Below are 72,089 nucleotides of genomic sequence, written 5' to 3'. Positions count from 1 at the left end.
ATGACATTTATAGAAATAGGATTATTTTACTCAAATGTGACTGAGACCTTTATCTACCTAAACTATAAAGGGTAACAGGACTTTTTTCTCTAATTACATCTGTTTCACAAGTGTAATTTATTGTATTTTAATAAGAGATCTCGCTCCCGTTTGCATTGTTAAAAGTTACTGCATAAAAATTCTGTTGTTACATATATCTGAAAGTTACTGAATACATATTCTGTTTTGTTACATATATCTGAAAGTTACTGCATAATAATTCTGTTTTGTTAACTATATCTAAGTTACAACTGAAAGCTCTTATTTTTGCCCCAAAGAGTGAATAAATGCTATAATGCAATTTAAAATACAGTTTCTACTGTTTCTGTCAAATTGCAACCCCCCTCCCCCAAGATCAGGTGGAGGGGTCCTCAGGGTAGATCGAAAATACGCAGGGGGTCCAGGACTCCAAAAAGGTTGAGAACCACTGGACTAGAGTATAAACCCTATATGGTGAATCACTTGCACTGGTGTGATAGTTAGTCCATACGTCTAAGCCTTTTCCTGTGGGCAAACCTGGGTTTGGTTCACATTAAAACACACTTTTTTTGTTTTTGTGGCGTAATGTAAGACACAAGTATAATTAATTGTATAAAAATTAAAATTTCATTATTGTAAAAATTTCCCCACTGCCAAGTCTTTTCAACAGAAAAATGCTTACTGGAGGACTAAAAGCATTCAGGTTTTCTTCCAGGTGAATTTTAATTTCTATTTCTTTATTAGTTATTTTAAATTAATATATAGAACTGCTGCCATTACGATGCCCTGGAAGCTTCTTGTTGGCAGCACACAGCCTATATAACTTCATAGTTATGACATGTTATATGAAACATTAAATCTGTTGAAATGCCTTTGTGGAGACCACAGTTCACCCACCAGTGCAATATGACATTGGAGAAATACCTTCATGTAGTGGTTATAGCGATACATAATTCCCCTTATTGAGCTAGTAGGAACGTTTGTTTACAGCTGCTGTTTTCTCGATTCGGGTTTACAGTGATACAATTCCGCTGCGCGGGTTTTTGGGTTGTTGTTGTTATGGTGAAGGAGTAAATGGTGCACGTTCTGTAGCCGAAAGAGAAAGTTGTCACAACTCCTGATTGAGCTCCTCTACACTGGTGACCCCGACGTTTGTCTCTTGGTAGTTATCAGAGACAATCTTTCAAACGAACATGGTTGACGAAATCAACACGGTTTCTCTCAAATTGCCAGAGTTCTGGGAGTCATCGGCAACAACATGGTTCGCCCAGGCGGAAGCGCAGTTTGCTATTCGCAAAATAACGGATGATGCTACTAAATACTACTACGTGGTATCGGCGCTCGGGTGTTCAACTGCAACTAGATTGGTGAGTCTCCTTACAAATCCTCCGGCGGCAGACAAATACAAGGGGCTCAAAGATCACCTCTTGAAGATTTTTGACCTTTCACGGTACCCGAGAGGAGGTTTGACCACGTGAATGTGGACCTGGTAGGCCCCCTACCCCCCTCCCGTGGTTTCACATACCTGCTCACCATGGTCGACAGGACCACGCGATGGCCAGAGGCTGTCCCACTTTCGTCCATGACAGCGCCTGAGGTTGCCCGAGCGTTCATCGGAACCTGGGTCGCCCCATCTGACCTCTCCTCGGACAGAGGGCCACAATTCACGTCAGCGCACTGGGAGGAGTCGAGAGGTTCCATCGCTCGATGAAGGGCGCATTGCGGGCTACCCTCAAGGACGACCACTAGTTCGACAAACTGCCTTGGGTCATGCTTGGGCTCAGGACGGCACCCAATGAGGACCTCCAGTCCTCATCCGCCGAACTGGTCTACGGACAGCCACTTCGGGTGCCGGGGGAATTCCTTCCCACCGCCACAGCTCCCTGGTCCGCCAGCTGCCAAAGGACTGCGCTGCAGGAGGAAGCCAGGGCTTTTGCACAGGTCCCCACTTCTCAGCATAGCGGCTCTGTCCTATGTTCCCATGGAGCTGCGGTCAGCAGCCACCCTATGACCACCCATTTCGGGTAAGGGACACTGGAGGTAAGCACTTTGTGGTGGAGGTTGGCAGCAGGCTGGAGCGGGTTTCTGTGGACCGCCTCAAGCCTTCTCACCTGGACTTAGACTGCCCTGTTGTTCTGGCCCTGCCCCCTGCTTCCCCAGCCCCTCCCTTTCCCCGGTCCAGCTGTGAGGACTCTGCTGCTTTGCCTGCGGTTAACCAGCCCCCAGCTCCTGTTCAGCGGAGCCGTTGGGGCAGAGAGATCCGCCCCCCTCGCCACACTGACTTTTCGTATTAAGGCGAATTCTGGGGGGATGTGTGTAGTGGTTATAGGGATATATAATTCCCCTTATTGAGCTAGGAGGAACGTTTGTTTACAGCTGCTGTTTTCTCGGTTCGGGTTTACAGTGATACACTTCCGCTGCGCGGGTTTTTGGGTTGTTGTTGTGGTGAAGGAATAAATGGTGCACGTTGTGTAGCCGAAAGAGAAAGTTGTCATGACTCCTGATTGAGCTCCTCTACATTCGCACTAATAAATATTGTCTCTCTTTAAGTGTAATCATACATATTCTTATCTTCTTTATGTTCCCTTCTCTTTTCCTCATTTTCTTATTCCCCTTTATTTTCATCAGATCCCAACTGACCTATCCATAGGCCACTAGTTTAGAAAAACAGAGTGTTAAAGATTGATGGGGAGAAGTCCTTACCCATGCTAGTGTCATCTCATTGTCTCTCTTTGTTTCGTTCTCCATGCAAATACCTAGCCGTAGGTAGTTGCATGACTTCATTAGGTTCATCAAATACATTCAAGTTTTGATTTCTCTCATTTGTGGTTTTTTTTTTTTTTGCTGTGGTCATATTTTCTTTTATAAGTAATCTTGTTTAAACACAAAAGAAAAATTAAACTCTAAACTTGGTAGCTAGCTAGCATTAGAGCCAAGCAAAAGAAACAGATTGCGATAAGAAGGGGAAAGACAGAGACATGTAGAACAAAGATGAATGTCTTATGTCTGAATGTGTTTCCTGAAGGCAGAATGAGATGAGTCATTAATGAATGAAGACAATGCCACTCGCCAAAAATGTTTAAGCAGGTACAAAGGGACATTCCAGCCTAGCTCTTAGTTGAGATTTAAAGCCTGTCCCTGCACCCATTGTTATGAAAGAGAGGGGAAAAATTCAATCTAATGTTTTGTTTTGTTTTTTTCTACGACAGTTTCAAAATTACACAAGTTAATTCATGTCAGAGTTCCTGGTAACATTTGTTTGTAACCAATTCATTTTGAGAACATAATTGGATTACAATGGTGAAATTAAGTGTTTATATTTAACTGGGTATGTATTTTATTGTTTGCTGTGACTCTGCCAGGATGAAATCAAAAACAACCCAGAGAAATTGAGGGCTGAGCAGAGAAGAATTGGAAGTATATGCTGTACAGAAACCCGAGACCTCAAGAGAAACCTAACAAGACAAACCTATAATAGGTCTAAACAATAATTTCTTGACCTGCGCTTGAACAGAAATGAAACACAGAGCCACAAAAATAAACAAAAACGTATTCACCTTATGGACGCTTGTCTGTTCTGTCTGTTGGATGACTATGGTGGAGTAAATACAATTATTTGCCAGTGTCTCAACCTTGAGAAAAGGGGAAAGGAAAGAGAAAGACATACATTTGGGGGGTGAGTTATTGCATCTTGGTTTCTATTGGTCAATAAACCTTTCCTAGAAAATCCACAAAATAAAGCAATGACACATTCAATCGTGTATTTTAGAATTTGTATGTTTGGACCTCTAACTGCACACAGTTGCATACAATTCATATTATGTTGCACACAGTTCATTTTCTATTGCCACTACCAAACAAGGAAGAAACTGCTGTTGATTGGCCCACAGAGTAAGGGATTTTTTTTTCTTCAAATGAAGCACATTTGTGTGTTATTGTACAGTGCAGTCAAGACTGACCCTCAGCCTCATAAGAAGAGGTAGAGCAAGCAGAAAATCATCCATTTACCCATTATCCAAGCCACCTATCTTATCCTGCTCTCAGGGTTGCGGGGATGCTGGAGCCTATCCCAGCACTCATTGGGCAGCAGGCATGGGCGACACCCTGGACAGGCTGCCAGTCCATCACAGGGCCGAAATATTCACACACATTCATACCTAGGGGCAATTTAGTACGGCTGATTCACCTGATCTACATGTCTTTGGACTGTGGGAGGAAACCGGAGCACCCGGAGGAAACCTACGCAGACACTAGGGAGAACATGCAAACTCCACACACAGGGCGAACTGCAATGACCTCCAAGGTTGGACAACCCAGGACCTTCTTGCTGTGAGGTGACCGCGCTAACCACTGCACCACCGTGCCACCCAGCAGAAAACCAAAACTTAGAAAAAGTAAAAAATAAATAAAAATTGGCGAATGTGCGCAGCTCTCGAAAAGCCCTACCAGAAATCTCAAGTTAGCCTTGCAAAAAAAGAAACAAAATGCCCTTGAAAAATGGGAAAAAGAGCAGTGTCTTATTGAGCGTATTGAGAGTCATGGCAGCCTTAGATATGAGCTAAAAACCTGTGCCTGATAGAGATTGACTTTGATTGGATCTTAGAGGAAGTAGATGAAAATGCTGTTGAAGAAGCATTGGATGTTCTAGTGAATGTGTAAATCTAAAAGGCTATTCTGTATTGGTACATGTTTTAGGATTTTAATCCCAATGTTATTCAAGGTTGGAGTGTTATAATAATAATTAGTAAAATTGTGGGCGACAGTGGCTCAAAAAGTAGAGTAGGTCAACACCTAACCCCTAACTGCTCCCAATGAGCAGTTGATCCTCTGACCATCTTATAAGGATAGGATTGAAACCCACATGGAGGAGAGAAAGCCAAGCAGATTATGATTAATCTTGGTGATGCCAAACCGTGCATAAACGGTAAACAACAGTGTCATACAAGGTCGAGTTTCCAAATTAAAGAGTTCTGTCAGTAAACAAAAATGGGGAAAGGTGCAAAGAGATGGTTAATCAGATGATAATGTGAAGGTAGTGCTTTGTTTTAAAGACAATGCCAAGATGAATACAGCTTTCTTTCTGTTCATTTCTCTCTGAGACATAGACAGCTTTTCTGATGTAAGTTAGGAGCCATTTGCTTATGAGCTATCCTCTCTCTGGTGTGAAAATAATCAAGTGAAATAATGCCACTACTGGGAAAAGATGCTTGTCTATTACTGGGGCTTACCCACAATTTATCACTTTGAAATGGAGTGCAAAGTGGAGATGCATCTGGTCTCATTTCTTTATGCCTTTCAAGCCTCGGTTCATCGCAAATATCCTTGCTGAGTGATAGTCGATGTCTTATTGGTTCCTTCAGTGGCATTTGTATGAGAGGTCAAATAGTCATTCAGTGAGTAATTTAAATGGCAGTAGTACAGTAAGCAACCCATTCCTCACATAAATTGGAAGGCAATTCATCTTCAGTATGTAAGCGAGATATGTAATTAAGTTTCAAACCAAACAGGAGCCAGAATCATATAACAGAAGATCAAAAGATAAAATATTCTGTTGATGACAATCTTTCCATCATCTTATGAGAAACAGACCCCCCATTATGGAGAGATAATTAAATCTTGAACTGTGTCCCCTAAACTGCCCCTTAGGAGAAAAGAGGAGTACAGGCTTATGTCAATTAATGACAGTTTTTTGTGATTGAAACCGTAATTTCAGAACATAAGATATGAGATATTTGTTATATTGTGCTATGTCATCTGTAAAAACAAACTGAATTTTCATTCTTGCTGTTATTTCATAAACTGTGTTCTGAAACAAATATGAGAGAGTTATCTGAACCTCATACAGGTGTGAAATATAACACAAGATGAGATCACATTTTCACTTTTCCTTTCCTCAGCGAATCTTGGCTGGGATTTGTAAGAACACACACTAGATGGATACAGAGTACTGGGAAACTGTAATGACAAAGACCCTGTAACAAAATTTGTTTTGCTTTTATTTCATATCAGATGCCCATATAGAATTTACTCCTCTGCTTTTAGTTTTATTCCTTAGTTCAGTTTATCGGACACTCAGTTCTTGACACTTATATTTTATTAGAATAACTTACTAGCAAATTCCAAACACCAAACAAGCCCTAACAGGTTTAAACATCTTACAACTATTGTACCATCCATAAAACAAAAGCAACAAAAATGTAAATTTTGCATCCATCCTCACCTTGTCTGCTCTTAAAGACAAGTTAGAGATGTGTTTGCAACTGAAAATCTTGTTTATATTTACTAAATGATGGAAACCACAGGCATGTTTTGTAATTCTGGAAGATCTGCATGTGGTGGACACGTATCACGAGGCTCCACTGTTAAACCAACACGTCTGCACTATACACTGTACCAACACCACACTCAGCAGTTTCAGAAATATGGAGAGCTCCCACTCATAGCCAAAGCTGACAAAGAGAGGCAACAATTAGCACTGATGGATGTGGCTAATTTAGTGACGGACCTACTAAAAACAGGAAATATAATCAACACAGGTGCAGGACAAAGGATCTGAAGAAGATAGAGGTGGATGGGTTTGAAAGAAGCAGCGAGAGGAAATTCGGGACGAAAAAGAAAGGAGAAATTTCATGTTACAGTAATGATAGTGAGAATGAAAGAGAAATCCAATTAGCTGGAATAAAATTAAGTACAGATTTGGAGTTCTGTCAGGCAAACATGAAGTCACGAGTTGGATTAAAGACAAACTTGGCAATGTCGAAATTAGTTGATGTTAAAAGAAGTGAATTGTGTATCAAAGACACAACTGAAGAAGGCATTAGAAATGAGTTAGATATCATTGTCATGTTTGCCACTTAATAGAAGAGTAGATTACTTGCAGTGCATTAAATCGTGTTGATGGAGTACTGTATGTGATCGATGCAAGTATATTCAAAAAAGGTAAGTTGTTGACAGTCATAGAATGTTTAGGATAGATGATGGAGTGAAACAAGATAAGTTATGTTGCAGTTACACAATGTACAAGCAGAAGTGATCTCACTATGAACTCTGTTAAAGGGAGAGTTACACATGTAAAAATCAGCTAAAAGATAGATATTGCTCTAAATTATCAATTTGTGCAAATAATCAAAAATAAACCACTCATTAAACTAAGATACACATCTCTGCAGTCGATTTCTAAGCAGAATTGACAATTTCTTGGGTCTCGCCATCGAAACTTTTTTAACCACTAATGGAAAACCTCTGTATTACTCATGTAAATGCTGTGATGTCACGTAGGTCAAATATGGTCAAACATGCCTGAAACTTCTTTTCTTTTCTTTCTTTTTTTTGTGGATTTCACCCCCCTTTTTCTCCCCAATTGTATCCTACCAATTACCCTACTCTTCCGAGCTGTCCCGGTCACTGCTCCACCCCCTCTGCCAATACAGGGAGGGCTGCAGACTACCACGTCTCCTCCGATACACCCGGAGTTGCCAGCCTCTTCTTTTCACCTGGCAGCGAGGAGTTTCGCCAGGGGGACATAGCGCGTTGGAGGATCACGCTATTCCCCCCCCCCCAGTTCCCCATCCCCTCTGAACAGGCACCTCAACCGACCAGAGGAGGTGCTAGTGCAGCGACCAGGACAAATATCCACATTCAGCTTCCCACCCACAGAAATGGCCAATTGTGTTTGTAGAGACACCTGACCAAGCCAGAGGTAACACGGGGATTCGATCTGGCGATCCCCGTGTTAGTAGGCAACGGAATAAACCGCTACGCTACCCGGACACCCCAGACCTGAAACTTTTCTTACAGGCTGTTAATATTACAAGTTACCAACCCAGTATGTAGTTATCATACATTTACTATCCCTTTAAGTTTCCCAAATTTTGCTACTAATGACTGGACTGTATAAAAAACACTGTGTTCATCTAATTACAATTTCTTGTCAAGTCAGATTTATTTCTATAACCTAAATCACAGTTTACTCTGAGAAGGCTTTACAGTCAATAAGATACATGACATCCCCCATCCTCAAAGCCTCAATTTGGATGATGGAAAAAAAATATATATAAGAGAACACCTCAGGAATTACCATCAGGAATTGCATATTAGTTGCCAAACAAATTCTTTGCTAGTAAGCTCATTAAAGTAGCCTAAATGGTATTTTCAGCCATGATACACATCGTTGGCATTTGTCACACATCTTGTTTGCACTCAGTTTGGTCCAGCTGTATAGGCAATACCTGGTCTTGTTTTCATACTACTTAATGTACACTTTAACATGTATGCTGTCATCTATACGTGACGGAGATATGTTGAAAGCCGGATAAATTCCTTACTTTCCCCAGGACTCTGTAGACAAGATTGTATTTTGCCCACAAGTTTATTGGCTAAGGAAGCATAAAACTGAAAACAGATACAGAAAGTATGATTACTTAAACTGCATTGCATTTGACAACAAGCTATTATGTGCTTAGCTTATTAAGTAAACTTTTTAACTCTAACATTTACACTCACAACATGATGAAATTATACAAAATGAAACTGTAGAAATACAATCAAGTATAAAAGCAAAGATACAAAGGGACGATGCTGCCATACACACAAGATGAATGCAGATGGATGTAGATTAACTACAGTGCCTTGCAAAAGTATTCAACCCCCTTGACAGTCATTACTAATTTCTGGATTAAAAAAGATGCTCACACATATGTTCCTGAACAATATTATTTTTGTGAACCCATAAGCTGTAACAGCATGTTCCCAAAGCCAAAATAAGTTATGTTTCACTGCCTTTTTATTAATAAAAACTAAAATATGGTGCTTGCATAAGTATTCAACCCCCACATATCAATACTTTGTAGAGTACCCTTTTGCTGCAATAACAGCCATGATTCTCTTGGGGTAAATATGTACAAGCTTTGCACATTCTTCTGGAGTAATTTTTTGCCCATTCTTCTTGGTAGAAATTGTACAGTTCTTGCAGGTTGGTGGGATGGCGCCTCTGGACTGTGATTTTCAATCTGTGCCACAGATTTTCAATGGGTGTGAGGTCCAGACTTTGACTTGGCCACTCCAAAATGTTCACATTTTTGTTGCTGAGCCATGCCATTGTTGCTTTAGGCTTGTGCTTAGGATCATTGTCCTGCTGGAAGGTGAACCTTCTCCCAAGCTTCAGTTTTATGGCAGACTGCAACAGGTTTTCTTCCAATATTTCCCTGTATGTAGCTTCACAAATTCTTCCCTCAATTTGACCAAGGTTCCCAGTGCCTGCAGATGAAAGCAACCCCATAGCTTTATGCTGCTGCCACCATGCTTCACTGTAGGGAGGGTGTTTTTTAGGGCATGAGCAGCGTTAGGTTTGCACCACACATAACACTTTTGAGTTTTGGCCAAAAAGCTCAACTTTTGTCTCATCATAAAACCTTTTACCCACATCCTAACTGGGTCTTTCTCATGCTTGGTAGCAAACTCCAAGTGTGCTTTTATATGCATAGTTTTGAGCAATGGCTTCTTTCTTGCCACCCTCCCATACAGGCCAGATTTATGGAGAGCCCGTGATATGGTTGACTCATGCACATTTACTCCATTTTCCGCCACTGACCTCTGGAGCTCCTTCAAAGTGATTGCAGGATCATCTATGGCTTTCCTCACCATCCCATGTCTTGCTCGGACACTTAGTTTTGAGGGACAGCCTGTCCTACAAAGTGTTTGGGTGGTGTGATACAGCTTCCACTTTCTGACAATGAATCCAACAGTGTTCCATGGGACATCCAAACACTTGGATATTGTTTTGTATCCCTTTCCTGCCTTCTGCATTTTAATCACATTGTCTCTTTCGTCAGTATTATGCTCCTTTGTCTTCATTTTCTAATGGAGTTCACACCTGGCTTATGAACTTTACAGTTATTTTTATGCCCATAAACAAGACTGGTACTTTAATATCTTACAGGTGCACACTAATTATGTCAAATTGTGTTTACCTGAGTTTGTTTTAGGAATAATTTGTCACCACCTAACCATTGACACCACCTAACCATTGGTTCAGATTTATGGACGACACCTGGGTTAAAATTAAATCTCAGGACATACCACATTTCACCGGCCACATTAACTCTGTGGACAACCACATTAAGTTCACCAGGGAGGATGTGAAAAATGACAGGTTAGCCCTCTTAGACTCTGAAATTGCAATTGGTGATGGGGTGATGGGAGACTGTTGATTGTTGAAGTTTACCGTAAACCAACACATACTGATGAGTTTTTAAGGTTTGACTCTCATCATCCACTGGAACACAAACTAGGAGTCATCAGGATGCTGTACCACCGAGCTGACAACGTCCCCACCGACACAGCGGCCGGGGAAGGGGAGAAAGCCCATATTAAATAGGCCCTGGTTAAGTCTGGTTATCCTAACTGGGCGTTTGTCAAAGCCAGGAAGATGCCCAAATAGTGCACCAGCCAATCAAAGAAAGGAGAAGGACAACAGCTGCCTAAGCATAAACCAGTGGTGATTCCGTATGTGGTGGGAGTGTCGGGAAAGTTGAGAGGTGTATTTTCCAAACACCATGTCTCAGTTGGCTTTTGAAACCCAAAACACGCTGCACCAGAAACTGGTCCACCCCAAGGATCAGTGCCCCCGGCACAAACAGGGCAATATAGTGTATGCTGTTAAATGCCAGGAGAATTGCTGTGACTTATACATTGGGAAAACTAAACAGACAGTGACCAAGAGGATGGCACAACACAGAAGAGCTAAAGCATCAGGCCAGAACTCCACAGTCTACACCCATCTACAGGCCAGTGGCCACTCTTTCAGGGATGAGGATGTGGCCATCCTTGATAGGGAGTAACGTTGGTTTGAACGGGGAGTAAAAGAGGTCATCAATGTGAAGAGAAAACTACCATCCCCAAACTGAGGGGGGAGCCTAAGAGTACATCTGTCGCCATCTTAAAATGCTGTGATTGCAAACATCCCAAAACCCTCTGTGAATAGTACACATGGCCATTGAAACGCTATTTAATGGTCACAGCTATTTGTACAAACGTTTGTATATGAAACCAGGGTGTGAACAACGGGGAAGCCAGGGGGAGCTTGGCTCTTCTTAATAAGACATGAGCTCCCCTGAAAACATGATTTGTGAAATTTTGGGGGGGGGGGTCTCTAAAATATTGACGATATGCTATGCATTTCTATTTTTCTGTGTCTTCATCAGGGGTGGTAAAAGTACTTAGAAGCTGTACTCGAGTAAAAGTATAGACAATTAAAAAATGAGTCCAGTAAAAGTAGAATGTCCCCCATTCAAACACCACTTGAGCAAAAGTCCAAAAGTGTCCGATTTAAAATGTACTTTAGTACCAAAAGTAAAAAGTAAATATTCAATTTAACTGTAAATAGCCATAATTATGCAGACCAATTGTTGTGGCAGTGATATGCAATGCTTTAATTGAATATGAATGACAACAAACATTCAGATCTACAGTCCAGGCCCCACCCCCCGATTTAATTAAAATCCTACAGTAGTACAATCCTGCAGATCAGAACACTGAATACGTTATAAGATTAGAACACTGCAAATATGAATTTGTTAAGATTTGCAATCAAATGAATCAAAATGAAGCACCGTAACACAGTACAGGTGTTGAACTCACAGTTGCCATGTTCTTTAACATTAGCTGCATGAAAGATGCAAGGTAAGACAACTATTTAAGAATTGTTCAATGAGGGTGAACCATCCCTTTAACTTGAAATATCCTTGAACGACACTATTAGGCTACACAGAATCTGACTGGCCAGCTCATTTGTTTATGTATACATTTATATTTAAAGCTGCAAAAGTTTCTGTTCAGCTTCAGCAGAAGCTGATTTTCAAAATTACTGGAGTTCATTCTCACTCTCCTGGGGCTAAATAGAAGTCCTGCGATACTAAACAGCCTCTCACATGCTGCCGAGGCAGGAAGGGGTGTGTTTAACTTGATGTAGTCCTTGCAGACGGAGGGGAAGGTCTTCAGCAGACTAGTGTGGTCAGCAGAGCATCCCAGATATCCCTCAAGTTCTTTGCAGCTTTCTTGTGTGTTTAACTTGATGGATGAGAAAAAGTCATCATCATCAGCAGAGGTGGTATGCAAGTTACTGAGGGGATGCAAGGGCTCCATGTTCAAACTGATGTAGTCCAGTCCTGAAAAACAATGCATGTCGCATACACATGCAGAAATTGAACAGAATTGCATTCAAAACATTAGTCAATGATGGCTAAAGTACATATTTTTCGTAGTTCTAATCTTAACTGTAGTTATCATTTGACCAATAGCAACGATATCGTTCTACACAGCTAATTGAGACATAAACCCTCCACCTCAGGGATGCATACAATGCAAGCTGTATTTTCATAGAATGCATGCAGCCTATTGTGGCATATTATTCCTTTCTTATTTGAACTATCGTGTCTGTTAATCTATGAATAGGTTGTGTTAATTTTTTAATCATTCTCTTACCCTCCCTAACCTTCAATAAGAGGAATGGAGTGGGGCTATGAGCCCAGCCAATTATGGCCATTATAAGGACATTGGTATTGAATTGGTCAAGCAATGAGCTGATCATATGGTGCAAAACAAATCATTATATCAGGTGAATCGGCCATTCTAAATTGTCCTCTAGGTGTGAATTTGTGTGTGTGTGTGTGTGTGTGTGTGTGTGTGTGTGTGTGTGTGTGTGTGTGTGTGTGTGTGTGTGTGTGTGTGTGTGTGTGTGTGTGTGTGTTGGCCCTGTGATGGCCTGGCAGCCTGTCCAGGGTTTCTCCCCGCCTGTCACCCAATGACTGCTGGGATAGGCCCCAGCAACCCCGTGATCCTGACAGAGGGGAACACTTATAGGGGCTTCTAGGACCTCAGAGAAGGCCCAACATATCAGCATTTTAAATGCTATATTTAAAATCTTTCATTTAATAATAATTCTCTCTTCTAATTCTAATTTTAGCCCTAGTTTTTATTAAGTTTGCTTCAGTAATGAAAGGGTTACTGTCCTGAAACCATTAAAATCGAGTTATCCAAACAGATTTCGTTGTTGCTGTCTCTTGGCAGAGAGCGGGGGGAGGGTGTTAAGCTGGCTGGCTCCCTTATTGGTTAGGACTGCTCAAAGTCCTGTGCTTGTGTGTTTATTTAGAAAGTGACAGGTGAATCAGCCAATCGCCCTTGGACTTCTAGAAGTCCAGACCTATCCAGACATGGGCTCACTCATATAAAATAATGATGTGCGGTTGCAGAGGAGTCATTACTTGTGATTGACCGACTCTTTCACATTGGCGATCCAAATCTACTGGTTCACTTAAACCAGGGGTCCCCAACCTGTTTTGCACCGCGGACCTGTATAAATAATATTGATGTAGAGGAGCTCAATCAGGAGTCGTGACAACTTTCTCTTTCGGCTACACAACGTGCACCATTTATTCCTTCACCATAACAACAACAACCCAAAAACCCGTGCAGCGGAAGTGTATCACTGTAAACACGAACCGAGAAAACAGCAGCTGTAAGCAAACGTTCCTACTAGCTCAATAAGGGGGATTATGTATCTCGATAACCACTACACACATCCCCCCAGAATTCGCCTTAATATGAAAAGTCAGTGTGGCGAGGGGGGCGGATCTCTCTGCCCCAACGGCTCCGTTGAACAGGAGCTGGGGGCTGGTTAACCGCAGGCAAAGCAGCAGAGTCCTCACAGCTGGACCGGGGAAAGGGAGGGGCTGGGGAAGCAGGGCCCGGAGGTGCCCCCGCCATGGGGACACGGCCAGACCGACAGGGCAGTCTAAGTCCAGGTGAGAAGGCTTAAGGCGGTCCACAGAAACCCGCTCCAGCCTGCTGCCAGCCTCCACCACAAAGTGCTTATCTCCAGTGTCTTGTACCCGAAATGGGCCGTCGTAGGGTGGCTGCAGGGGACCGCGGTGCGCGTCGTGACGGATGAAAACATACTCCGCCGACCGCAGCTCCGTGGGGACATAGGACTGAGAGCCGCCATGCTGAGAAGTGGGGACCTGTGCAAAAGCCCTGGCTTCCCCCTGCAGCGCAGTCCTTTGGCAGCTGGTGGACCAGGGAGCTGTGGTGGTGGGAAGGAAATCCCCCGGGACCCGAAGTGGCTGTCCGTAGACCAGTTTGGCGGATGAGGACTGGAGGTCCTCCTTGGGGGCCGTCCTGAGCCCAAGCATGACCCAAGGCAGTTTGTCGACCCAGAGGTCGTCCTTGAGGGTAGCCCGCAATGTGGCCTTCATCGAGCGATGGAACCTCTCGACCAATCCATTAGCTTGAGGGTGATACGCTGTGGTGCGATGGAGCCTCACCCCTAAACCCGCGGCGATCTCCTCCCAGAGCGCTGACGTGAATTGTGGCCCTCTGTCTGAGGAGAGGTCAGATGGGGTGCCAAAGCAGGCGACCCAGGTTCCGATGAACGCTCGGGCAACCTCAGGCGCTGTCGTGGACGAAAGTGGGATGTCCTCTGGCCATCGCGTGGTCCTGTTGACCATGGTGAGCAGGTATGTGAAACCACGGGAGGGGGGTAGGGGGCCTACCAGGTCCACATTCACGTGGTCGAACCTCCTCTCGGGTACTGTGAAAGGTATCAGGGGCGCTTTGACGTGCCGGAGCACCTTGGAGTGTTGGCACTCCACACAGGTGTCAGCCCAGTCCCTCACATCCTTTTTGAGTCCATGCCAGACAAACTTTGCCGCCACCAGCCTCTTTGAAGGCTTTCTGCCAGGGTGAGACAGCCCATGGGCTGCGTCGAAGACCCGCCGCCTCCAAGCAGTCGGAACGATGGGGAGGGGCTGACCCGTAGAGACATCGCACAGGAGCGTGGCGCCGGCGTCGTCGAAAGCCACATCCTCCAACTGCAACCCTGTGACGGCGGTCCTGCATGCCTGCACTCCTGGGTCGGCGGCCTGGTCAGCCGCCATCTGGCTGTAGTCGAGTCCCAAATGGGCGGCCCCAGCGATGGCTCGGGAGAGACAGTCTGCGACCGGGTTGGACTTCCCAGCGACATGCCTCACGTCGGTGGTAAACTCTGAGATGTAGGCCAACTGTCGCTGCTGGCGGGCTGACCACGACTCTGCCACCTTGGCCATCGCGAACACCAGCGGTTTGTGATTGACGAAAGCCGTGAACTGACGGCCCTCCAGTAGGAAACGAAAGTGCCTAACAGTGAGGAAAAGGCCAAGCAGCTCACGATCAAAGGTGCTGTATTTGCGCTCTCTCAGGTTCAACTGCCGGCTGAAGAAGGCAAGCGGCTGCCACACGCCGCTCACCCACTGCTCGTAAACCGCGCCGACAGCGTAGTCCGAAGCATCTGTTGTGATGGCGATGGGCGCTCCAGACATAGGGTGTGCCAGCACCGCCGCGTCAGCCAGGGCGGCTTTCACATCCTTAAAAGCCTTGTCCCTCTCTGCAGACCAGTCCACGGTGTGTTTGGGGGCTGTGCCCTTCAGAGCCTCATATAAGGGGCGGAGGAGATCAGCAGCCCAGGGGATGAACCGGTGGTAGAAGGACACCATGCCAATGAACTCCCGGAGGGAAAGGGCCGTGTGTGGGCGTGGAAAGTCTGCGACGGCCTCCACCTTAGATGGAAGGGGGGCCGCCCCATCCTTGGTGACCCGGTGGCCCAGGAAGTCGATGGTGCTCAGACCAAACTAGCATTTGGCCGGGTTAACTATCAAGCCATGCAGGCTGAGCCTCTCGAAAAGGGCTCTGAGGTGGAACAAGTGCTCAGACACGGAGGCGCTAGCGACCAGGATGTCATCCAGGTACACAAAGAGGAAAGGCAGATCCTGCAACAATGAGTCCATGAGGCGTTGGAAGGACTGCGTGGCGTTCTTGAGCCCAAACGGCATGCGCAGGAACTCTAAAAGTCCGAACGGAGTTGTCACAGCCATTTTGGGGACATCAGCAGGATGCACGGGCACCTGGTGGTATCCACGGACGAGGTCCACCTTGGAAAAGATCACTTTCCCAGCCAGGTGGGCAGAGAAATCTTGGATGTGAGGGACTGGGTAGCGGTCCGGTGTTGTTGCGTCAGTGAGCCGACGGTAGTCACCTTATGGACACCACCCACCGCCAGGCTTAGGCACTATGTGGAGAGGTGAAGCCCACGGGCTGCTGGAGCGGCGGATGATGCCGAGGTTACTGGCCCACCGGTGGGCCAGTGGTGACGGTGTCGTGCTCAACCCCATGTTTGGTCGTAGATGACGAGAATGTCGGCTGAGTGAGGTCAGGGAACTCAGAGAGAAGATGGAGAAACACGTCCTCGTTGGAGAACATGCTGGACAGCCTGACAGAGCCTGTATCGCTGAGTGTACACGCCTGTGAAGCGAAGGTGACGGTGTCAATCAGGCGTCGATTCCTGACGTCCACCAGCAGCCCATGAGCACAAAGGAACTCTGCACCGAGGAGGAGAAATGCCACGTCGGCGGTGACAAAATCCCAGCTGAACCACTGTCCGTTAAAACACATGTCAATGTGCCTCGTGCCGTACGTATGGATAGAGCTGCCGTTAGCAGCTTCCATGGGAGGGCCGTGAGCACCCGACAGGGCGTCCACACTCGATGCAGGTACGACACTCCTCTGCGCCCTGGTGTCGCATAGGAAACGCTGCCCCGAGATGGAGTCTTGCAGGAAAAGTAGCCTGTTGTCCACCACGCCGACACCCATGGCCACTAGTGAGCGCAGGCCTTGGCGTTTCCCGACGAGCTGAAATTTGCACGGGGAGTTGCACTTTTTTGCCTTGGCCCCGAACTTTGCATGGTAAAAGCACAGGCCGGGCTCCTGTCGCCGACCGGGGGTTGCCGCGGTGACCACCATGGAGTCACCAGGTGGTGGCGTGTGGGGGTGGGCAGGGGTGAGCGCGGACGCGCAGTGCTGCTGTTGGCTGGCCAGGAAGAACTTGTCAGCTTCTTCAGCTAGCTTGCGGCAATCGTTAATGCAGGTGTTAGCCAAAGCGGCCCGCACCTGAGCAGGCAGTTGTCGCAGAAACAGTTGGACAAAGAGGAAATCAGGTGTGCGCGCCGGTCCCAGCAGATTCAGCATTTTGTCCATGAGCTCGGATGGCTTGCTGTCACCCAAGCCTTGCAGAGGAAAGAGACGGTGGGCCCTCTCGGCGTCGGAAAGTTCAAAAATCTTCAAGAGGTGATCTTTGAGCCCCTTGTATTTGTCTGCCGCCGGAGGATTTGTAAGGAGACTCACCACTCTAGTTGCAGTCGAACACCCGAGCGCTGATACCACGTAGTAGTATTTAGTAGCCTCATCTGTTATTTTGCGGATAGCAAACTGCGCTTCCGCCTGGGCGAACCATGTCGTTGCCGATGACTCCCAGAACTCTGGCAATTTGAGAGAAACCGCGTTGATTTCGTCAACCATGTTCGTTCGAAAGATTGTCTCTGATAACTACCAAGAGACAAACGTCGGGGTCACCAGTGTAGAGGAGCTCAATACGCCCATTTCACGCCGTGGCCATCTTGGATTAAAAAAAAAAACAAGTTGTGGGAATTTAGCCACGCCCCCTTCTTACTCAATCGGAAATCAATGCAGCCGGGGCCAGCAGCAAACATGGTTTGGACTTCCAACCTCGAGCACCTACCGTCATTTACCACAAATGACATCGAAAAATGGGCAGAGAACGGGCGTCGGATCCCAAGGGATGGGGAATGGGAGAATATGAAAACTAAGCTGGATCTTTTCTTTTTCGAGTACTTTCTGCCTCTCCTGTGCCAGTGAGGAGAGACACACACACACACAGGGCTGTATTCAAAGAAGCTGTTTAATCACAAAAAAAAGATACATTTCATTTTTATACTGTACATTCAATATTTATACATTAGATTGTCCCATCTACAATATTTTCATTCTTTGTCCTTTAACTTTAACAAAACTGTTGGTTCATTTTAAACTGAAATATGTTCAGTCAACTGTCATTCTGTTGTAGCAATAAACTGGAACTCGCTACCAACTCAAATCATCAATTGTTTACTAAACTAAGATAGTGATTGCTCATCTCAAGGTGTGGGCTAAAAAATGGGACTGTACTGAAATGAAGTTAAATATGTTTCAATCTATCTAAGGTTTGTGTGCACTATTTTCTTTTCAGCTGAATTTAACAAAGGTTTAAAACAGTGGTCCCTGAAAATGTGTTAGGAGAGCACACACAGTCCACAGTTGGTTGACTGTTCCACTTAGTGAAAGGGGTATGACTCCATCAAAAATGTGGTACTCCTTTATGCGTCTTATTGACCGTTCGACGTGTATTCTCAAGCCAGCAATACTCTGTGTCTGTGAGCTCATCACAGCTAAACTGTCCACTTGGCCCTAAAAATGCAGGGATGACAAGTTTTACATCTATTTCATCGAGCAGGTCTTTGATAAGGAAGCCCTTATCGGCCATGACCTCATCACCTGACTTTAAGAGGTCCAGAACACCTGACCTCTTAGTTATCTCCTTATCAGAAATACATCCTGTGTATAGATTACTTACCAGGCTAACTGACCCTGAGGGAGTGATCCCAATTAGGGATTTCAGTGTAGTGTTACTTTTATAATGGGAGTATGTCATGGTGTTCAAAACCTTCGAACTAGCTGTCTCGATGCGGCTCTCTGTGCAGTCTAGTATCACTCTTGTGTTTGGGTAGAATTCCCTGAATACTGGTGGCATTAGCTCGTCTACTGCTGCTCTACTAGGCTATATTGGGAGGGTCCCTAACATAAAGAGCAAATAGTTGGCCCACGTCGTACAGTTCCTGCTGACTGTGGCCGGCGACACATTGAATCGTACAGATAAATCCAGAGCAAAAAAGCCCTGCCTCACACGGCACAAGAATAGGAATAACTGATCAATCAGCGATAAATGCTCTGCATGGAAGCCAGACACAGAAATGTGTTCTAGGTTATGGCTGTTCCTTTGCATTTGAGTCCATCGCACCATGGATTCTACAGTAGGCTGTAAAGCTAGGAAGAGTGCTTTGAGGGTGTGGTAATCCTTAAAACCAGTGTAAAACCTGATCAGATTGGGCGCACACTGGAAGCGTTCTAGACCAAAACGCTCACTTTTCAGCTTTTTATTTTCGTCCTCCAGGAAAGCGATGCGTTTCTTTACTGCGTCAAGCTGGTCTTACACAGAAAGGGGCTTCACGTCCTAGTCATGATCAGGTAGAGTCGCCCAAACCTCACTGGACACATGAGGATATGTCATACATGTGGGAATCAATGTAAATCCACACATTTTCCTGTTATCAAGATGATGTGTCAGAACAGAGCTTTCCACTATTGAAAGATTAGTGAATATATATATATATATTATACAATGCAGTAATCTACATGTTTGAAAAATTGTATTGTACTGACAGTAACAACTCACCTATCTCCCTCACGTTCCTCTTCATGTTCCTCTTCATCTTCTTCCGCTATTAAGTCACCAATGTGACTACAAACAGGAGCAAACATTTTTGAAACGTCAAGGATTTATCTCTTTCCCTTCTCTGATAGGAGTTGCAGGATGGTACACAGCAGTACGACATGTTGCTTCCAGCAGTGTTTTCAATGAAGTAAGAAGGGGGCGTGGCTAAGTTCCCACCGCTTGGTTTTTTTTAAATCCAAGATGGCCACGACGTGAAATGGGCGTATCAGGAGTCGTAACAACTTTCTCTTTCGGCTACACAACGTGCACCATTGTTCCTTCACCATAACAACAACCCAAAAACCCGCGCAGCGGAAGTGTATCACTGTAAACCCGAACCGATAAAACAGCAGCTGTAAACAAACGTTCCTGCTAGCTCAATAAGGGGAACTATGTATCCCTATAACCACTACATTGACAATATTCTGGCGGACCGGAGGAGGGGCGGGGGTGGGTTAATAACGACCAGAATATAGGTTGGCTTATAAATCAATAGTATCATAATGTTACCGGCCTAGACCTAGGGGAATCTGGGCGGTAGCAAGGATCCACAGACAGTGGGTACTGTGGACCGGTGAGGTGAGCTGGGTAGATAAACTGTGGATCATAGAAGAGAAACGCATAAGTCCATGTTCACTCCAGCTCGAACCAGTTTATTCTGAGCTGGTTAGGAAGCTGGGAGTAGCTTGACTCCGGGGATCCACAGAAGCGCTACAGCGTCCTCTACTGGCTTGGTGGAGAAACACCCTTAATGCATTGCAATCACGTATCTAAGTTAGATCTAAATCTAAAAAATAGGGGGGGGGGTATAGTTTTTAAGATAAACTTTTCATTGAGGCTATTTTCAATCCCTTACAATAACATTTAAAGTAACGTCCCGAAGCCATTTTGAGAGCTTAATTGCCTCATTAGACAGCTTGTCTCCACATATCATACACAGGGGGCTTGGAGCATGCGAGTCACCGGTCGCAATAAAGCCATATTTTAGGTACGACTCGTCGTATTTACAATTGAAGGAAGGTTTTTTTTTTTTTTGCTTTCTCAGCCTCTGCCGTCTCTGCGTTATCATCGTCATTAGACCTTTTATGTCCGCTACCTCTTCCGCAGATACAGCGTTTGTAAGCGACGTTTGTTTTTTTTACGGGTACTCATGGTAGCTAGCTGCTAGTAGCGAGTTGACCGAGTGCTTCTCTGAGTTATGAAGTTAGCTACCATTAGTCTGCCGAATGCCACGTGAATGCAGGGCTGCCAACTTTTAAAAAAATCTTGGGAGTGAGATTTGGTGGGGCCGACTAAAATTTTGCCACATACACACAAATTTTTGTTATCCCATTCAGCATCACAGCAAAAACGTTTATTCAGAACAAGAAAATTTACAATCAAGAACTATCACAAAATGTTTCACGGTTACATGTGCATTTGTTGACAAGCCAATGACACCAGCAAACTCTCCGAAGCAGGACTTTTGTGTGTTGGACTTCATAGTGTTGCTTTAAGAGCTGTGTGCCCTGTTATACTGGCTAGTGGCCTTCTTTGAGGCCTTGATTATTGCTTGGGAGGGCTCCCACTTGAAGCAGGGTTCCTGGTCTTGGTCTTGTTTAGTCCCACCACAGAAAACACTCTCTCTGCATCTGCATTGGAGTGGGGCAGCACCAAGACCAGCTTAGCAATGGTGGCAAGCCTCTGGAACAGGCTTACCCCTGTCACCTGTGAAGAATGAACCAAGGACACGGTGGAAATAAACTCAATGTTTTTTGTTTTTTTCTAGGTTGATGCATAATTAATTTTGTCTATCAAGACAAAATGCATGCATCTGTATAATGCATTAAATACACAATTTTAAAGCAGCATATAGATGCATGATTTTGACATAATAGACCAAATTAATCTGTTAAAATGGAATAAAACTGACACTTGAGAGCTTATTTCCACTGTGTGCAAGAATAATTCTTACCTTAGCCCAGAAGCTCTCCATCTCAATTTCCTCTCCGTCCTGCAGGGGTGGCATTGGCATTGTCTGGTATTCCAGGAACTCGTCGCTCAGTAGGTCATGCTCCTGTGGTCCATGGTAGGGGAGCAGGTGGGAGAACCTAATTCAAGAGAGCAAAATTACAAGTTATTTGTTTTTGCTATATGGTCATCAACCCAAAGGAGTAAGCATTTTAAAAAGAAGCCACTTAGGGATGGCTCATGTGCTTAGAGGCAAAATGCTGGTGTTAATGTGTCTTAGTATCAAATTTCCCTAGTGTTAAAGTAACTTAGAATAGAAATCAGGGTATTTAATCTCAGATAACAAACAGAAAATTGAAGAAAAAAATCCAACCCTCTCAACAAAGTAAAGGGCATCTTCTACGCCACATTCCAACCTCTGCTGAACATCCACGAACTTGGCATGCTTAAGCGGTGGCTCTTGTAGGGGCAGCTTCTTCAAAGCATAGTCCACAGCATTGATCAGAAATGCCAAGGCAGCCTCATGGAATTTCTCCATCTGCTGTGGTGTGATGCCTCCATCATTCAGCAGCCTGTTGAGCTTAGCTCTGGTGGTGTAGCCAATGTTCAGCTTTCTTCCTGTCAAAGATACAACAAATCAGTTTAATAGAAATGCGGTGTCATACTGATCATATAATATCAGCACGACACACTGGGCATGAAGTGTAATGGTTTTGGGCTAACCAGAAGCTCAGCATTAATGGAAGATAAGGATCAATAACTTCCTTTAACACTGAGCTTCCTACTAGAACATTACCAGGTTTTTCTCCTCATGAGATGAGAAAAGGCAAAGCATGATATGAGGTTCCCCTGTGGCCTGGTCTCATCAATTGTAAAATTAGAAGTATTAACAATAATGATAGTGGATGATAGTTAATGATCAAACACTGACCTGGTAAATGGTTTGCCTTTTCTTGAAAATGAATTTCATGAGGCTGTTTGTGGTGCTGCAGCACTGAAGGCACCATGAACTTTGCACATAGCTTGCGAATGAAGTTTATCATCTACAACACAGACATTTACAGTACAAGTGTAAAACAGTGAGTGAAACATGTTTTACAAGCTCTTAGCAGATAGCAGCAAAACACACTAATCAGAAAAAAACACACAGCAGAAGCACATCCCACCCTCCCATTATACCTCATCATGTAATAAGAATATTGATGGCTGTTCTCTCTGGAGCAGGAGGTTGAATGACGTGAATGATGGCATGGTGGCCTGGAAGAACAGTAGGTATACCTCCGTCATGGGGTCAGAGAATGCCTCCCGAAGTCTCCTGAACCTCGCCTGATTTTCATCTTAAATAAAAAATGAATAAACAAGGTTGTCAATATCACAAGTATACAGTTAAGGATCCTGTGCTATTTGTAGTAGCTGTATAATGAAAATGGTATGAGGGACCATACCAGCAGATTTGAAGTAGCTGGCCAGAGGGTCATATTGCCTCAGAATGCGGGTCACACAGCACTCAAGGCTTAACCAACGAACAGAGACATGCAGGAGGATCTCCATATACTCTGCTTCGTGGAGCTCACAAAATTCTGTCACAGATGTTTAATAATAAATCATATGTATTCAAAAGCACTGCACTTCAATATTATAAGTGGTACTGTCAAGAGTCGCATACCTGTCAAGTACCCCTTCCGGTTTGTGCTACCCTTGAACCAGTAGCCGACATCAACTATCAGGTCCTCCAGATCAAATTTGGACACCTGCAATATATGAATCAGACCATAAACATTAAGTTAATGCATTTAATCAGTACACAAATATAAAGTCACATGTAACGTACAATTAGGCCTATACTCACGTCCAAAAAACCGGTCCCCGCCCGTTTAGCCGTGTTGTGGACCACATGACATGGGCAACCATGGACATAAATGCTGGGCTGTTTTTTCAGCATTCTGGATGCGATGGAGTTATGTGAACCTGTGTTCACAGCAGCATTATCCACAGAGAGACCGAAGCAGTTTTCCCATGGGATAGCCTTTTCTTCCAAGGTGGTGTTTATCTTACTGAAGATCACGTCTGCTGTCCCACACCTTGGCCCGCTTGTGGTGCACATCCCCAGGAAGCGGTGTACAACCTTATTTTTAGTTAAAATCCGGACAGTCAGGGGGTTCATCTTCTCTACTCCTGCAATGACAGCATAAGCAAATAAAGCCCCCCATCTTCTTATATACATGTTTAAAAACTAACTCATGCCAGATTATTGTGGTGGGGAAAAGCATCATGTTCAATTCAATGGGAAATACCCTTGTCATTGGATCCATCTATGATGAGGCTGTATGGTCCTTCCCTCATTTGACCAACCAACTCATTCATGAAATGTGGTGCCAGCGCTTCGTTGACTATACATGCAGTTTTGGTTCTGCCGCACCTGTAGTCCTGGGCTGTTTTTGAATCCTTGAAGCACTCCTTCAGAAGAGGCCCCAAGTGGTCAGCAACAGCAAGTGGCATATTGTGATGCACTAATGTTGCTGCCATTTTGACCTCAGCCCTCCTTGTCCGTAAGAAAAAAACGTTATTAGTACTCCCCAAAAAACACAGTTGAGTTTAAATTTGCACCAGTCAACGGGGCACAGGTGAACACAATGAGCAATTAAGACGTACATAGAACTAAGAAAACTACCTTAGCCTCTTGATCTGACATCCCCCCAACAGAGGGAGCACACACTGAAAACCTGTCTAAGGTAGCTGTGGACTGAAGGGCCCGTTGCTTTTCCTGATGGCTCTTGCTCTTGATGTGTCGCTCAACATCTGTAGCACCCTGGTGGCAACATGTGTTTTCAACATGACACACAGAGCACCAGTAATGTGTGCTGAGGCTTCCTTTCGTGATGAATGGCCATGTTGTGGTCCACTCATTCTTAAAGGTGCACCTGTATGTTGCAGCTCCACATAAGGCTCTACTCTTCCACCGCTGCTGTTCTTGATGATTTTCTGTCTATCGCTGTTCTGTCTGTCTTTGTTCTGTCTGTCGCTGTTCTGTCTGTCGCTGTTCTGTCTGATGCTGTTCTGTCTGTCGCTGTTCTGTCTGATGATGTTCTGTCTGTCGCTGTTCTGTCTGATGCTGTTCTGTCTGTCGCTGTTCTGTCTGTCGCTGTTCTGTCTGTCGCTGTTCTCTCTCTACAGACTGTTGTTCTTCTGTCTGTCTGGCTCTTTTCTTGGGTGGCGGATCTTTTGAAAAATAGAACAATAGGCTCCTCTTTTCTCCTGCTGCTGGCCCTGCCAAGATTCAAAAAAGGACTGGTTGTTAAAATCCCTAGTGTTTGCACTGCAACAGATTCAGTGGAGATCAAACTGGAGATGTCTGCCAAGGTGACATTGCCACCACCAGGACACATCATCAGTTGTGTACCTCAGCATCACAGGGTGTTTCGGACTTTTATCACAAGACACCCTCCGCTGAGGCAGGCCCACCACAGGTTGATCGGTCCTGGGTGCGTGACCTGTGGTTAGCTGTTCACCCTGGCAGCCCAGACAGCATCTCTCCTTTTGAGCCAGATCCAGTGGCTAGTCCTCTCAGCAGTGTTGGCTAGCTCTTTGATCACTCTCCTGTGGGCCTGCCCCCTGACTCCTAGTTCCCTCAGGAGTTTTGCTGTGGAGCTGGCAACAAAGCCCCTACAACCCACCTCCACAGGGCGCACCTTCACCTTCCAGCCTCTGTCCTCTGCTTCGGCTGCTAGGTTGGCGTACCGCAGCTTCTTACGCTCATACGCTTCATCGACTGCATCCTCCCAGGGGACTGTGAGCTCAATGATGTAAGCGAGCTGGTTAGAATTGGACCAGAGGACGAGGTCTGGTTGCAAGGTGGTCGTTGCGATCTCTGTCGGGAAGATGAGCTTCTGGCCTAAGTCCACTCGCATTTCCCAATCCCTTTAGTGAGCCTAAGTTGGGAAGCGAAGGGTTGGCCTTCAGTTTATCCCCCTCTCGAATGAAAGCTGGAAACCACCGGGGCCCTTCCTGGTTGTTAAAGGGTTGGGCATTGATGGAAACCCTCTTGCAATCGAGTTCAGCTGCCAAGCACCTGAGCACCTGATTGTGTCACCAGGTGTATCTGCCTTGGGTAAGGCTGGTCTTTCAGCCAACCAAGATATGCTTGAGGGTTGCTGGGGCTGTACACAGGGAGCAAGATGGATTCTCTCCAAACCAGAGATTTAGATTTATGGGAGAGGGCAGGACATCATATGTGGCCTTGATGATGAAACTCAGCCTGTTTGATTCCATGCTCCAGAGCTCACTCCATGTGAGTTTCCTCTTTTCAACACCCTCCCACCTCATCCAGCGACCCTGTTTGGCTTGTGCTACGGCTTTAGCACATCTGGCTGCTTCTTCCTGTCGGCGAACCTCCTCAACCACCATAGTTCGCCGTTCGGTAGTAGTCGCCTTTTGCCAGGTAGGTGTTTTTATTCCCAGGCCAAGGCCGCCTCTGCCTTGTTGAACATGGCCTACTACGTCTCGGTGGCGGAGGGCAGATTTCGCCTCCAGTACAGCTGCAGCCGGGGTCCATTTCTTCCCTGTTGCTAGGGTTGGAGCAACTCTTCTCACTACTGGGTCTCGGGATTCTGTGAGCAACATGTCCAGCCTCACTTTGGCACATTTGAATTCCTCAACCAGGCTGGAAATTGGCAGTCCAAGGGCTCCGTTGCCGTAGAGTCCAACACTGCTGAGGCACCTTGGCAGTCCAAGCCACTTCCTCACCTGCGAGTTCACTAGTCTCTCCAAGCGAGATAGTGAGACTTCGTACATGGTTATTGGCCACATGAGTCGGGGTAGCAGCCCAAACTGAAAGCACCAAAGCTTCAACTTCCCGGGCAGTGCAGTGTTGTTGATTTGCCTGAGGCCACTGATTGTATCCTGGCGAAGTTGCTCCAGTTGCTGGGTGTCTTTGAGGTCTGCATTGTACCACCGTCCGAGGCTCTTGATGGGCTTCTCCCGGACTATGGGGATTGGTTGATCACTAATGCAGAACCGTTCATCTGCTAGTTGGCCTTTGACAATGGAGATGCTGCGAGATTTACTTGGTTTAAACTCCATTCGTGCCCACTTGATGTTCTCCTGGAGTTTCTGCAGCAGGCGCCTGGTGCATGGGTTTGTTGTTGCTATGGTGGTCAAGTCATCCATGTACGCCCGGATTGGTGGAAGACGCAGTGTTAGGGCTCGGTCTGTTGACCAACCTGGCAACCAGCAATGAGAGCGGGGGAAGGGCGCGTCTGAAACACCTGCAGCCTACCTACTCGTTAACCACTCTAGTATAAGTTTGTTTGCTTTCCAGAACTCGTCGCGAGTTCGTCCTGAACAGTCCCGTGAGTAAATTCTTCGTCTCGAGTTTTGTGACATTTCTGTGTCTCCCGGTGGAGTACAGATTGTAGTATTCTCCGTGTTTTTGCTTGTTTGATTATTCCCTTGTGTCAGTTCTCCTTGAGAGCTTGTTCGGAGAAGAACTCTCTTTGTGTTTTCCCCATTGGATTTTCCCATCGTGATTTTCTAGTTGAGATCAAGTTTTTGATATTCTAATTTCTCCTCTCTCACTGTGGATCTTATTACTCGGTTGGACTTCTACCTTAAAGGAGCAGTTTGTGTTTTTTCCCCTTTCGGACTTTAAAGGAGCAGTTTGTGCTTTTTTCCCTTTCGGACTTTAAAGGAGCAGTTTGTGTTTTTTTTCCCTTTCGGACTTTAAAGGAGCAGTTTACGTTTTTTCCCTTTCGGACTTTAAAGGAGCAGTTTACGTTTTTTCCCTTTCGGACTTTAAGGGAGCAGTTTACGTTTTCCCATTTTTAAGAAGCTATTCTCAAGTTCCGCCTGAAGCGCCTCCCCCTTCTGTCCAGGCCCGGCCGGCTCTCCTCTACGAGTCCTGCCAGGTTGGTGCTTTACTTTGTCTTGTGTTGTCGCTATTGGGTTCGTTCTACAAACCTTAACAGTACGAACTCGCCCTCACTATGAACCCAGACAACCTAGACGCCAATCCTGTCCAGGCTGCTCTCTATAAGCAGATTCAGCTTACAGCCTCCCACGGCCAGAAACTACAAGAGGCCGCTGTTGCCATGCAGGGCCTCCGGGCTCAGGTGCAACCCCTCCAGGCTTCGGTGGATTCTCTTTCGGCCCAGCAAGCGGCGCTCGCGAGCCAACAAGAGGAGGTTCTTAAGCAGTTGCAAACTCTCACAGCGGCTATCACCATCCAGCCAGCTGTCCCACCAGTTCCGGCCGCCCCTCCTCCAGCAGTGCCCGCAGCCGTTGCCTTAGACAATCCTACCGTTTATGTTTCGGATTTCCGGGAGCCCAGTATCTCCAATCCCAAGCCTTTTGATGGCAACTTTGAGACCTGTGCCACGTTCATCATGCAGTGTGAGCTTGTCTTCGCCCACCATTCCAGGGGGTTCACCACAGATGCTGCAAGAGTTGCTTACGTGACTAACCTGCTGACTGGCCGCGCTGCTCAGTGGGCCACTGCTTCCTGGTCCATGGGGGCCAGTTTCTGCTCTTCCTACGATGACTTTGTGGCTGAGCTTCGGAAGGTATTCCATCATCCAGTGTACGGTCAGGATCCGGGTGTCCGATTGAGCAGGATCCAGCAGGGCAGTGGCAGTGTCACTGACTACTCAGTCGAGTTCAGGCTGGCTGCGGCTGAGAGTGGCTGGAACGACCAGTCACTTCGGGTAACCTTCCGTAGGGGCCTCAGCGATGCCGTCAAGGATCAGCTAGCCACCCGGGAGGATCCTACCTCTCTCGACGACCTTATCAGCCTTGCCATCCGCATCGATGGACGTCTCCGCGAGAGAAGGCGCGAGCGAGGTCTACGGGGAACCGTTTCTACCTCTCAGCCATCCAGAGCCTCCGAAGGGGGCTCTTCTTCGTCGCACTCCACTTCCCCTGTGGCAAGCCTCTCCTCCTCCCAGACAGTGACAGAGGAGGAACCTATGCAGCTTGGGCGTACACGACTGACTCCCGCTGAACGTGAGGCCCGGTTCAAGGCAGGTCTCTGTCTTTACTGCGGTCTTAAGGGACACCGGATCAGCGAGTGTCCTACGCGGCCAAAAGATTAGGCTCACTGGGACCCCGGGAGATCCTAGTGAGCCGTCTTTTCTGTTCCCGCCATCCTGCTCCGGCTAACCATCTTGTGAGCGTTACCCTGGCTTGGGCAGACCAGCGGCTCACTGTAGGCGCACTCATCGATTCGGGAGCTGATGGGTGTTTCTTGGACTCTACGTTTGCTGCTCAAGCTAACATTCCATGTGAGGAATTGGAGAGGCCAATAGAGGCCTTTGCTCTGGATGAGCGCCGCCTGGCCAGTGTTACCCGACAGTCCTGTCCCGTGTCTCTCACTATTGCTGGAAACCATGTGGAGAGCCTTCAGTTCTTCGTCATCCAGTCTCCCTTAGTTCCTGTGATCTTGGGGCGTCCCTGGTTGGCTCAGCATGAGCCACACATTGCTTGGTCGTCTGGTAACATTTTGGAGTGGAGCTCCTCCTGTCACGCCCGGTGTCTTCAGGCCGCACCTGGTCCAGCAGTCCAGACTGTTCCGATTGCCCCTCCTCCCGATCTTTCCTCTGTTCCTCCCGAGTATCATGATCTCGGGGAGGTCTTCAGCAAGACGCGGGCTCAGTCTCTCCCTCCGCATCGGCCATATGATTGTGCTATCAACCTCCGTCCTGGGGCCTCTCTCCCTAGCAGTCGTCTTTACAGCCTTTCCATTCCCGAGAAGGCTGCTATGGACGATTACATTTCAGAATCGTTGGCGGCAGGGCTCATCCGACCCTCATCCTCCCAGGTGGCAGCTGGTTTCTTTTTCGTTAAGAAGAAGGATGGTGGTCTCCGACCCTGCATTGATTATCGCCAACTCAACGACATCACCATCAAGAATAAATACCCCCTGCCTCTGATGAGCTCCACCCTCGAACCCCTGACCCAGGCGACTGTCTTCACTAAGCTGGATCTCCGGAACGCCTACCATCTCGTTCGGATCCGGAAAGGGGACGAGTGGAAGACAGCCTTTAAGACTCCCCGTGGTCATTATGAGTACCTGGTAATGCCGTTCGGCCTCACCAACGCCCCGGCGGTGTTCCAGGCACTCATGAATGACATCCTTCGCGACATGCTCGACCAATTCGTTGTCGTCTACCTTGATGACATCCTCATCTTCTCCAGGTCCCTCGAGGAGCATGTCCAGCACGTGCGGCAGGTTCTCGAACGCCTCCTTTGTAACCGGCTGTTCGTCAAGGCTGAGAAATGCCTGTTCCATTCTGAGTCAGTGGACTACTTAGGTTTTATCGTGGAGGGAGGCAAGACTCGAGCTGATCCTCGCAAGATCAAAGCGGTGGTGGAATGGCCGGATCCTAAGTCACGTAAGGAACTGCAGAGCTTCCTCGGGTTCGCGAACTTTTACAGGAGGTTCGTCCGAAACTACAGCTCTGTAGCAGAACCCCTCAACCGTCTAACCTCCCCCTCTCAGCCGTTCGTCTGGTCCCCAGCTGCTCGCTCTGCATTTCTGTCGCTCAAGGAGAGGTTCACCAGTGCCCCCGTCCTACTCCATCCCGATCCCAAGAGGCAGTTCATAGTTGAGGTGGACGCTTCGGACACCGGATTGGGGGCTGTGCTCTCCCAACGATCAGAGACCGACCAGAAGGTTCATCCTTGCGCGTTCTTCTCCCGCCGGTTCCTTCCCGCCGAGGAGAAACTACGATGTTGGTAATCGGGAGCTTCTCGCTGTAGTGGCTGCACTTGAGGAATGGCGCCATTGGCTGGAGGGGGCAGAGCATCCATTTACCATCTGGACTGATCATAAGAACCTGACGTTCATCCGGGCAACCAAACGTCTCAATGGTCGGCAGGCACGGTGGGCCAGTTTCCTCAGTCGGTTCGACTTCACACTGACTTATCGTCCTGGCTCCCGCAACACCAAGGCAGATGCTCTGTCTCGTAAACACCTTAAGGAACCTGTAACGGTGGAGCCAAGTCCCGTCCTCCCTGAGACCAAGGTCGTTGGCGTGGTGACCTGGGGCCTTGAAACGGTGGTCAAGCGCGCCTTGCGCTCCAGTCCAGCCCCGAGCAATGTGCCGCCTCGCCGACTGTTTGCTCCGGACTCAGTGAGGTCTCGGGTCCTCAAATGGGGCCACACCAGTCAGCTCGCTTGCCACCCTGGAGTCCACCGCACTTTCACTTTCATAGCTCGACGGTTCTGGTGGCCCACTATGAGGAGGGACGTCAAGGAGTTCGTCATGGCCTGCACCATCTGTGCCCGCAGCAAGGCCTCTCACCAGGCACCGGCTGGTCTGCTGCAGCCCCTTCCTATTCCCAGTCGGCCCTGGTCCCATGTGGCGTTGGATTTTGTCTCTGGACTTCCTCCGTCTCAGGGCAACACAGTGATCCTGACGGTGGTGGATCGCTTCAGCAAGGGTGTTCACCTGGTGGCTTTGCCTAAGCTTCCTTCTGCTTCAGAAACCGCTGACCTCCTGATGAGCCACGTCTTCCGTTTGCATGGACTTCCCAAGGACATTGTGTCAGACAGAGGGCCCCAGTTTGTTTCCCGTGTGTGGCGTGCTTTCTGCAAGGGGTTGGGCGCCTCGGTCAGCCTTTCGTCGGGATATCATCCGCAGACTAACGGACAGACTGAGAGGATGAACCAGAGTGTGGAATCTGCTCTCCGTTGCGTCGCTGCCAAGAAGCCAACCTCCTGGAGTCAGGTTCTCCCCTGGGTCGAGTATGCGGTCAACTCCCTGGTCAGCTCCGCCACCGGCCTCTCGCCCTTTGAGGCATCCCTGGGTTACCAGCCGCCCGTCTTCTCTGCACAGGAGTCCGAAGTGGAGGTTCCCTCCGTGCAGACTCATCTGGACCGCTGTCGTCGTGTCTGAGAGATCACCAGGGCTGCGCTGCTCCGTGCTACGGAACGTGCCAGACGAGGAGCTAACCGTCGCCGATCCACAGCACCAGCTTACCAACCCGGACAGAGAGTCTGGCTGTCCACCAAGGATCTCCCCCTTCAGTCCTCTGCCAAGAAGCTGAATCCCCAGTTCGTTGGACCCTTCGAGATCCAGGAAGTACCCAGTCCTGCAGTTGTGCGTCTTAAGCTCCCGGCCTCCATGAAGATCCATCCGGTTTTTCATGTGTCCCGAGTAAAGCCTGTCTCCGAGAGCCCCCTTATGCCTCCGGCCCCAGCTCCGCCTCCCCCTGAGATTGTGGATGGACATCCACAGTGGAAGGTCCGTCGGCTGATGGACGTCCGACGCAGGGGACGGGGGTTCCAGTATTTGGTTGACTGGGAGGGCTATGGGGTGGAGGAACGAAGCTGGGTATCCCGCCAGCTCATCATGGACCCTGGTCTGCTCGCTGAGTTCTATCGCCGTCACCCTGACAAGCCTGGCAGGTCGCCTGGTGGCTCCCGTAGAGGGGGGGGTACTGTTAGGGCTCGGTCTGTTGACCAACCTGGCAACCAGCAATGAGAGCGGGGGAAGGGCGCGTCTGAAACACCTGCAGCCTACCTACTCGTTAACCACTCTAGTATAAGTTTGTTTGCTTTCCAGAACTCGTCGCGAGTTCGTCCAGAACAGTCCCTTGAGTAAATTCTTCGTCTCGAGTTTTGTGACATTTCTGTGTCTCCCGGTGGAGTACAGATTGTAGTATTCTCCGTGTTTTTGCTTGTTTGATTATTCCCTTGTGTCAGTTCTCCTTGAGAGCTTGTTCGGAGAAGAACTCTCTTTGTGTTTTCCCCATTGGATTTTCCCATCGTGATTTTCTAGTTGAGATCAAGTTTTTGATATTCTAATTTCTCCTCTCTCACTGTGGATCTTATTACTCGGTTGGACTTCTACCTTAAAGGAGCAGTTTGTGTTTTTTCCCCTTTCGGACTTTAAAGGAGCAGTTTGTGCTTTTTTCCCTTTCGGACTTCAAAGGAGCAGTTTGTGTTTTTTTTCCCTTTCGGACTTTAAAGGAGCAGTTTACGTTTTTTCCCTTTCGGTCTTTAAAGGAGCAGTTTACGTTTTTTCCCTTTCGGACTTTAAGGGAGCAGTTTACGTTTTCCCATTTTTAAGAAGCTATTCTCAAGTTCCGCCTGAAGCGCCTCCCCCTTCTGTCCAGGCCCGGCCGGCTCTCCTCTACGAGTCCTGCCAGGTTGGTGCTTTACTTTGTCTTGTGTTGTCGCTATTGGGTTCGTTCTACAAACCTTAACACGCAGGCCATTCCTGGACCTTTCACCTCCCACCACCCATCGAGATGCACGGATGACGAGCTCCATTGCCATTGTGAATGCCAGAGGGGAAATAGTGCAGCCCGCCATAATGCCAATTTCCAGATGTTGCCAAGTGGTGGTGGTGTTCTGTGTTGTGACACAGAACTGGAGATCCTGAAAATAGGTCTTGACCGACTCTGTGATATTTTTGGGGGCATGGAAAAAATCAAACGCCGTCCACAGGATCTTGTGAGGAACTGACCCAAAAGCGTTGGCAAGGTCTAAGAAAACCACATGCAGGTCTCTCCGTTCTTTCTTGGCAGCTTGTATCTGGTGCCAGATGATATTAGCATGCTCCATACATCCTGAGAAGCCATGGATCCCGGCTTTCGGCACTGATGTATCGACAAGTTGTTTCTTTGCAGGAATGTGGAGAGCCTTTGGGGCAATCACACTAAAATATATCTTTCCCTCTACATTAAGAAGGCTGATCTGGCGAAACTGGCTGATGCAGGAAGAGTTCTTTTCCTTGGGGATCAGAATGCCTCCTGCTCTTTGCCATGCCCTGGGTATGACTCTTTTCTGCCATGCCACTTTCATCAGCTTCCAGAGGTATTTCAGGACTCCAGGAGTGTTCTTATAGAGTCTATACTGAATACCATTGGGCCCAGGAGCTGACATCGATCTTGCCTGCTTTACCGTCCTCTCCACCTCGCTCCATGTGGGGGGTCTTGTGTCCATATGGTGGTCAGGTGGGTGAATTGGTGGCATGTCATCCGGGATGGTGACTGGCTCATGTCTCCGGACATCAGAGTAGGTCTTCTTTAGGTGCTCTTCCAGATCTTGTATAGGGACTCTAAGACTCCCATTTTTCTTGCTGTCAAAAAGGGTCTTGACAAAGCTGTAAGGGTTGCTGTGGAAACGAGTCCTAGCCCGTTCTTTCCTCTTATGCTGTCGTCTGAGGTGTTCTGCTCTTCGCAGCTTTGTCAAACGCTGCTTTATTTCAGCCTGCAGTACGTCAAGCCCAACCCTCTCTTCCTCTGTGGCCTTCCTCCACTGCTTCCTCAGTTGTCTTCTCTCCTTCACCAACCTGTCAATTTCCCGTTGTCTCCTGGATTTGGGCTGGGTTGAAGGGTCTTTCTGCCTACTGGGTATCTTCTCCTTTACCCCAAATCTCTCTACACCATAGCTGTAAATGATGGCTCCCATGTTCTCCAGTTTTCTTTCAACTGTTCCCTTTTGACCTTCTAGTAAGAGGACAAGGTCAGAGTTGATGGTCTCCCACTCAATCTTCTGGCTGGACTTGGGCCACAGGATTTGAGGTTTTCTTCCTTCCATCTTCCTCTCTGCTGCTGGCTGTGGCTGGCCGGGCTCCAGACCGGAGTCCACTGGAGGGTCTATGCAAAGTTGAGCTTCGTCTGGGGTGCTGATACCCTGAGGACTGTGGGGGTTCTCCTGCCTCCGGGCTTCACTCGACTGATTTGGCCTACTTCTTAAGAAGTATTGGTCAATGCGAGACCCCTTACCGAGCTCACTAAGGCACTTCTTTTTGCCTTGATGGATCTTAAGACCCTTCACTGATGTAACCTTTGACCAGCCACAGATGCAGCTGTGCAGCTTTTGTCCTGCCAGTGCTGATGATCCATCGGTTGCAGTGCTGGTTGTCCGACTCTTGTCAAATCCTTTCCTTGTTCCGTTACCGTGTGATCCACCTGTGAGTCATCTTGCGCCTCCTGCTCTCGCAGACTCTGGGGGTATTCTTCTCCTTAAAGTTTTCGTAGCAATATTGGGTGGATCCAGGAACGCTAACTAGCGCTGGGTCCTGCTAGTATGAGTCGCTAGCCCATACCAGCCCCGTTGGGGTCTATTCCCTCCTGTCAGCAGTCTTTCCAGGCCATCATCTGGTCTTTCCCTGATTGTCAGCTGCCCTTTCGCAGCGGTCACTGGTTTACTCCAGATATTCAAGATTCAAAAAAGGACTGGTTGTTAAAATCCCTAGTGTTTGCACTGCAACAGATTCAGTGGAGATCAAACTGGAGATGTCTGCCAAGGTGACATTGCCACCACCAGGACACATCATCAGTTGTGCCAGATCTTTATGGGGCATCCTTGAAGTCTTTGAGGATTGAAATGGTCATGTTGGTTTATTAATCTAGACTAATGTACCAGTTACAACATGCTATGACTTAGTTGGAATATACAGTATATTCTCATTGCTTCACACACACTATGCTTTGTCTCTAAACGGGTTACTATCTCAGGTCCAAGTATGTTTTAATTTGATCTATTTATCTGTCTAAAATGTTCTTAACTCTTTCCCCGCCGGCATTTTTTTTAAAAGTTGCCAGCCAGCGCCAGCATTTTTGACAAGATTCACTGATCTTTCAACGCCCCCAGAATATTTAATTCTACGAATATGTTAACATGGAATACGTCACAAGAAAGAACAGACCTTCTAGTTTTAGACACAAAACCCGTTTTGTTCTAGGTTAATGTGTTGTTTTTTTATAAGCAGAGAAAACGTTTGTTTGTATTTTTCTTGACTTTCATTACATGTGTAACGTTAGCACCACCGTCATCAGTGTAGTTAGCATTAGCAGCTGGTCAGTAGCAGCTCTGTGTGTGTGTGTGTGTGTGTGTGTGTGTGTGTGTGTGTGTGTGTGTGTGTGTGTGTGTGTGTGTGTGTATTCACCGAGGGGTTGAGAGGTCTGTGCCCGCCTGCAGCTCACTCTCCACCGGCCGCTGAAGGGCTCAGAGTCGCGGGGGGTATGCGCGCGCGGTGGTCCTCGCGGGCGCTGTAGCGCTGTGTCCCGCGGATCTGCAGCGGGGCACCGGCCGGCATGTTTCATGCCACGTGCGCCTTAAGGGCTGTGTATAACGTAGATACAGTTGGTTTATACGACATCCGTTTACTTCTCAGCTGGATAACCGGAGGTGTTCTTCCTCTTTGAGTGACCAAACTTTGTCAGATGATGCGCCAGAGTGCTGCCCCCCACCATAAAACAGTGAAAACAGCCATACGCGTCAAAACTGGTCAATGGCGGGGAAGCGTTGTGTCATCAATTAAATGGCGGGGAAAGAGTTAAAACACACACAAAACGAATTAGCAAACATCATTTAAAGTTTAAGAGCAGAAGTACTCAAAACATACACATACCTGGAGGGGGGACGGACACACTTCTCAGGGAGCTCCGTGAAGAATGATGCGGTCAGCGGCAAGCATAACTAATCGATCACGGTTGCCTTTCCTCGTGCTCAACAGGTCAGGTCTGTAATGTCCGTAGACGCCTTGTCTTACTGACATAAGAATAATTCAAGAACGAGCCGACTTCGTAGGTTCTTAACTGTGTAGCTTTTACTAGCGTTCATCCGACATACAACCTTCATAACATGCGCTTCTCACTTCCTGTATACGTCACACGCACTGCACGTACACCCGTGAGTAGGTCAAGTTAAACACGTGACCTTTCATTCATTACATCTCCCCCTCTAAGATTATTTTCTAAACATTTCTCTGAACATTTACTGCCAACAATTTTAACCTGTATATCACCCCCCTTTTCACAAAAAAAATAAAAAATCCCCCACAGTACACAAGTCCATACGCCTCACAAATCCAGCCGGATTGCAGGCTTGCTCACCCTGCCAGAGCGAGTAACATATGGTGTGGAAGTTGGCATTTCTGCTGCTCGGGACTCATCCGTGTTTCCACTCTCCCCTGGAGTGACATGGTCAGGATCCCTGCTGACAAAGGTGAGTGTTTTAGGTGTGGCCAACAGGTGGCGCCTGTTCCTTCTGTAATGTTCACCTTGAGCTGTCTCCACTATGTAGGATCTGGGAGTGGAGCTCTGACTGTGAACAACTGCTGGCATTGTCCATGTTTTCTGTCCATCAGGTTTGGTGAGTACTGCGTCACCCGAGTTCAGTGGGCGCAGTGTCCGCACGCCGTTCCTGCGGTTGTAGTAGAAAGCCTGCCTCGATTTGGCTGCGGCGTCAGCGGTTTTGATCAGTTCCTCTTTAGGCCAGGCCGGTTTCAGGTTATGCTGCAATGTGGGTAAGGTGGTTCTGAGTCTCCTACCCATGAGCAATTCCGCTGGACTGGCTCCAGTGGAAGAAGAGGGTGTAGCTCTGTATGTCAACAGGGCGAGGAGAGGGTCTTCCTGCCTTAATATGCTTTTGGCTATCTGAACAGCCCTCTCTGCCTGTCCATTACTCTGGGGGTAGTGTGGGCTTGAAGTCACATGGATGAAATCATAATCCTCACTGAACCTCCTCATCTCTTCTGAAACTAGCTGTGGCCCATTATCGCTAACTACAATTTCAGGGATACCAAAACGTGCAAATGTAGCCTTCAGCCTAGCTACAACCTGACTGCTAGTAGTTGTTGGTAGATTTAGGATCTCCAAAAACCTGGAATAATAGTCAGACACTATCAAGTAGTTTTGCTTTTTGTACTCACACAGGTCTATGCCAACTTTCTGCCATGGTCTGGATGGGAGCTCACTTGACATTAAAGGCTCTTTTCTCTGTGTGTTCTTGTGTTCTCTGCAGAATTGACATTGCTGTATCTTTGTTGTAATGTGCTCTGTCATTTTGGGCCACCACACTGACTGGCTAGCTCTCTCTCTGCACTTAACTATCCCCTGGTGCCCGTCGTGTATTCTGTCTAAGATCACCTCCCTCATCTCTGTGGGAATGACGATACGACTGCCTCTGATGACTAAACCATCTACCGCAGATAACTCCCCTCTCACCTGATAAAAGTCTCTGACTGTCTCCGGCACTTTATCGACATACTCAGGCCAGCCGTGTCTGATGAAGCCCAACACTGTCTGGAGCTGCAGATCCCCATCCGTGCTCTGTTTTATCTCCTGCATCCTTTGAGGTGTGGCAGGCACCTGGCACACGATGGCATCAATGTGCGCTGCAACATCATCATGAGAAGCACCATCTCCGTAGCACTGCTCTGGGCCTCTGGAGAGTGCATCAGCCACAGCTAAAGTTTTGCCTGGTGCGTATTCAGCCACTGCATTGAAACGCATCAGCCTCATTAACAGTCTCTGGCACCTAATGGGCACATTATCCAAGTCTTTGCTGTTCATGAGAGGCACTAGTGGTTTATGATCGGTGACAAGTCTGAAATTGTCAAGCCCAAACAGGTACTTCTCGAACCTTTCACATGCCCAGACGCTGGCTAAGCACTCTTTCTCGATCTGTGCGTACCTTGTCTCTGCGTCACTCAGCCGTCGGGAGCAGTAGGCCACGGGCTTCCAGTGTTCCCCGTGCTGCTGGAGCAGAACGCCTCCCAGCCCGTAGCTGCTGGCATCTGCTGACACCACCGTAGCCTTAGTGACGTCATAAAAGGTGAGTACCGGGGCGGTGGCGAGTGCTGCTTTAAGGTCTTGGAATGCTGTGTTCTGTGCAGGTCCCCACAGCCACTCTGTCGTTGCTTTAAGCAGTCCATAAAGCGGCTGACCTACAGTGGACAGCTCTGGGACGTATTTTGCCAAATAGTTCACCATCCCGAGGAACCTCTTGAGTTCCGTCGCGTTCTGGGGCTGAGGAAAGTTCTCTATTCCGGCCACTTTGTCCGGGTCAGGTCTGACGCCTGCCTCGTCGATGATGTGACCAAGGAAGCGGACTTGTTTCTGTTTGAACTTGCATTTCGCTTGGTTCAGTTTGAGACCTGCTCTTTCAATGACCCCCAGCGCCTCTGCTAGGCGCCGGTCATGGATTTCCTCAGTCTCTCCATGTATAAGGATGTCATCCATGTACACCTCTGTGCCCTCTAGCCCGGTCAGAGTTTCCGCCATCTTTCTCTGGAAAATCTCTGGAGCACTCGTTATACCAAATGGAAGGCGGCAGAAAGCATACCTCCCAAATGGGGTGATGAAAGTGGTGAGCCCCCTGCTGTCTTCATGCAAGGGGATCTGGTAAAACCCACTTGCTGCATCCAACGTTGTGAAGAACTTTGACCCTGCGAGCCTTGGCATTATTTCCTCCATAGTGGGCAGCACGTATTTCTCACGTTTCACCACTCGATTCAGCCTCCTGAGGTCAGCGCAGCAGCGAACCTCTTTCTTGTTCGGTTTCAGCACCGGCACCATAGCGGCGCACCATTCTGTGGGCTGAGTCACTTTTTCAATAATGCCCTCATTTTCCATGCGCTGCAGTTCTTTCTTAACCAGTGGTACAAGTGGCAGCGGTATCCGTCTGGCTGTATGCACCGCGTATGGCTGGGCACCCTCCACCAGAGCTATTTTCACTGGGTCTGTTTTCAGCAGTCCACTTGAACCAAAAACTCCACTGACCTCATTCATCCGCTTCACTAGACCCATCTCCACTGCCTCTGGACGACTCAGCAGACAGCTGCCTCTCCCCTTGATCACATACACTGGAAAGGAGTATTGTTTCTCCTTGTAGTTGGTTGTGGCTTGAAACTGTCCTATGCAGCTGATGTTTCCACCTGGGCTTATGAAGCATGTGTCAGGAGGTCCCAGTTTTATGTTTGGCTTCAGCTTTTTAAATGTCCCTTGGTTGATAACAGTAGCGTCAGCCCCCGTGTCAATTTTAAAGGTTATTGGTACATCACTTATTGTTAAACTAACAGTCCAATCTTCCTGACTGCTCTCTTTGCCAACTTCTCCCAGAAAGTACAGCTGTTTAACCTCTTCAGTGACTTCTCTCACCGCTTTAGAGTGACATACACGCTCCCAATGTCCCTTTTTATGACACTTGTTGCACTTACTGTTCGTTGCAGGACACTTCCGCTCATCGGTGTGCTGCGTCTTGCCGCACCTCCCGCATTCATCTACTTTGTTGGTTGCAGGTCTGCTGCCACCATGACGCTGTCCGCCCTTTTTGTTTTGGCGTCCGTCCCGCCGTCGGACAACATTGACGTTAGCCAGCTGGGCCTCTGGTTGGTTAGCTTGGAGGCTGAGCTGCTTTGTTATTGCCTCCGCCTGGCGCACTTGTTCAATGACTTTCACCAGAGTAAGGTCCGCTGTGAGCTGGAACTGACGGGAGAGCACCTTATCTTTTGTGCCCACTACCAGACGATCTCTGATTTGTTCATCCCTCTTGTCCCCAAACTCAGTGTTCAGACAGCTCATACAATGTCCGGATGTACATCTCCGCTGTCTCTCCTGGCTGCTGGCTACGTTGATAGAAGCACGCCCTCTCATGTATGATGTTACGGCGGGGAATAAAGTAGTCGTCGAACCTTTTCAGTACGATATCATAGTGTAGAGCCGAAGTAACGGAGAAGACCGTAGGTTCACACTTTAGCCGTGTAGGCAACTTTCTTTAATCCACGGTAAATCAGCGAGACAAACAAAACCCACAGCTCGACTGAGCGGAGGTGGCAAGAATAACCAGAAAACTGGCTGGACAACCATAACTTAACCCTGCGTTAACCTGCCAGGGCAACCATGACTTAACCCTTAGTTCCTGGGTTGAATTCTGTCCCCAATACGTGTCCACCACAATAGTCCACTTTATCACCCTCCGCCGCGAAGTCAAACGAGCTGAATATCTTTTCAGCCTCGCTGCCCATTGCATAAATCAGCGAACTCACTTGAATCTCCCCGTCGTCTTTATCCAGCTTTGTCGCGAGCCTGAAGCGCGAAAACCGTTGTTTCCACTCCGGCCATTCAACGGGGCAGTCAAACTTGAATTCACTCGGCGGATTAAACTTCGGCATGACCGCTCGTGTTCCGATACACAGACTATTCTGACACCATGTAATGTCCGTAGACGCCTTGTCTTACTGACATAAGAATAATTCAAGAACGAGCCGACTTCGTAGGTTCTTAACTGTGTAGCTTTTACTAGCGTTCATCCGACATACAACCTTCATAACATGCGCTTCTCACTTCCTGTATACGTCACACGCACTGCACGTACACCCGTGAGTAGGTCAAGTTAAACACGTGACCTTTCATTCATTACAAGGTCTATTCCGCTTTGAACTTAAACCTTACACTTTAAAAACAAATAAAAAGAAGAACTTGCTTCACCGTGAGATATTGAGGGTGTGGCGTGAGAGCGTGTGAATAGTGTCAATTGTGTGAGTCTCACGGTCAATGCGTGAGAGTTGGCAGCCCTGTGAATGAGTGATAACAATTACATCATTGTACACACTTCAAGTATCCGTTTCAAATTAAAAGCCTTCTAGCGTTACAAGGTCCGGCTGGACTGGGCTTTTATTTGAATATTGTATATCATATTGTTTCCTTGCGGCCCGGTGGTTGGGGACCCCTGATTTAAACCCATCGAATGGCACATCACCAACGTTAGTCTGTGTATCAGACGAGTGCGACGAAGTTTACCAAGCATGGCTACAGGGGGAGACGAGAGCGACGTTGTAGCTAGCTTGTTAGCGTTACCCTTCTCAAGACGTGCTTTCGGGGAAAAGCAACAAGTGATTGGAAATGGAAGGCCGACGCCCGCTCTTGTCTCGCCTATGCTTCATCACCTCACCTGTCTGGTGTTGACCATCCCCGTATCCACCTCTTCAGTTGAGCAGTCTTACTCGGCCCTGGAGCGCATCAAGACGCACGCCAGAAACACACCAGGACAGGGTCGACTTGGAGCTTTGGCGCTGATGTCCATAGAAAAAGGCCTTCTGATGGAATTTAAATCCAAGGACAAACTAGATGATGCTGCCATTGCCCACTCCAGAAAGAAGGACCGACGGATGGACTTTATATTCAAGTAGCCTAATAAGGTAAGCTGCCTAATTTCATTTTACTCCAAATCAAAGCTGGCGTATTCATTTTACGTATTGTGATGGCACTTCATAGCTGGTTAATACCACACTTTGCTCATATAACGTTAGGCCTACTATACTCAATATTGTAACGTGCATGGATAAGTAGACACGTTGGCTGCTGGCTGGCGGGTCTGACTCTTTAGTCGAGCGGTTAGCGATGTCTCCCGCGATGCGGGCGATAGGGGTCGCTTCCCGGCCGCGGCAGTTCCTGTGGTTGCATTGTCCCACGAATTCGCTACAATATTATGGCGTAAGGGTTGGCCTACTTTGCATATAACTGTACTGCGACTTTGCTCGTGGCATATTGTGCATGTGAAGGTTGACTCCGTGCCAGGGCTTTCATGCGGGAGACCCCAGGGTGGCTTTGATGAAGCTGCTCTAAGGCCATCTGTCTGGCTGGCTGTGGAATAATCACTCGTGATCCCCACAGCACATACCCATCCTCAAGGCTGAGTTCAGCCCCTCTCACCTTGCAAGGTGCAAAGTCCCCTTCTGTTTGATGTGGCCACCCCTTTACCACATATTCATGTACTCTGGCTAGTACTGGATCTTGCTACTTGTCAGTGCCTTTACCTGTTCGGCTGTCACTGGTGTTGTGTCCATTTCCTCAAATATCAGCACTCTGTCCTCCGGCGCTGTGGTGATGGGCATGTGCTGGAGGGGCAGTCAGCTTAAAGCGCCTGCGTTGCCGTGGTCTTACCCCGCCTTGTTGACAATGGTATATTCATATGCCCTCAAGGTCACTGCCCACCTCTGTACTCGTGGTGACACCATGTGTGGAACAGCCTTTACTTCACTGAACAGGGACAGCAGTGGTTTGTGGTCTGTGCATATGGTGAACTTAACGACCATAGATGTATTTGTGGAACTTCTGCACCCCAAACATTACTGCTAAACCCTCTTTGTCCAATTGGGAGTAATTCCTTTCTGCCGGTGTCAAGAGTTCTGGACATAAACCCTATCGGTCTCTCTGTTCCATTTCTCATTTTGTGATACAGCACCGCCCCGACCCCATAGGGTGATGCATCACATGAGAGGATGAGCTCTTTCTCACTGTCGTAGCGCACTAGCAACCTGGATGACTGCATGAATTTCTTTGACTGTTTGAATGCGTCCACCTGGTCTTTTCCCCACTCCCAGCATGCGTCTTTTCTCAGGAGTGAGTGGAGTGGCGCTAACGCCGTTGACAAGTTGGGCAGAAACATGTTGTAGTAGTTCAGCAGTCCCAGGTATGCCCTCAACTCTGTCACATTAGTTGGTGCCGATGTGTCCTGGGTTGCTTCTACTTTGTTTTTTCGTGGGTGGAGTCCTGTTGCATCCACTCTGTGACCCAAGAATTCCGCCTCTGTTCCCATGAAGGAGCATTTGGTCCTCTTTTAGATGCAGGCCTGCAGCATCCAGCCTGCGCAGCACTTCTGCCAACATCTCCAGGTGTTGTTGGTCATTGCATCCTGTCAGGAGGATATCATCTAAATACACTGCCACGTTTGAAGCCCCCTGAAGCACTGATTTGATAGTTCGTTGGAAGATAGCTGGGCTGGATGACACTCCAAAAGGTAAGCGTGTGTATGTAAACAGCCCCTTGTGTGTGTTTATGGTCACCAGCTTCTTTGCTTCCTTATCTAATGGAATTTGTAAGTATGCATGGCTCACGTCTAGCTTTGTGAATTTCTTTCCTCCTGCCAGATTTGCAAAGAGATCCTCCGTCTTTGGGATTGGGTATTGCTCTAGCTTGGATACTCTATTCACCATCAGTTTATAATCGCCGCATATTTGGATTGAGTTGTCGGGCTTCTGTACTGGCACTATGGGTGCTGCGAATTCTGCATATTTGACTGGCTCAACGATTTTCTCTTTTAACAGCTGGTCTAACTCTGCTTCAACTCTCGGTTTCATGGCATATGGCACAGGTCTTGGTTTGAAAAATATTGGTGTCACCTCTTTGTCTACATGGATCTTAGCTGGGGGGGCCCTTAAATGTACTGAGTTCCTCCTTGAACACATCCTTGTGTCTCACCAGCACCTCCTGTAAAACTGGTTTCCTTCCCTGACCTGATTTACTGCCACCCTCCAGTCTATGTTCAGGTCTTTTATCCAGCCCCTGCCTAACAGGTTTGGTCCTGTGCCTGAGACTACAATGACTGGAAGCTGTTGTGTGACACCCCTGTGTTGTACAGTGACTCTGGCAACCCCTAACACCTCTACTTTGGCTCCTGTGTAATTTTTGAGCTTCAGGGAACATTTCTCTAATTCTGGAACTTTTGCATTGTTGTCCCATATCGTTGAGTATTCTGACCTTGTCATTAAAGTTACACTGCACCCCGTGTCAACCTCAAAATGTACCTTTGATTTAGTCAACTGCAGCTGTAATGTGATGGGGGGCGCTTTTTGTATTTTCTCCAAAACACTGAACATTGTGAACACTTCGTCCTCTTCTTCTGCTTTTGTCTGAACATCTCCACACCAGGACGGAACCGGAACCAAGAACTAAATAAACATTTGCGTTAAATACGGAAAAATAAAACCACATAAAACCATCTTTTCTACTGGGAAAAAGTTAAATCCTGAACTATAATAACCTCAAAGAATGAAATAGTGAGACCAAGGTAATGGGTAAACTAGGAATATGTTTACTCTGGTAACCGGAAGACACATACAGGGCATGATCTTACTCTTCGCTGGCCTAGAGTGTTCTGACTTCCTTACTAAGTAACATTGTGCTCTACCTAGTGGTTGAACTAGAATATAGCACGATAACCATTTATCTTTCCATTCAGTAAAAAAAAAAAAAAAAAAAAAACCTCTCAAAAATATGCTTGCCTGCAAATGCACAACCCATCAGCCTCAATCAAATACACAGTCTGACAAAACCGCTGAGTAACTATAATTGGACCTTAGGTGAAGTACGTTGGTTCCTAATTCGGCAAGTTATGCACTCAGAAATTACTTCCTTATCAATAACCGTAAAAAATAATATCACTCTTATCTGGTTTGAAAAGATTAAATACATTCTGGGTCAGACTCCACAAATACATTCATCATTGAGTTGCAGAATGATTTTGGTTGTTGGAAACACTATTAGTTTGTAAGCCCTCCATCATCTGTCAGTCCTCCCCCCCTTGCTCTCTCTGTCTCACTCTCTCTCTCTCTCTCTCTCTCACACACACACACACACACACACACACACACACACACACACACATTATTGTCCAGGTAGCTGGCCATTGGCCTGGCACTTGATAGTCTGAGTGGCATCGGTCGAACCATTTCATTACTATGAAACCTGTCCTTCACTAATTTTGCTTTTTTTTTTTTAATCACTCTTTAGCGCTCTCTTTAGCAGTTTTCCTTCAGTTTTCTGAGGGAAATTATCCTGTCCTTTCTCTTTGATATTTAGCTTCACTCTCAGTATGGTTGGTGTGTGTGTGTGTGTGTGTGTGTGTGTGTTAAGGGTAGTAATTATTTAAAACTTCTATTTGGGGACATGTACTGCATTCCCATTATAATAAAACATATTTTAAGGGGGAAAAAAAGCAAGCATCTAGGCTATGGTCACACGTGCGAATGCAGGTGACTGACCATTGCCTGCCGAGGTGAAATCCATATCTTGTCATGCTGAATGTGGGCAGTGCAGGATGTGACGCACACAGAATCAGTGTGCTGGTTTGTAGTCCATTTGAGTGGTTGTGGCTGTCGGTCACACATGAGTGGTTGTTAGTTTGGTGACAGAAAAATGTACACTGAAGTCCAGAGAAGTATAATGTTTTCACTTAATTGTCTCACTTATACATGTTATCATATTTTCATGGACAGATATGGAGGCAGAACATTGGTGTACACGATATAATTGTATACCGTGAAAAAAGAATTGAGGTTATTAATGCATTTTCCATTTATTTACGTTCAATACCTGTCTTCTGACTCACAGCCAGCCAGGCAGCATCTCTTATGTGGCAGTGTGTAGTTTTCATGGGCAATGTCATACAATACCGGCTGGTTAGACACAGCAGCAATCAAAGTCTCCTTCATCCTGGCTCACTGAAAACTACAGCCAATTATAGCCAAGTGGGGTCAACAACACACACATCTTTGCTATTGGTTGAGGCTGTGAATTCGTGGATCAACATTCACCAAATTTGAACTCCACACGAAGTGAAGAGGCGAATTTCCTTCGTCGCCAGAAGTGAATGTTCTATTTGCCTCTTCACTCGCATAGAATGGAAGTCAGCAGGAGGCACATATTAGCCAATGTTAATTTTGTGCATGTGTGATTGTGTCCTAAGACTGAAGGAGAGAATGTCTCGGGTTAAAAGTACACCTATATTGAAAACAAATGCATGGATGAAGGAAATGCTGACTATTGTGAGAAGGGGGGCAACACAATGGCAACTGAATAAATGTAGTTATGTCCCTATCTGGCTACTTACCAGTCCCACTTGCCCATATGAAAGTTCCTCTGCTGTCTGTCACTAATCATCATGATTAGCCTGCGGATATTTCTCAGGCTCAGCTGCCACCTGACCCTCAACACTCTTTCAGTGATTCATTGATCATGTAACTGCTGCTGGCAGTGGCATGGCAGCCAAACAGCTCCATCAGCATTTTATATTTCGAAGCATTGGCCTCCAGTGACTTCGCTTTTTTTTCTTTCAACTTTTACCACCTTTTTCCTTTCGTTTTCTACTTGCTGTGACCACTGACCATTTGTCGTTTTTGTTTCAGTGGGGTTTTTTTATGCTTAGCAAATAAATGATTACATAAGCACTCTCTGCTGTCAAATGTCAATATCACTCTGACTCTTAACAACTCTTGTCTGGTCGATGAACCAGGGAGCCAGGCTGATGGCCATTGGACAGCCAGCCATTCTGGATCTTTCCAGAATGTCCAGATGGCCGTTCTGCCCCTGAAACATCCCTTGTGTCGTCCACATACTTTCCTCAAAAACCAGCCACTATAAATGCTGCAGTGGAACTTGGAGACATGATCTAGATTATGTAGGCTGTGCTGCCTCAGGCTGGATTTCCAGAAAATCATGGGATGTATACTTCTCATCTGCAACCAAAAATAACATTTTTTTCTGTCATGATTTGCGTTACTTTCTATAATTATATTATTGTGATGGGTCCTTAGGGTAATGAACTCACCGGACAACACAAAATTCTATTTGGGGTTTTTATTCTGAATGCTGCCTCACTTCAATAGGAGGACAGCGGTCGATAGAAGAATAGAAAGAAATAGATCACGACTGCATGAAAATAAAATATACAATTGAAAATGTACCCAAATGAAATATATACAAATGAAATACAGTAGTGGGCTTCTGTAAATAAAACCACAATACAAAAGAAAACATTCAATGTTAATTACATTAACATTGAACAACAGTAGCATTAATGCATTTATGTGAAATAAAGTGCATACCGCCATTCACTTGCAGCCACGTTTCAAGATGGCCTCCTCAGCGTGGCTGGCCAAGAACAGCTACAGCAAAACTGTCTACCTAGTCAAACATTCACAGTAGTTGATTCAACAACCTCACAGTAACAAAAGGAGAATACCGAAATAAAATACCTAATCGCTACAAAATAATATGCACAAAATACCGAAGTACGCACCGCGGGTAACGCGCAGTTTTATAAGTACCAGTAAATGCAAATAATAAAATCCGAACACGCGGTTATGCATACTACGCAATTCAGAACCATCCATGCAAAATAATACTCCATCTCACTCTAATAACTCGTAAATATACACATTGAGATCTTAGGTACTGGATATGAACATTATTTCCATAAGTTGAATGTAAATTTTAAAATATTTACCCCGATGCAGACTGCTATGCATCTCTGTCCACCATGCTTCACCCCGTCCTCGCTCTGACTGACACTAGGCGTCGTGCGTGTGACGTTATAACCCTGCGTCGAGCTTAATCTCTTAAAGGGGCAGTACAGAATTTAATTTCACTGCAGGAGGAAAGATTGGTTCTTTACCACCCGGCTACATTATATAATCATTATATAATTGCATAATATTTATATGATTTAAATATATATTACATTATATCACATACACCCCATGGACCCACCACCCGCAGGGATGATGCATCCCAAGGGAGGCTGGGGACATGGAGTCTGAGTGGGCCATGTTCAAAGCCTCTATTGCAGATGCAGCAGGTAGGAGCTGTGGTCATAAGATAATCGGTGCCTGTTGAGGTGACAGCCTAAGAACCCGCTGGTGAGGGAGGTCGTCAGGCTGAAGAAGGTGGCCTTTCAGGCTTGGTTGGCCCAGGGGTCTCCTGAAGCAGTAGGCAGGTACCAGGAGGCCAGAAGGGCTGCGGCTTTAGCGGTCATGGAAGCAAAAACTCAGGTGTGGGAGGAGTTCGGCAAGGCTATGTAGGACTTTCAGTTGGCCTCAAGGAAGTTTTGGCAAACCACCTGACGACTGAGGAAAGGCAAGCAGGCCTTGACTCGGGCTGTGTTCAGCTGGGGAGGGGAACTGCTGACCCGGACTGGGGGTGTTGCCGGGCGGTGGAAAGAACACTTTGAGGAGCTCCTGAACCTGGCTTACACACCTTCAGTGGAGGAGGTAGAGTCTGAAGACTTGGGGGAAGCCCCATCCATATCCCTGGCAGAGGTCTCTGAGGTAGTTAAGAAGCTCCTCGGTAGCAAGGTGCCGGGTGTGGATGAGACTCGCCCTGAGTTGCTGAAGGCTCTGGACATTGTTGGGCTGTCTTGGCTGACACACCTCTTCAGTGTTGCGTGTTGGTCGGGGATAATATCCATGGAGTGGCAGACTAGGGTGGTGATTCCCATATTTATAAAAAGGGACCAGAAGGTGTGCTCTAATTATCAGGGCATCACACTGCTCAGTCTCCCTGGGAAAGTTTACTCTAGGGTGCTGGAAAGGAGGCTCCAACCGATTGTCGAACCTCAGATCCAGGTGGAACAATGCGTATTCCGTCCTGGCTATGGAACAACAGACCAACTCTTTACCCTTGCAAAAGCTCTGAGGGAGGCATGGGAGTTTGACCAGCCAGCCTACATGTGTTTTGTGGACTTGGAGAAGTCTTACGACCATGTACCCTGGACACTCTGTGGGGGGGGGGTACTTCAAGAGCATGGGGTACCGGGGCAGTTGCTACAAGCCATCCGGTCCTTGTATAACCAAAGTGAGCACTGTGTCTGTATTCTTGGCATAAAGTCAAACACGTTTTCTGTGGGTGTCGGCATCCGCCAAGGTTGTCCTTTGTCTTTGATTCTGTTTGTGATATTCATGGACAGGATCTCAAGGCACAGCCAATGTGAGGAATGTGTCCGATTTGGGAACCTCAAAATAGCATCTCTGCTCCTTGCAGATGATGTGGTTTTGTTGGCCTCATCAGAGTGCAACCTCCAGTGCACACTGGGGCGGTTTGCAGCCAAGTGTGAAATGGCCAGGACAGCACCTCCAAGCCTGAGGCCAAGGTTCTCTACCGGAAAATGGTGGATTGCTCACTCTGGGTTGGGGATAAGTTGTTGCCTTAAATGGAGGACTTCAAGTATTTCGGGGTTTTGTTCACGAGTGAGGGTAGGATGGAGTGGGAGATTGACAGGCGGATTGGTGCAGCATCAGCAGTAATGTGGACATTATACTAGACCATTGCGGTGAGGAGGGAGTTGACCTGGAATGCAAATCTCTCAATTTACTAGTCAATCTTTGTTCCAACCCTCACCTATGGTCATGAGCTTTGGGTAATGACCGAAAGGGTGAGATTACGGATACAAGCGGCTGAAATGAGATTCCTCCATAGGGTGTCTGGGCTCAGCCTTAGAGATAGGATGAGGAGCTCAGACATCTTGAGGGAGCTCGGAGTAGAACCGCTGCTCCTTCACGTTGAAAGGAGCCAGTTGAGGTGGTTGGGGCATCTGATTAGGATGCCTTCTGGGTACTTTCCTTTGGAGGTTGTCCGGGCACATCCAACTGGGAGGACATCTCCGGAGTAGACCCAGAACTCGCTAGAGGGTCTACATGTCCAATCTGGCATGGGAGCATCTTAGGATCCCCCAGGAGAAGCTGGAGGGCGTTGCTGGGGAGAGGGACATCTGGAGTACCCTACTTAGCTTGCTGCCACTGCCAACCAACCCCAGAGAAGCGGCTGATGATGAGATGAGATAACTTTTAAATATTATTTTTTGGAATATCTTAGGCCCTCGCTGATGGTCCAGAGGGCCCTGACGGTCCCCCTCTGATTAAAACAAATATTAAACTGATATAAATCTGCATAGATTACATTATATGAAGTGCTGTTATATGCAATTAGACATGTAAACCATGTGTCTAAAATAACTTACATTTACATTTATTCATTTAACATACACTTTTATCCAAACTACTGCTACCATCGGCTGCTCCTATTAGGCTTCGCCACAGCGGATCATCCATTTTCATCTCTTCCTGTCCTCTGCATCTTCTTCTGTCACATCAACCACCTGCATGTCCTCTCTGGCCACATCCATAAGCCTCCTCTTAGGCCTTCTTCTTTTCCCCTTGTCTGGCAGCTCCATCTTCAGCATTCTTCTCCCAATACACCCAGCATCTCTCCTCTGCACATGTCCAAATCATCTCAAGCTTGCCTCTCTTGCTTTGTCTCCAAACCATCCACCCTGAGCTGTCTAATATACTTGTTCCTAATCCTGTCCTTCTTCATTACTCCTAACGAAAATCTTAGCATCTTCATCTTTGCCAACTCCAGCTCCATCTCCTGTCTTTTCGTCAGTGCCACTGTCTCCAAACCATATAACCTAGCTGGTCTCACAACCATCTTGTATGTAAACCTTCCCTTTAACTCTTGATGGTACTCTTCTCTCGCAAATCACTCCTGACACTCTTCTCCACCCACTCCACCCTGCCCGCACTCTCTTCTTCACCTCTCTTCTGCACTCTCCGTTACTTTGGACCACTGACCCCAAGTATTTAAATGCATACGCCTTTGTCACCTCTACTCCTTGCATCCTCATCACGTTTTTCCATTTTTTAGACACTTTTATCCAAAGCAATGTACAAATGTGCTAGATACAATCAAGCATACAACTCAATCATTTGTTTATTCTGGTTGAGTATAGTTTCAGCTCAAAAGATGACTGTTTTGTAGTTGGACTAGAATAATGGTTGTTATTTGTAATCTGTCCTTTCTATGTCAAGGGAATCTCATTGAAATCCCTGCAAAGCACTGTCAGATGTGACGGCATGGTTACATACAGTTGCCTCCAGCCTGGTCAAGAAATACATCATAGGAGGTAGATACTTTTAGTAGATTATATGAAAGCTTACAATAATAAACACAGCCTCCACTCATCATCAGTGGCATTGTGATGCTACTTGCTATTGTGAATGTGATAGCTTGACTGTATACTATTGTGAGACAGTATCATGACAACCCTGCTAGGGGCTATGTGTATGCATGCTGGTTGTATTGGGCCTATTTGGGACGAAGTCTAGGGCTGTTTATTAATCCAAGTCCTTCCCTGGTTTCTATCAATTTGAAGTTGCACATAAGAAAACATGAATGGAAATGCCAGAATTTTGAAAGAAATCCCTAGATATCACAAAAATTATTTTCACACTCGCTTGAGGTGGGAAAGTTGAAGTTCTGACAAAGAGAAAATGTGATAAAGGGTAATGGAATTTTTTTTTTCAATAGGTAATGACAGAAAGCCATAAATTATTATGGCACATGGTGAAACTACATAATACGTTTGGACAGAAAATTAACTTCAAAATTTTCTTGAGTTAATTGAAATACCTTTTTTTTTTTATTACCGGTTGATGGGAACAAGTAGTTCGCATTCTCATTTATCGACTTCAAAAGTTCGCTTGAAATTTGCAATACATTTGGATGGAAACACACCAGCTGACAAAATGCTTGTGGATTTGGCTGTGACATTTTACACAGCACACTGTGTAGCCCTTCTTGTAAGGATCTCCAAATCATCACTTTTTCTATCTGTCTGTCTGTCTGTCTGTCTATCTGTCTCTTCATTCCTTCTGCCTGTGCATTTAACCCAGAATGCTCCTTCTCTTCCTCCACTGGGAGTATTTACTGCAGTTTTCTGTGCAGTTTGACTTGTGAATACATGGGATGTTAAAGCGAGCCAGTGGAGCAGTCCCAGAGACAATGAGCCTTCATGGCTGAGGTTGTTTTATTTATCCTCTCCCCTTGTGTGGGGCGAGAGAAGCCTTTCAAGCTCAGCTTGCTATTACCAGCTGGGCTGTAATCTTGCTAATAGTGCTGTGGCTTGGGCGTCCAGGTGGCATGGCGGTCTATTCCATTGCCTACCAACACGGGGCTCACCGGTTCGAATCCCAGTGTTACCTCCGGCTTGGTTGGGTGTCGCTACAGATACAATTAGCCATGTGGGTATGTGTCGTGGTTGCTGCACTAGTGCCTCCTCTGGTTGGTTGGGGTGCCTGTTTGGGGGGGCAGGGACTGGGGGAATAGTATGATCCTTCCACGTGCTACGTCTCCCTGGCAAAACTCCTCATGGTCAGGTGAAAAGAAGCAGCTGGCAACTCCACGTGTATCGAAGGAGACAAGTGGTAGTCTGCAGCTCTCCTGGCAGCAATCGGGAACGGGTGGGAAGAGTGGGGTAATTGGCCAATTTCATTTGGCGAGAAAAGGGGGGGAAAAATCCAAAGAAAAAAAGAAAAAAAGAGTGCCCTGGCTTAACAATTTGGTACAAACCAAAAGTAACACTAAACAAATTAGATTCTTGATGTTAAACAAGTTGTGAAGTTGTGTTTTAGTGGGTGTGCTGAAGATTAGTGGAAAGCTTAATGAAAGCCTCTGCTCACCAAGGCCATGCAACACTTGTCTCAAATAAGGCGAGGAGAATTACTGTAGTGATGAGGAGACTAAAACTGGACAAAATTGGTGTGATTAATGGTATCTTTTGTAAGAGATACCATAACAACAGTTTGTTTCTGAATACGGCTTGCCGGGTGATTTATTGAGTTATGGCATCCACAGTGTCAAATGTGGTGATGTGAGGAGATGTCATGTACTACACAGAGAATCAGTTAAGCTTCTATGATTTGCGGGACTTCTGAAATGACTTCTTAGGTTGGTCAGCTATATGTTGAAAAGTAATTGTGGCAAACGTCCACCAGAGCCAGGGGCTCTCCAGCCAGAGACACAAACACAGATGGTAAATGTGGGTGCGACAGCCTGTTCCCTAAAAAAAAAAAAAGTTGAAGATTTAAAAATAAGAGTTAAAAACAACACAAATACTAAAAACAAATGTCCCTTAAACTCTTTTGGTGGGGGAGGGGACTATGCAGGTCTGCCTCCCTGCAGTCTTCAGCTCTCTCCCAGGCTTTGGTGTGAGTCTTCATCAGGGTGCAGCCTGATACACTGGGATCCACACGTTGACTAGCAGGCCTGTCAAGTGCCACCACAAAAGCAGAATGGAAATCTTTTGAGGCTTGGGCAATGATGGAAAGTACGGTGGGACCTCAAAACAATCACCACAGACTTCCATCCGCACTGAGAGTTAAAGGACCAACAGAGACAAGCACACAAAGAGGCAGAGTCTGACTGGAAACAAGACAATGGACAGCAATGCTGAGTCCCTCATTCTTTACAACAGGCATCATAAAGCATGATGAGATACAAACTAGAAAATCATCCACACAAACACAGAGAGAGAGAGAGAGAGAGAGAGAGAGAGAGAGAGAGAGAGAGAGAGAGAGAGAGAGAGAGAGAGAGAGAGAGCAGTTGAGTACACACAAACTGACAGGGTATAACAGACAGCTGCTTTGAGCCAGCAAGGGCAGGGGATTGTTGTCACAAGATGGTATCTACTAAAATATAATCTGATGTGAGGGCCAAGAGGCCAGTGGAGGACAATATCACACACTGTATCGCACACCACATCCAAGACTGAGAGACTACAGAGGCAGATAGGAACTATCTGAGTTCATCTCAGAGGCAGCCTTTACCGGACACGTGATTTGGTTTTTCTACATTCATTTTGACACATACACACAGATAACATGCATTCACGCACATATGCACACACACACACGCACGCACGCACGCACGCACGCACGCACGCACGCACAAATGCATATGAAGATTCAGGCTATATACGAAGATTCAGACTTCCATTTTCAGAAAAAAATACACGAAAACTCAAACGCTTGATATTGAAGGCACCAGAATCAGAAGAACCTGTTGCAACACTGAAGAACCAACCGGATCAAGTAATTTCGCTTAACGATTCATGTAATTGATTACCAGGTTTATGTTATCAATCTTCCTGTATTTTTCTTTGCGTGACGTGACATGACGGTGTTGGGGATGGACAGATGTCACATTGACCACTTTCCAACTGCAAGTGGAAAGCGCTTAAAAGTATGGCCTAATTTTCCATCCATCCATCCATTATCCAAACCACTTATCCTGCTCTCAGGGTTGTGGTGATACTGGAGCCTATCCCAGAAGTCATTAGGTGGCGGGCGATGAGACACCCTGGACAGGCTGCCAGGCCATCACAGAGCGGACACACACACACACACACACACACACACACACACACACACACACACACACACACACACACACACACACACACACACACACACATACACATTCACAGCTAGGGACAATTTAGTATGGCTGATTCAACTGAACTACATGTCTGGATTGTGGGAGGAAACCGGAGCACCCGGAGGAAACCCACACAGACACGGGGAGAACATGTAAACTACATACAGAGGACGCCCCCCAAGGTTGGCCTACCGTGGGGCTCAAACCCAGGACCTTCTTGCTGTGAGGCAACCACACTAACCACTGCGCCACTGGCTGCATTTTCCAGTTTTTTTAAATTGCTATCAAGCATTTTTCAATACCAAGCACACTTTCACAGCTCCGTATACAGCTCTCTGCACCAACGTGCAGCTTGGCACAACAGTTCATTTCATGCCCAAAATGCACCACGACTATTAAAACACTGTAAACATGACACATGACTCAAAATCATCTTGTTTAATCAAAACACTAGTCCTAACAAGCGCGCTTGTTCACTCTTAACACATTTACCTTCTAGCATAGCTCTCAAGTTGGCAAAATTCCGATGCGTGAGATTTGTTGACGGACGGATGGACAGACAGACAGGGCGATCAAAAACGAAGAATACAGTTATTATTTATTTATTTGTTTTGTTTGTTTGTTTGTTTTATTAACCAAAAACGAACAATATAATTATTGTGTATTTATTTATTTTTATTTTTTATTAACATGTACTTCAAAAACATTTAGACAAAAACAGTCCGTACATTCAGAGAAAACTGCATCATAGACAGAGCACACACACGGTAAAACCATAATGCGCAGTACCACTATATGACCGCAAGAAGTCCTTCGTGCTGCACAACTTACAATGGCCAAGTAATAAGCTATAGCAGCAGAGTAATAAAGCTAAGTTACTTACATGAACTATAATAAGAAGGGCTGCATGGACACTGAAGTGGATGCTGTTGCTGTGGTCGAGCTTTTTGCGTTATTGTATTCCCAGGTCACCTTCTTAGCCTTTTTTTAGAAGTTCTCGATCGGGTGCCAATTTAAAACAGGGGTCCTTGTTATTGACCGTGACCGTAATCACTGAGCTGAGTGTTCTGTCCATGTCAAAGCTGGCTCTGAAGTCAGTTTTTTTTTCTTTTTAATTTATTTCTGATTTTTCCCTTTTTCTCCCAATTTAGTGGCCAATCGCTCCCTAGCCAATCGCTCCCAGTAGCTGCTTGCATCCAGTTTAAGACTCTGGTGCTAGCCTACATGGCAGTGAAAGGAACAGCTCCTTCCTATCTCCAGGCCATGGTCAAGCCCTACACCCCCGGCCGACCACTTCGCTCTGCTGCCTTGGGACGCCTGGTTGCCCTGTCGCTCAGAGGCCCCTGCTGCCGAGCAACCCGGTCATGGCTCTTTTCTGTCCTGGCCCCACAGTGGTGGAATGAACTCCCCACTGATGTCAGGACAGCGGAGTCGCTGCCCATCTTTCGGCGCAGGTTGAAAACTCACCTCTTCAAGAACTACTACCCTGTTACTTGTTCTTAGCACTTATTGTACTCACTCATTTAAAAAAAAAAATCTCTTTCTTGCACTTTTACTTTAGCATTGGTTTTGCTCTTAGATGCTTGTTTAGATGCACTTATGACCTCTGATGACAAGTAGCTCTCCTGATTTCCTACGTTAAATGCACTTATTGTAAGTCGCTTTGGATAAAAGCGTCGGCTAAATGACTGCAATGTAATGTATTCTAGTTCAAACACCCACCCTCGTACTGTATGCGTTCGCCAACTGCATCTCTCCGGCCGGCAGTCTCGAGGGAGATGCCTCACCACTTCCGTGACAAGGCGAATCCAGGCCAAACCTCTGCTTTTTCCGACACACACAGAGGCGCATTCATGTGACGAACACAAGCCGAATCTGCCCCCCCTCCCAAAGACAGCGTTGCCAATTGTTGCTGCTTCATCGAATCCGGCCATAGTTTGATCTGACGAGACCGAGGCGCGTACCCCGGTCCCCAGTGGGCAACTGCATCGACACAAAGCCTATGCTTAGACCGCTACACCCCCGCGGACCCCCCTGAAGTCAGTTTTGTTTTTACGGACTAGACTGGAAAGTCTCACCTTGTCCGCATTGCTGTGAGGAGTCACAAGCAACAAGCGTGCTAGTTGCAATAGGCGACCAAATCGATTAATAGCAGATCCTGGCACTTTTACTTGCGATAGAAAAGCCCATACCAAATCCATCCGATGGTACACTGCGGTGGTGCTACCATCTTTAGTCTCCAGCTTGAGCTCTGCTTCGTTCCACACATGCTGTGGAATTTCCTCTTTTCGCAAACTTTGATAGTCCACACATTCCTCCCACAGCTTGTCAATGACACTGTCATCCCACTGTAGATGCATCTTGAATTTGTGTGCGATGAACTCTACACTCTAAAAACCATGTAAGGCCCAGTGATCAAAGTCAATGAATTGAGCGTGTGACAACAACTCATCGTCTAGTGAGAAGTTTGTCTTGAGATGTTCCACAGTTGTGACGTAGAAAGAGATCACGGCACTGTAGAACTTACTGACATCTGTGTCACCGACATCACCTTTTTCAATCAGATTTCACAGCTTGCACTGAGTTGTAAAGCCAATGAATATCTGCTTGCTTGTCTTGACCTTACTGCAGTCGATGTTCATTACATTGTTATGTTTCTGTATTTCTACAGTATCAATACATTTCTGCATCAATTGTTTGAGCATATTTTCCATCTGACTATGCATGACATGAATGCAGGGGTCCTCACGTTGAAAAAAAAAAGTTCAATTCAGTGAATGACGGCAGTACAGTCTGGTAAAAGACTAGATACACTTCAGACCTATGATATTGGAAATTGGTACATAGTCTCTTGAATCGTGGGTTTTGCCCTGGGCCATTCGTAGAGGCAAAGTAACTTTTCAGGGCAGGAAACTGCTTCAGGACCCTTTCAATTGCAGTTTGCAAACTCAGTCAGTGAGTTGAGATGTGTTTGAGAACGGCTCTGTATTCAACATCACAAAATTTGCAGTAGCTGGCTAACTCGTTCTTCCTCTTACTTGACTTGTCGAAGTAATAGAACAGATCAATAACTAAATCTTCAACATCAAACGCGATGCACTTAGTAAACCCACTACCCCCTTTTTTTGGCTGCATTATGAATGATATGACAAGGACATCCTGCTATATAGATGTCTGGATTTTCCTGCAGAAGCCTGGTTTTCACTGAATTTCGGCACCCCATGTTGACCGATGCGTTGTCCATTACAAAAAAATGCAATTACTCCAGGGGATGCCATGTTCTGTCATTACATTGTTGACTTTGGAGTAAAGTGTCTCAGCATCTCCAGCATTTGTCGAGCACATGTTCAAAAACTCATGCGAGACTCGAGTGTGACGCTTTATGTCAGAGAGCCATACAGTCACTGGGTTCATTTTTTTTGAGACCAGAGTTGTTGCTCCCATCCATGCTCATTGAATATGGACCTTTTTTCATTGACGCAATAGTAGGTAGAAGGAAATGTGGTGCTAGCATAGGCCGCGGAACTGGTATGGCCAGTAGGGCCGTGGCCATACCTACTTTGGCGTGCAACAAACATAAACGTGTAAAAATTCAAATCGCAAATACGTTACATTCTTAATGTATTGCACTTTTGCGTGCTTCCCGGGCTAATTTCCACTAGCTGTAAGCCTACGTACAGTACGTAGCCTATCACAAGCAACAAACTCTGTTTCCTAATGATTGATTGGTTATTTGTGTCACGTGAGCTTAGCCTCAAACGGACATGAATTTCACAGAACAAAATACCAGCGCTCTATGTAAGTAGACTAACTGCTAGTGTGTTCGCTAAACTTTAAGCAATAGTAACTTTAAAATAAATGATGAGCGTCGAAAAATAACTTATTTCTTCGGGTCAAAGTTAACCAAGGTAGCTGAGACAACCACCGTCACTCCAGCCCACAATGAGCCCTCTGAGGAACCAGAAGTAGAATTTCTAACTGCCGCTGCTCCAACTAGCCCCTCTGCCGCCGCTACCCTCAACGTTATGAGCCTATTGCCAGATATACACAGGCTGTTGAAATTGGTTTATACAATTCCCGTGTCAACTGCCAGCGCCGAGAGGTCTTTGTCAACCCTTCGTCGTATGAAGACTTATCGAAGGTCAACAATGACTCAAAGGAGACTCAATGACTTGATGTGCAGCCACACACACAGGGATGCTTTGGCCAACGTGGATGGTCTTGCCATTGCCAGTGACTTCATCCAGCACAACGAGAGACGGAGGAACTTCTCTGGGAACGTTTAAGATGGGGTGGTGAGCGTTGGCATTTTTTAATCCTATGCAACTGGACTTGACGTGTCAAATGATTTATGCTTTCTAATCATACTGATTATACTATTTGGTTGTGACTCAAGTGTAGGCTATAATCAGGACAAATAAAAACGGCAATAATAAATAAAGTTATGCGTTACGAATGTGGCTGGGGGGGGCGCACGTCATTCTTGGCCCTACCCATTCGAAATGCGTTCCGCGGCCTATGCTAGTGCATCATTTATACAGGATGTCTTTATCGCAGTGGGGGCATAATCTTCAGGAGTTCACTGTCTGGAAAGGCAGCTCTGACTAAAGGCCCGATGTGGTTTGCTGGTAAATTGCTTTGTAAATTGTGTTCCACGAAAAAATTAGAAAATAAAACCTCGGCCTTGGTAATCTTCTCTTGCAATGGTGAAGCGTTTGTTATCAAGAAGGTTTGCAACGAAGCCATACCCACCATGGCTTTTTTCTTCTCTCTGTGCTCCTCGCCATTGCTGTGACGTTAAACATCTGTCCGTCCTTGGTGAGCACAGCGTAGAGATATTTTTCAAATGTTACAGAAAAATGTGTAGACGTCCAGTTTGTCTCGAAGAATGCATCCATATTGAGGAGATGACTTTATCCATTCACTGTTGAATTTGGTTTTATATGTGTGCGCACAGCTTAACTTTCATTTCGGCATTTTTGCTAGCTGTCGCAGACATCAAGTGGCACAAGCCGTAAGCCCGCCGTTGAGAAGCAAGATCCAGGAACGCATCTGATTGGCTAAAGTAATGCTCAACCAATTAGATGTAATAATGCTCAACCAATTAGATTTTACCTTGTTCATGTATTTCTGACTCTTACAAATCAAATCAAACCAAGTAATAAACTAAAGTATAGGCTATTTCGTTAACACGTTTATATATTTCGTGGAATGCGTGAGATTTCGGAACCTTTGCATGAGACCATGAGATGGGGTCTCATTGCATGAGTCTCACGCCAAGACTTGAGAGCTATGCTTCTAGAAAAAGTACAATGGGACGCCAGTCAGAGTTCCGACTTGTAAACCTGGAGTAAATCCATCTACCCCAACTTCATGGAGAAGCAGTTGTCTGACGTCACACAATAACGGCAGCATCAACGGAGGCGAACAGTGTGAACAGTAAAACATCAAATAAAAGGCAATATAAAGTATGTTTGCCTGTATTTAATTACAATAATACATACATAATACTGCTTTCAGCTGCTCCCGTACAGATCTCAATGGAGAATCAGAGCTCTGCAGGGAGATTGTGTTTTTGGAGCAATGTGCACTTGTTTTTGGGATAACAGGCTTGCAGACAAATTGGCTTTCGGTCCAATGGGGTATTTTTTCGAGCTATTTTGCTTTCAAAATAATGGGCCGTTGAAACAATGGCATGGCACCTTGAAGACTCACTAGCCCGATTTGTCACGTCTCGTCTCAAATTTTGCAGAATCTCGCGGAAATACGTCAACTCAAAAAGAAAGTCAAACAAACAAAGCACTCCGAAGAAGAGAGCACTTTTATCAATGTCAAAGTCAGAGCCAGCCCAAGCCATAAGCAAACTAAGCAGTCGCTTAGGGCCCCCGCGCCAGCAACGGGCCCCCAAGAGCACTTGAAATGGCAAACATGACAGGTTGATAAATATATATATATATTTGTGTGTGTGATATACCATATCAGTAATAATCACCAAAAAACAAAAACTAAATATTTTGATATCATGTTGTTCACAGACTGATAAATGAATGCTACTGGTTTAATCATTTCTGCTGCCTATGTCAGAGCTGGGGTCAGGTTCATGCGCATTATTGTTATATTGTTAGATGTTAGAAGTCCCTCTGTTCATTGTATGCCATTATTTAAGTTTCTATTTAATTTATTTAATATTGTCTGTTTTTGCATTTGCATTTTATGTAATAAAATAATATATTTCTTTGTCACTGTTCTGCACTTTTTCACAGTTCAAAAGCAATTAAAATCGTTAACTTGTTCAGTAAATGCATTGTCTGCTGGTTTATTTTAAGACTTTCCAGCACAGTAGTAAGTCATGACAATGCTATAGTAACGATCAAGCATGGAAATACTATTGTCGGTGGTGGGAGGTGGGTTTAGCATGGGGGGGGTGAGGCGGGGGGGGGCAAATCAGATCAAATTCTGCTTAGGGCCCCATAAAGCCTTGGGCCGGCTCTGGTCAAAGTGCCGCCCTACGGTCGAATAGTAAAAAAAAAAAATCACCCCTTTCCTAAAGACGTGTTCCCAGGAAACATCAACATCAGTGCAGTCCAGAAGACTGCCCTACTCGGAACAGCCCACATATTACGACGAGTACTGTCAATCAAGTGACATCCATCCTATAGTTCCTCAGGTCCATAGTTTGGACCCAGCTCTACAGGATGTAAAACAGGAAACATGAAATAAATACTAATAATAACAATAATAATAATAATAAGTTAAAGGAAATTTGTATAATAATAATAATAATAAACTTTATTTATGTAGCGCTTTTCTTGACAGTTACAAAGTGCTTTACAAAAGAAATAAAACCAGACAAGGCAAAAATGAGAATAAGACTGGGGACGGGGAGGTATGCACTGGAGAGAAGAGAAATGAGCGTCAGTAGGAGCAAGACGGAATACATGAGTGTGAAGGAGAGGGAGGACAGCAGAATGGTGAGGATGCAAGGAATAGAGGTGATGAAGGCATATGAGTTTAAATACTTGGGGTCAACTGTCCAAAGTAATGGGGAGTGTGGAAGAGAGGTGAAGAACAGAGTGCAGGCAGGGTGGATTCAGTGGAGAAGAGTGTCCAGAGTGATTTGTGACAGAAGGGTACCAGCAAGATTTAAAGGGAAGGTTTATAAGATGGTAGTGAGACTATCTTTGTTGTATAGTTTGGAAACAGTGGCGCTGACAAAAAGACAGGAGGCGGAGCTGGAAGTGGCAGAGTTGAAGTTGCTAAGATTTTCAGTGGGAGTGACGAAGAAGAACGGGATTAGGAACGTGTATATTAGAGGGACAGTTCAAGTTGGACACAAAGCAAAGAAAGCATGAAGGCCAAAGAGGAGCTTCATGGATATGGTGAGGGAGGACATGCAGTTGGCTGGCATGAAATAGGAAGATACAGAGTACAGGAAGAGATGGACAACCCCTAACTGGAGCAGCTGATAACAGTAGTAGTAGTAATAGTAGATAACTGGCAACGCAACCCAGGTGCCAGAGTAAAATGTTGGCATTTTACATTACTGCAAACCATGGATATGTTAAATCTCAATGTTTCTGAACCAAAAATATTTCTCATTTCAAAATTTCAACTTATGTTACAGACACTTTTATTCAAAGTGACATACATCTGAGAGTTAATATAACATAATCAAGGATCTAGTCAGGAGACAATGCAAGTAAGTGCCAAAAAACTAGGTTCAATTCCGATAGAACATATAGGTGTTAGCAGGCAGTGCACAAAGGTAGGGTACATAGGGTGCATATTATTTAGGATATTTTAGCAAATTTTTGAGAAACATGTTTTAGGGCTGTGTTCAGTATCGTAAATGTTGCATTCCAATAAATTTCTGGCGAGACCTGAATGAATCTTCATAATATCTAACAAACTGAATGAAGATTATCAAAATAAAATTCAAATTTCTCAATAGAAATTTTATCGAAATGTATATTAATGCCAAAGCTATCTTAAAATATTGCAATTTCCACTGGAAATAAAAGGAGTATCAGCCTTTTTTTCCCCTTTACACAGACAGAATCTTGATAGTCATGTGACCTGCCGTTGGTTCCACCAACATTCAGGAATACCTGCACGTTAAATACTGAGTGTTAATTTAACTCCGAGAATGTACAAATGGATCCTTTTGGGTCCATTTGTACACTCTTAGAGTTAAATTAATACTCAGGAAGTTAAATTAACACTCAGGATGGTTGCAGCCTTCAGAACAGGGTGGTATTCAACGTCGAACATCTAATACCACCCACCGTTTGATTGGATTGGTTTAACGGTCAAATTTAGGTGGGATTAAATGGCAGTTTCATTGGTTTGAACTTGAGTTTGGGTGGGGTTAAACAGGATTTCGGTGAGGGATGGGTGGGTGGGTGGGATTAAATGTTCGACGTTGAACCCTACCCCATCCTGCAGGCTGCAGCCAGGTACTCCTTCCAACATTAGCTATTAGTTGAAATGTTGATATTGTAGAGGAGCTCAATCAGGAGTCGTGACAACTTTCTCTTTCGGCTACACAACGTGCACCATTTATTCCTTCCACCATTACAACAACAACAAAAACCCGCACAGCGGAAGTGCACCACTGTAAACCCGAACCGAGAAAACAGCAGCTGTAACTTAACGTTCCTACCAGCTCAATAAGGGGAATTATGTATCCCCATAACCACTACACACGTCCCCCCAGAATTCGCCTTAATACGAAAAGTCAGTGTGGCGAGGGGGGCGGATCCCTCTGCCCCAACGGCTCCGCTGAACAGGAGCCGGGGGCTGGTTAACTGCAGGCAAAGCAGCAGAGTCCTCACAGCTGGACCGGGGAAAGGGAGGGGCTGGGGAAGCAGGGGGCAGCTCGCCGGGGGAAGGGGGCAGGGCCAGGGGGCGCCCCCGCCGTGGGGGCAGGGCAAGACCAACAGGGCGGTTTAAGTCCAGGTGAGAAGGTTTAAGGCGGTCCACAGAAACCCGCTCCAGCCTATTACCAACCTCCACCACAAAGTGCTTATCTGCAGTGTCCCGTACCCGAAATGGGCGGTCGTAGGGTGGCTGCAGGGGACCGCGGTGCGCGTCGTGATGGATGAAAGCATATTCCGCCGACCGCAGCTCTGTGGGGACATAGGACTGAGAGCCGCCATGCTGAGAAGTGGGGACCTGTGCAAAAGCCCTGGCTTCCTCCTGCAGCGCAGTCCATTGGCAGCTGGCGGACCAGGGAACTGTGGCGGTGGGAAGGAAATCCCCCGGGGCCCCAAATGGCTGTCCGTAGACCAGTTCGGCAGATGAGGACTGGAGGTCCTCCTTGGGGGCCGTCCTGAGCCCAAGCATGACCCAACGCAGTTTGTCGACCCAGCGGTCATCCTTGAGGGTAGCCCGCAATGCGGCCTTCATCGAGCGATGGAACCTCTTGACCAATCCATTCGCTTGAGGGTGATACGCTGTGGTGCGATGGAGCCTCACCCCTAATCCCGCGGCGATCTCCCAGAGCACTGACGTGAATTGCGGCCCTCTGTCTGAGGAGAAGTCAGATGGGGTGCCAAAGCGGGCGACCCAGGTTCCAATGAATGCTCGGGCAACCTCAGGCACTGTTGTGGACGAAAGTGGTACGGCCTCTGGCCATCGTGTGGTCCTGTCGACCATGGTGAGCAGGTATGTGAAACCACGGGAGGGGGGTAGGGGGCCTACCAGGTCCACATTCACATGGTCGAACCTCCTCTCAGGTACCGTGAAAGGTATCAGGGGCGCTTTGACATGCCGGAGCAATTTGGAGCATTGGCACTCCACACAGGTGTCAGCCCAGTCCCTCACATCCTTTTTGAGTCCATGCCAGACAAAGTTTGCCGCCACCAACCTCTGTGAAGGCTTTCTGCCAGGGTGAGATAGCCCATGGGCTGCGTCGAAGACCCGCCACCTCCAAGCAGTCGGAACGACGGGTCGGGGCTGACCCATAGAGACGTCGCACAGGAGCGTGGCGCCGGCGTCGTCGAAAGCCACATCCTCCAACTGCAGCCCTGTGATGGCGGTCCTGTATGCCTGCACTCCTGGGTCGGCGGCCTGGTCAGCCACCATCTGGCTGTAGTCGAGTCCCAAATGGGCGGCACCAGCGATGGCCCGGGAGAGACAGTCGGCGACCGGGTTGTACTTCCCAGCGACATGCCTCACGTCGGTGGTAAACTCTGAGATGTAGGCCAACTGTCGCTGCTGGCGGGCTGACCACGGCTCTGCCACCTTGGCCATCACGAACACCAGCGGTTTGTGATCGACGAAAGCCGTGAACGGATGGCTCTCCAGTAGGAAACGAAAGTGCTTAACAGCGAGGAAAAGGCCAAGCAGCTCATGATCAAAGGTACTGTATTTGCGCTCTCTCAGGTTCAACTGCTGGCTGAAGAAGGCAAGCGGCTGCTACACGCCACTCACCCACTGCTCGTAAACCGCGCCGACAGCGTAGTCTGAAGCATCCGTCGTGATGGCGATGGGCACTCCAGACACAGGGTGTGCCAGCATCGACGCGTCAGCCAGGGCGGCCTTCACATCCTTAAAAGCCTTGCCCCTCTCTGCAGACCAGTCCACGGTGTGTTTGGGGGCTGTGCCCTTCAGAGCCTCATATAGGGGGCGGAGGGGATCGGCAGCCCGGGGGATGAACCGGTGGTAGAAGGACACCATCCAATGAACTCCCGGAGGGACTGGGCCGTGTGTGGGCGTGGAAAGTCTGCGACAGCCTCCACCTTAGATGGAAGGGGGGCCGCCCCATCCTTGGTGACCCGGTGGCCCAGGAAGTCGATGGTGCTCAGACCAAACTGGCATTTGGCCGGGTTAACTATCAAGCCATGCAGGCTGAGCCTCTCGAAAAGGGCTCTGAGGTGGGACAAGTGCTCAGACACGGAGGGGCTAGCGACCAGGATGTCATCCAGGTACACAAAGAGGAAAGGCAGGTCCCGCAACACTGAGTCCATGAGGCATTGGAAGGACTGCGTGGCGTTCTTGAGCCCAAATGGCATGTGCAGGAACTCGAACAGTCCGAATGGAGTTGTCACAGCCGTTTTGGGGACATCAGCGGGATGGACGGGCACCTGGTGGTATCCATGGACGAGGTCCACCTTGGAAAAGATCACTTTCCCAGCCAGGTGGGCGGAGAAATCTTGGATGTGAGGGACCGGGTAGCAGTCCGGTGTTGTTGCGTCATTGAGCCGACAGTAGTCACCACATGGACGCCACCCACCGCCAGGCTTAGGCACTATGTGGAGGGGTGAAACCCACGGGCTGCTGGAGCGGTGGATGATGCCGAGGCGCTCCATGTTCTCAAACTCCGCCTTGGCGACAGAGAGCTTGGTCGGGTCGAGGCGCCGAGCTTGGGCGTGCACCGGCGGGCCAGTGGTGACGATGTGGTGCTCAACCCCATGTTTGGTCGTAGACGACGAGAATGTGGGCTGAGTGAGGTCAGGGAACTCAGAGAGAAGATGGAGAAACACGTCCTCGTTGGAGAGCATGCTGGACAGCCTGACGGAGCCTGTATCGCTGAGTGCATACGCCTGTGAAGCAAAGGTGACGGTGTCAATCAGGCGTCGATTCCTGATGTCCACCAGCAGCCCAGGAGCACAAAGGAACTCTGCACCGAGGAGGGGAAATGCCACGTCGGCGGGGATAAAATCCCAGCTGAACCGCTGTCCATTAAAACCCATGTCAATGTGACTCGTGCCGTGCGTACGGATAGAGCTGCCGTTAGCAGCTTCCATGGGAGGGCCGTGAGCACCCGACAGGGCGTCCACACTCGATGCAGGTACGACACTCCTCTGCGCCCCAGTGTCGCATAGGAAACGCCGCCCCGAGATTGAGTCTTGCAGGAAAAGTAGCCTGTTGTCCTCCACACCGACGCCCATGGCCACTAGTGAGCGCCGGCCTTGGCGTTTCCCGCCAAGCTGAAATTGCACGGGGAGTTGCATTTTTTCGCCTTGGCCTCAAACTTTGTCGCTGACCGGGGGTTGCCGCGGTGACCACCACGGAGTCACCAGGTGGTGGCGTGTGGGGGTGGGTAGGGGTGAGCGCGGACACGCAGTGCTGCTGTTGGCTGGCCAGGAAGAACTTGTCAGCTGCTTCAGCTAGCTTGTGGCAATCAGTAATGCTGGTGTTAGCCAAAGCGGTCCACACTTGAGCAGGCAGTTGTCGCAGAAACAGTTGGACAAAGAGGAAATCAGGTGTGTGCGCCGGTCCCAGCAGATTCAGCATTTTGTCCATGAGCGCGGATGGCTTGCTGTCACCCAAGCCTTGCAGAGAAAAGAGACGGTGGGCCCTCTCGGCGTCGGAAAGTTCAAAAATCTTCAAGAGGTGATCTTTGAGCCCCTTGTATTTGTCTGCCGCCGGAGGATTTGTAAGGAGACTCACCACTCTAGTTGCAGTCGAACACCCGAGCGCCGATACCACGTAGTAGTATTTAGTAGCCTCATCTGTTATTTTGCGGATAGCAAACTGCGCTTCCGCCTGGGCGAACCATGTCTTTGCCGATGACTCCCAGAACTCGGGCAATTTGAGAGAAACCGCGTTGATTTCGTCAACCATGTTCGTTTGAAAGATTGTCTCTGATAACTACCAAGAGACAAACGTTGGGGTCACCAGTGTAGAGGAGCTCAATCAGGAGTCGTGACAACTTTCTCTTTCGGCTACACAACGTGTACCATTTATTCCTTCCACCATTACAACAACAACAAAAACCCGCGCAGCGGAAGTGCACCACTGTAAACCCGAACCGAGAAAACAGCAGCTGTAACTTAACGTTCCTACCAGCTCAATGAGGGGAATTATTTATCCCCATAACCACTACAATATGAAACATATTTTTTGTTCAGAAATGTATCTGTGGTTTGCAGAAACGCAAAATGGCAACATTTTATTCTAGTGACTGGGTTGTGCAATACCACCAGTATAACTGGATTGCCCTGTTCATAGTGGAAACACACACACACACACACACACACACACACACACACACACACACACCAACCACATTGGTCATACCATTCCATTAATTCTAAGGGATTCCCTGATTCATTACAAGAAGTGGTAACACGATTATGGAACACACTTGATTTTCCTTCTACTCCATCTCCCTTCCCGTTTCTTGCATTTTCTCACTTTACTTCATTTGAGTCGGCCTCTCTCCGTGGATGTAAGACACAAAAAAAAGCTACTTACTGAAATTACAAGCGACTTCTTAGTCATTAAGAGTCGCTTCTTATCCCAGTGATAAAATATCCAGATGTCCTGCAAAAAACATTCATTTATCAAGGTGTTTTATTTGGTTTCAAGTCTCATAATGCTTTTATAAAAGGTATTGCTAATAGAATGTTCTTGCCCCATAGGCAGATGATATTGCACAATTCAAGAAAGTGTACTGGTTTTATGTTTATAACACTTGTTTCGAAACAATTACTCTAAAAAAGAAAGATTATCTCAGGTTAAGTTTCTTGTTTCGAGATTTATTTTCCTATTTGGTGACCAGGGCTTCTTTGCTTTAGCAAGCTCAAGGGAAACAGCATAAGATGCCTTGAGAGGACTCCTGTGTAGACGTGGCTTTGGTGATAAAGGCTCAGCTGTCATTGTATTTTTCCTTTAAGGTCAGCGATGATAGCAGCTCTGGTACCTCCGGTGTACATGCCATATTTGTCTTTGTGCGTGGTATTGTAGTGGCGACCCAAGTTGAACTCCTTCATGGCTGATTTTGTTTCCAGGCACACTAAACACATAGGTTTGCCTTTGAATTCCATAAAAAGATGTTCTGTTTCCCATCTTGTCTGAAAGACATGGTTCTCTAGGTCAAGTTTTATTTTTTTGCTGCTTATGTCTCTCCTCGTCGTGTGTCATTGCGGAAGAGGCCCGCGGAGACCAAGATGAGACCACGTGCAAGCAGTTGTTTGGCTACAGGCCTCTTGTGTTTTGATGGAGCACCTTCTATCAGTGGACAGTATAATTACAAATGGGATCCTATTCAAATGTGATCAAATGGCCCACTTGCTTCCAACGCCTGTGAAACCAACAATTTATTGATGTTTGGAAATTGACCCGCAGGCCATACTGAGTGAGGACAGGGGCCAATTGCGGTCCACAGGCTGCCAGTTGCCCATGTCTGATATAGTACATTGAGTCTTTGCAGAATATTAATTAAAAGATGACAACATGACAGAGCCTAATGTTGATATGCCCAGTGTGAAAAATCTGTTAACTCATATCAGCAAATTTTCAAAGAATATTTGGGTAGCTGGTTTTCATTGTTACATCCCTTTATCACATGGTAAAACAATTATTAAATCTGTTTCATATGCAAAGTATTACATCTAAGTTTCATATGCAAGAACTGCAATGAGACAAGCACTTTATATCCATCTTTGAGGCAGTAGATGGTATATAATTTAATGAACGTACAGCAGGGTTCCATGTATTTCCACAGGGATGTATTCTGGTTGCACCACATGTCCTATGGGCATCAGCTAGCTCAAGTTTGGTGCTTCTCTTTCTATGAACAAACAGGCCACCAACTGCATCCCATCCATCCTGAATAAAGATAATCAGCTTTTAATTTGGCTACCCTGGAGAAACCCAGTCATAAAGGCTAGGAAATCCACAGGAGGGAGAAGCCAGAGGATATTACAGAGAATACCAGGCTAATAGTCTTCTGCACTGCAGCCCAAGGCATTATCATTAATTCTCAGTGAGTGTCTGGCCCAGTGATGTAGGAATAGCTTTGTTCAAAACGTCCATGATCAATTAAAATCTCAAGATGGCAAACCGTACATGATATTTTGAACAGTAATGTCCCTGCTGCTACAAGGTCATAGCAAATCCCCAGAAAAACCAGATTTACGTTAAGGACCAGTGCATCCACCCATCCATTATCCAAACCGCTTATCCGACTCAGGGTCACGGGGACACTGGAGCCTATCCCAGCACTCACTTGGCAGCAGGCGGGGACCAGTACAGTCTTGACATGATGCCATTTTAAAACATTACTCATCATACAATGTAAAAAAAAAAGGACTTTTTTTCTTCGACAGAAAAGAAAACTTTTTTTCTTCTTTTTATAGCTATTTTTTTAAGTGAGAAAAGTAACTAATTAAATGTGAAATGAAGAGAAACAGATACATTTTCTCTCCAAATGGTGAACATTTGGAACCTCGATGAAGCTTTTGTGTGTGTGTGCGTGTGTGTGTGTGTGTGTGTGTGTGTGTGTGTGTGGTGGTGGTGGGGGGGTGATCCTAATTGCTTTCAATGAGGCTATTTTAAATGATGCTCAATAGCAAGAGAGTATCCAGTGGCTAATGCAGTCAACATTATTTGTGTGGATGTAATCCAAGCAGCTCTTTATTTTAAGCCTCACAGGGGCTCTGAAATTGAAGGAGTTCAAGAGCAAAGCACATCCAGCCAGAGGGACAATGTCAAGACAAGACTAACACCACCACACTGGAGTAGCTGAGACCTTGCATTCTATCCATCCATCCATCCATCCATCCATCCATCCATTATCTGAACCGCTAATCCTGCTCTCAGGGTCATGGGGATGCTGGAGCCTATTCCAGCAGTCATTGGGCGGCAGGTGGGGAGACACCCTGGACAGGCTGCCAGGCCATCACAGGGCCCACACACACACACACACACATTCATACCTAGGGACAATTTAGTATGGCCGATTCACCTGACTTACACGTCTTTGGACTGTGGGAGGAAACCGGAGCCCCCGGAGCAAACTCACACAGACACAGGGATACCATGCAAACTCCACACAGAGGATGACCCGGGATGACCCACCAAGGTTGAGCTACCCCAAGGCTCGAACCCAGGACCTTCTTGTTGTGAGGCTACTGCGCTAACCACTGTGCCACCGTGCCGCCCACCTTGCATTCTGGTTACTATATAAATCCACTTAGAAAGACAGTAAAGACAACAGAAAATCTTAGAAAAACCTAATAATACAATGTCCATATCCATCACTTGATTAGAAGACCTGGGTTGCATTTAAAGGTTTAATGCTGATACCAATACGGACAACAGAGAACTCATATTTCCAAATCAGACAAACGAGATCACAAGCAATTCCTTCTCCAGCCAAGAAAGGAAGCACTGTCTCAGTCTAACATCTTTAGATTAGCTTCTTTTCGCTTAACTAAATGTGAGACAGCTAAAAGATGTCAGACCAACTGAAGCTTAACTTTTATTGTACATTGGCTGTTAATAACTGCTGTCAGAGAACATGATGACACTTTACCCTTTGTGTTGTAAAAATGTGTGTGACTCAAAAGATAACTTCTGTCCAAACCCTCAAGGGAAATGGGTCTGACCTTTGAGACACAACAATACAACTATAATTTCCAACTTTTTCTGTGCGTGCTCATTTTTAAGTATGCGCTTGCATTTAAGTGTGTGTGTGTGTGTGTGTGTGTCAGTGTAATTATCCATCACAGATAGCGAGCAGTGGTTTAAACTGCAGTCAGTCAATTAAGAAAGAAATAGTAAAGGGTCTGAAGGTCATTAGTGACTGACAAGTTTATTCCTTGAACATTTATTGGATTGGCCTCCCTGGCTGCAATAAAAATCCCAAAAGCTAAGCACAATCTAGGTATTGTAAAACTCAAAATATAAGGGTGACCTGAGAGACAGAAAAGCCTGGGCCAACCATACAATGGATCAGTGCTCAAATAAAAGGAAACAATAATGATTTTTAACATTCTCTCTCTCCCGCTCTCTCTCTCTCTCTTTCTCTGTCTCCGTCTCTCTCTCTCTCTATATATACACGTATACACACACACACACACACACACACACACATATGATTAAAATCATATATATATATATATATATATATGATTATTGTCTATGATTAAAACAAGTAAAAAAATAAGGTATTTTTTACTTGTTTTAATCATAGACTTTGTTTTATCAGGTTCAATGTTTTATGTTTTATTTATGTTCTTGTGAAAACAAAGATTTCCCTCCGCTGACTAGTGTGTCGCATCCAGGAGCGGAACGCTCACCATCGCCTACTGCTCACCACCCCGGATCCCAAAAAGAAACCTCATCCATTCGACGTAGGTTGTTGAAGCAGGCAGGGACACTGCCGGCTCTAAACTGGCCACTGGTGGCATCCCTCCCCAGTGCTGTATCCCCCACACTGGCTGGGAGCCCCCATCCACCGGTGTATGATGGCCGGATGCGCTGTTCTACTGCACCCATTCCACAGCCACCTTCTGTTCTGATTGTTGGTGATTCTATCATCAGGGACGTCAGGTCGAACAGAGCTGCAACACACTGCTTTCCACGTGCCAAGGTAAATGACATTCTGGTAGATCTTCCTAGTCTGCTATCCCAATATACCTCCGTTGAGAATGTTGTCATTCACGTTGGCACAAATGATATTCCACGGCAGCAGTCAGAGCTTTTAAAATCGGATGTCATGCATCTTTTTAACCTTCTAAAACTTAGTAAGAAGGACTTTTTTATGGCCCACTTCTCACTTTCGGTTGTGGCATTGGTCATTTTAGCAGACTTTTGCAGCTTCACACCTGGCTTCATTCACAGTGCTCTCGTTTACAATTTGGTTTTACTGACAATTTTAATCTGTTCTGGGAGCGCCCTTCTATTTTCAAACGTGATGGACTCCATCCAAATCAAGCAGCCTCATGAATGCTGGCTGCAAACGTGTTTTATTCCATTATCTCCAACTCTCATGTTTGTGCTATCGACAATAATGTTTGGTGCCCGCACACAGGTGCGGACACGTTCTATCACTAATTGTCGTCCACAGGAGCAGAGTGGTTTCAATTTTGGTTCCGTTGTAAACCATACTTATTCAGGTCCTTTGGTGAGTTCGATCCATCATACCACTGACTGCCACTCTGTCATACTAATTCCTGTAATAATAAACCATAGACACAGACCCCGTAATCTCCCTGTAACATACAGGGAGCTAAACAATGTGTTGCCAGTTCGGCCTTCAATTATCAGTCCCCCACAAAGCCATGCACCTCAGACAACAAAAACGGCTTTATTAAACGTCATGTCACTAATTAATAAGTCATTTTTAGTTAATGATCTTATAAGTACGTATAACCTGGACTTCACCCTACTGACCGAGACTTGGCTGGATAGA

Source organism: Lampris incognitus, chromosome 7 (assembly GCF_029633865.1).
Source record: "Lampris incognitus isolate fLamInc1 chromosome 7, fLamInc1.hap2, whole genome shotgun sequence".
Lineage (NCBI taxonomy): Eukaryota > Metazoa > Chordata > Actinopteri > Lampriformes > Lampridae > Lampris > Lampris incognitus.
This window is presented reverse-complemented; position numbering follows the sequence as displayed.